This window comes from Amphibalanus amphitrite, unplaced genomic scaffold (genome assembly GCF_019059575.1).
Source record: "Amphibalanus amphitrite isolate SeventyFive unplaced genomic scaffold, NRLGWU_Aamphi_draft 000106F_arrow, whole genome shotgun sequence".
In the NCBI taxonomy this organism is placed as follows: domain Eukaryota; kingdom Metazoa; phylum Arthropoda; class Thecostraca; order Balanomorpha; family Balanidae; genus Amphibalanus; species Amphibalanus amphitrite.
Genome location: NW_024881601.1, coordinates 1,035,267 through 1,104,654, shown reverse-complemented (window position 1 = coordinate 1,104,654; position 69,388 = coordinate 1,035,267). Strand labels below are relative to the sequence as shown.

General features: G+C 49.9%; 3 protein-coding genes and 1 long non-coding RNA gene across 4 annotated transcripts; 3 read left to right on the top strand and 1 right to left on the bottom strand.

Annotated features, from left to right (window-relative positions):
* Positions 1-1,257: 1,257 nt before the first annotated feature.
* LOC122380775 (adenylosuccinate synthetase-like) lies at positions 1,258-8,001 on the top strand (the record flags this gene model as incomplete). Its single annotated transcript, XM_043364217.1, is given in 7 exon segments — positions 1,258-1,450; positions 2,315-2,466; positions 2,469-2,519; positions 4,359-4,513; positions 5,414-5,538; positions 6,522-6,769; positions 7,785-8,001. Coding segments are annotated over 7 exon segments (974 nt in total), but the record flags the coding sequence as incomplete, so codon positions are not given.
* Positions 8,002-11,360: 3,359 nt separating this feature from the next.
* Positions 11,361-35,500, bottom strand: LOC122380752 (mitogen-activated protein kinase kinase kinase 13-A-like). Its single transcript, XM_043364165.1, has 2 exons — positions 35,345-35,500; positions 11,361-14,863 (listed from the first exon to the last, which is right to left on the bottom strand). Exons 1-2 carry the CDS (start codon positions 35,361-35,363, stop codon positions 12,684-12,686), a joined length of 2,199 nt encoding a protein of 732 aa, XP_043220100.1. The 5' UTR covers positions 35,364-35,500; the 3' UTR covers positions 11,361-12,683.
* Positions 35,501-41,045: 5,545 nt separating this feature from the next.
* LOC122380795 lies at positions 41,046-44,646 on the top strand. Its single transcript, XM_043364264.1, has 6 exons — positions 41,046-41,507; positions 42,108-42,228; positions 42,431-42,574; positions 42,919-43,056; positions 43,755-43,961; positions 44,239-44,646. The coding sequence occupies exons 1-6, from the start codon at positions 41,395-41,397 to the stop codon at positions 44,359-44,361; spliced, it is 846 nt and encodes a 281-aa protein (XP_043220199.1). The 5' UTR covers positions 41,046-41,394; the 3' UTR covers positions 44,362-44,646.
* A 17,280-nt stretch (positions 44,647-61,926) lies between these two features.
* On the top strand, positions 61,927-65,938 carry LOC122380793. The gene is made up of 3 exons (XR_006256386.1): positions 61,927-62,059; positions 64,724-64,917; positions 65,522-65,938. It is a non-coding gene; the product is annotated as an uncharacterized LOC122380793 (long non-coding RNA).
* Positions 65,939-69,388: the final 3,450 nt, after the last annotated feature.

Below are 69,388 nucleotides of genomic sequence, written 5' to 3'. Positions count from 1 at the left end.
GAAATCGTTACAGTTCTTCAGTGTTATGTTGCTGATGCATGTGTGTACGCTATTCTGATACGAAACAGCATTTGGTTCCCATCGATCCTCTTTTTAACCATCGGTCGCTGTTGCAGTGGAACAATCATTTCCGCATTACTGCAATGATAAAGAAAGTACCCTCGGTAGACCTACCCCCACTGTCAGCGCGCCGTTGACCGACCCATCCCGTCCCGTCACACTGGGGTGGGCGTGCCGGGAGGGACGGACGCGGCGCACTCGCTGAGGTCCGAGGCCTGGCACCGCGCCGTGGCCGGTGGCCGGTTGCCAGCCAGTCGTTCCCCGCCCCCTGCCCCGCGGGGGCGTGGGGGGGGGGGTTCGTGCCCCCCCCCCCCCCAGGTGACCGTGGACACAGCTGTGACGGGGGACGGCGGAGACGGGCTTGACAGGCCAGCTGGATCGATGGTGTGATGTTTTTATACAGGGGAAACATGTGAAGAATTAAGATACGTAGAAGATCGTGCGCAGCTGGCGCTCTATGACGTATTTTGAAATTCTGTCATTTGCCCTATTATGCCTACATTAATCTTGAAACCCTAGGTGTACCATCTGGTTTTTGTTGCTTCTAAGTGTTATATGTAGTTTCACTCCTTTTCTAACATGAAGCACCATTGGTAGATCCCGCGCCGGGACGCAGTTTTTATCGGAGTGGTGTTATTTCAGACGCCATTTTGGCGCTGTCAGACGACGTCTCTCGGAGTCGGGACTAATCGGGGCGTAGATGTGGTCACAGCACCAGCAGACAGCGCTTGTCACACTTTCTGCTGACCTTTGCTCTTTTCAGTGACCGATATGCTCTCACTCAACACTCTTCCTGTGACTTCGACACAGTTATCTGTTGACGGCAGCCCATCTGAAAAGCTGGGCGGTGATCTGTTCTTTAGTAATTCTCGTACACTTTCCCCCTTTTCCTCTGTATTTTTACTTAATTGCCCATTTCTCTTCTCTCTCTCTCTCTCTCTCTCTCTCTCTCTCTCTCTCTCTCTCTCTCTCTCTCTCTCTCTCTCTCTCTCTCTCTCTCTCTCTCTCTCTCTCTCTCTCTCTCTCTCTCTCTCTCTCTCTCTCTCTCTCTCTCTCTCTCTCTCTCTCACACTCTCTCCCCTCTCCCTCTCCCTCTCCCTCTCCCTCCCTCTCTTCCTCCCTCCCTCCTTTGTCTCTCATCCCTCTTCTGACTCTTTCTCTCTCCTCTTCCCTCCTCCGTGGCGTTCCCTCCCGAAGTTTCTAACTTCATCCCCCTTCCTCAGGATGTGGACGGACTACACGAGAAGGAACGAGAGACGGAGGCGAGCTGTGGCAAAAAGTCGCTGGGCACCACAAAGAAGGGTATTGGACCGACCTACTCGTCCAAGGCGACGCGTAATGGACTGAGGGTCTGTGACCTGCTGGGCGACTTCAGCTACTTCGTGGAGCGGTGGGTGGCCGCCCTGGGTCGGAGGAGAGGAGGGGACGCTTAAACGGGGAGGGGAGTTATCAGTGGAGTGGTGAATAGGCGCTGTGGGAAAGGTGGAAAGGAGAGATTCCGTTGAACATGGGTCAGAGGTTACTAGTTTTATATACATAAGGGATTGAGTGTAGGTTTTCATGAACTTAAGCCTCCGTGTATTCTACTGTCCTACGAGGGAATGTATCAGGGCCTAGTTCATAGCGCAAAGTACGTTGGCTATGGCTAGTGTCACTTTGCTAAAGTGACACTTACTCAAAGCCAGGGACACTTTTACTAACGTTGGTCAGGTGTGTAAGAGCGTGTACCTATATGTACCCATCTGTCGGGTCGCCCTTTCCAACGAGTGTCACTTAGCAGCAAAGGGGCTCTATATGAACTGGGCCCAGTCATTTTCATGTAGGTGACACCATTACGCTGCTGAATTCGTGTGCCATCACTCTAAGCTAAGCCGCTTTTATACACAGCTTTCAGGCTTGATGATACGCTTACACCGAACTTACGACATGTATGTGCCAGCTCCTAACCAACGACATTTATTTGCGTATATATAACTAACGCCATTCATGGTTGATTCGTGGTAACTCACTAGAATTCGCCAGACAATCTTCCCTACCCAAGATCCAGCCATGTCCGTCTCGCCGTCCCAGCTACCCTCCTGAATCTTCAATCCTCAGCCGCCTTCCCTGTGTTCCTTGGTCGCGATGACCATCCTCCCTCCCTCGCTTTGTTCTCCCTACGCCCGTCCTGTCTCCCGCGTCGCCCTTACTGTGTCCCTCTGGCGGCGGTATGACCGTGTACCCTCCACCCGGCCGTGCCGCTGCGGCGCGTCAGGTACCGCTCGCTGGTGGCGCACCACCAGCGTATGTTCCCGGCGCTGGCGGTCGACGTGGACGGAGAGCTGGAGCGCTACCGCCAGTACGCCGAGCGCCTGCGCCCCCTGGTGGTGGACTCGATCAGTCTGGTCAGCGGCGCTCTGGCCCAGGGCAACGGGTGTTGGTCGAGGGCGCCAATGCCGTCATGCTCGACATTGACTTTGGTGAGGGCTCTGGACTAACTAGGCTCTGTTGACTGGTGCTGGGCTGACTGGCGACTGAGCTTGGCTTTGGGCTGCAGTTGTGACAGATATTTGGCCATTGCAGGCTTGGTTTTTGCTGTGTTTTGGCTTTTCCTGTACATTTTTGTGGCTGCATACTTATCCGTGTCATAGTGTTGCAGTGTTAAATTCCTTGTTCTCTGCTGCCATCCCTGCTAAAAACTGCTCGTAGCGCCTCTCTCTCTCTCTCTCTCTCCTCTCTCTCTCTCTCTCTCTCTCTCTCTCTCTCTCTCTCTCTCTCTCTCTCTCTCTCTCTCTCTCTCTCTCTCTCTCTCTCTCTCTCTCTCTCTCTCTCTCTCTCTCTCTCTCTCTCTCTCTCTCTCTCTCTCTCTCTCTCTCTCTCTTTCTCTCTCTTCTTTCTCTCTCTTTCTCTCTCCTTTATCGCCCATCATTGATCATTGTCCTTGACCCATTAATAGTTAAAAACTCCTGAATTAGGTCGGACCTCAGCAACACCCTGCCGTTACCCTTCCATGTCCTTTGGTGTGTTTAGAGTGAGTGGTGCTGTGTTCAGTTTGCTGTGATTGTGCCTAAATCATGCAAGGATACAAGACACAAACACATTAATTACCTGCTGTGCTATCGCTGTATTATATAGGTTCGGCTAAGATATGAACTAAAGCAGCCTCGCTTACACTTTTCTTTAACACGCCTTACTTCCATGTCCATATTTTGCAGCATTTGCAGTAAGTTGTGCTTGATCAAAAATGATACATTACAATTCAAAATGCATCTGTATATTGTTTTGTCTGTGCGCCTGCTCAGTGCTGCATGCTGCTGTTGGGTTACCTCGGCTCTATTGTTTGGTGCTCATGAACCTGTCTATGGCTAAATTTTCAAGGCATGCTGAGTCGGTGGTCGTCTTCTACGACCCTGTTAATGCCTGTCTGTGATGCGCCTCCCTGCTTTATTACCGAATTTAGATGTTGTTTGGCATCTTCTCTCACACGAATGACAATGCTGCTAATACACTTCCTTCTCGACACTCACTCTCAGTTCATTCCTCGTGTCTTCGCTTTATCTGCATCTATAGGCTGTGGATGGATTCTAGACCAGTTTGGAAGCGACGCTGAATGGTGTAAAACAGTTGCAATGCACTGCACTTTGCATACTTTAACAGGTGAGGTCTTTGTTCGTGATAAGTGTTCGTCTGCCTTGGTTGAACCTCACTATCATATAATTGTCACCAGTTTCTGTGGCGTCCGTCCTTCAAATCGTGCCCGTCGCGTCCTCTATGAACAGTGAACGCAGATGGGTCGCGCAGCTCAGTATGCGGTGTCGTATCAACCACAGGGGGCGTCGTAACAGCTGGGTGGTTACCAGCTGCTACTGGTGGGCTGATGGTGATGTTTGCCCCTTAAATGACAGTATATTCGCTTTATTTCCCGGTACAATACAGGTATAATTACTATTTTGAAAATGCGTGTTTTGCAGCGCACGTAGAACATGTCTCTCTAGCTAGATGCCAAAGCTCGCCATCGCTTGTATGTATTTGTCGTCACAAATCATTTCCGAAATCGATATTAAACCACACCTGCATTCACACCTCCCTGTCGTCTATCAGCAGCTGGCCATTACGCTTTTTCCAACCGCTTGAGTGCTGTCATACACTGCCGATTGTACCCGTTGGCCTTTGGTGACCCATCTCTCTTTACCGGCAGGACCGTACCCATTCCTGTAACCATCCACTCTTTCTGCAGGCACCTACCCGTTCATGACCCGTCTCTGACCCCCCCCTCCCCTCTGTCCCGTCCCTCTAACCCAGCTCCACTCTTTCTGCAGGCACCTACCCGTTCGTCACCTCATCCAACTGCAGCGCCGGCGGCGTGTGCACCGGACTGGGCGTGCCGCCGCGCAGCATCGGAGACGTCTACGGCGTGGTGAAGGCGTACACGACGCGCGTCGGCGTCGGCCCGTTCCCCACCGAACAGCTGAACGTGAGTGGCGCTGCCGGCGGAGGCGATGGGGTGATGTTGGTTCTGCCGGCGGTTGAGGCTCTATGTTATTGACAGGGAAGTGACAGAGTTCGTGGTTTTGACGGGAAGACGAGGTGAATTGATGAAAGGGGTGGATTTGAATGAGAGTGGATGCTCTCTCTCTCTTTTTTTTTTTTATAAATTTAGTCCGAACCTTTTGATGGGAAGGATTCACAAGGACAGAGCCACCGCTAAGCGAAGCTTGTTGCGATGACCCTGCCCTCTACCCTCCGATCGCGCAATTCCGATTCTATGGCAGAATTTAGAGTCCAAAGTTTAACGTGCGCACAAAGCCGCGCACGGCCGGTCCCCTCGCTGACTTCGCCTGGCTACGGCCTGCCACCAACCGCAACCATACCTGTCAGGAGGCCCATAAATGTCGAGCGCCCGTCGCGCTTCGAACCCGGACTGTCACAACCGGGAACGCGTGCTCTCACCACGCGGAGTCCAACGCTCTAACCAACTTAGCTACGGGACTCTTTGTGGGCGTTACCGGAATAAGTTACATCGCTTCTGTTTGGGTCCATTTATTGTTAAGCTCTCCACCTGAGATTGGTGAGTGAGATTTGATACTGTGTCCCATGTCCTGCCCACTCGTGATGAGCGTACATTGAAATTTACTCACCGTGTTCTCCCCATAGTAGACCCGTAACCTGTGGTGTCACCTACCGTCTCCTTCCCACAGGAGATTGGTTACCTGTGCTGTCACGTGACGTTCCCTCACCACATTAGACCCGTAATATGTGCTCTTACCTACCGCTTCCTCCCTACAGCAGATTGGCAGTCTGTGCTGATCCCTACCTTGTCTTCTCCACAGGAGATAAGTGAGCTGTGCTGATACCTACCGTCTCCTCCCCGCAGGAGATCGGTGAGCTGCTGCAGACTCGCGGGGCCGAGGTGGGTGTCACCACGGGCAGGAGACGCCGCTGTGGCTGGCTCGACTGTGCCCTCCTGCGGCACTCCAACATGGTGAACGGATATACAGCGTGAGTGATCTGAGACCGGCGCCGACTTGTCGTTCGTCGCACCATGGAGGAGAGAATACTGGAGTGGCAACTCCATGCCTTTAGCATGGGCCGTTAGCGACAGACACGGGCCACCTAGCGGGAGCGGGTCGAAGCGCCCCAGCTAGTATCGGCGGGTCGCGGCGGTCGGCTTATAATGGCGGGCTATGGCGTGCAGCGGTTTAGAGAAAAGGGCGTAGGAGGATTATTTTGGGCGCTACGTGTGATTTTTGTACATCAATGAGCAGGAAATTAAACGGAGAAGACAATGGTTACATTCAAGTTCTAGCGACTTTCACAGATTAATCTCAAATCCGACTTCGAAATCGAACGACTTCCTTTCCTTTTTTCCATTTCGCTATGTACTTGATATAACCAAATTCTTATACTAAAATTGAAATACCTCACTGTATATTCATAAAACAAAATACTTCAACTCAACCGACATCAACCATTATCGCCGCACCACGCCGCGCAAACAATCTGAAATATTGCTCGATGTAGTCTGTTCATTTTATTCGTCAGAGTTACGAGCGCGCTCATTGGTTGAATTACGGACGGTTGGCAACGCTGATTGGCTGAGTGGTGTAGTTCTGCTTTCGATAAGAACCTATGAACGGTACTAGCTGGAAGGTGTCTGTCGCAAAAAAGCGTGAAGTTGCCACTCCAGTATTCTCTCCTCCATGGTCGCACACTGGGGAGAGAGGGTGGAGATTGTGTTGAGGGTCACATGTAACCTGGATGGTGTTGATCCGAGCTTATAAGTGCCAAATTGGTGACGATGTTAGAGCGACGATTTATTTCGACAATTGTTGGCTCAGTTACCTCTCTTCATCTGTGCTCTTCGATGTAAAACCCGTACCCTTGGGACTGTCGATCTCTCACTCTACATCTCTCATTCTCTCCCCTAAATTTCCATCTTTCCCTTCCTCTCTAACCTGCGTCGCTGATACCCCTACCCTCAGGCTGGCTGTGACCAAGCTGGACATCCTGGACACCCTCCCTGAGGTGAAGGTGGGCGCGTACTACCAGCTCGACGGCCGGCGGCTCGACCACTTCCCGGCGAGCTCGGCCGAACTGGCGCGGGTCGAGGTAGAGTACATCACCGTGCCCGGCTGGCAGTGCAGCACAGAGGGTGTGCGCACCTTCGGAGACCTGCCCGCCAACGCCCAGGAGTATATCCGCACAATGGAGCGGCTGGTCGGCGTGCCAGGTGAGCGCTGAGGCGGGAGTGTAGGCGGGCGGACATAGGCGGGAATGTAGGCGGCAGGCTGACAGAGGCGGGGATAGGCTGGTGGACAGAGGCGGGGATAGGCGGGCGGACAGCGGTGGAAATGTAGGTGGAGATAGGCGGGCAGACAGATGTGGGAATGTAGGCGGAGATAGGCGGGCGGACAGAGGCGGAAATGTAGGTGGAGATAGGCGCGCGGACAGAGGCGGGAGTGTAGGCGGAGCTAGTCGGGTACAGAGGGGATGGGCGGGTATGAATGGGGACGTAAAGCCAGGCACAACCGGGTGTAGTTAGAGGAAGGGATATCAGGGCGGTTGGGGTCTGCAGCTACGCGGCTGTTAGTCGTTCGGTAGTGGTGCTCGACGGATTAGCTACAGACTAGTGAGTAAAAGTGAAGTTGTGTTTGATCCTGCGCCAAAAATAACGGGTCCTTGATGGCGATGTATTGATATCAGTTAACGTCATTCGATGATAGAATGACGGTGATTTTGCTTCCGATAATGCATCTAGCTGTCCTTTGTGAGACTGTGAACCCTGCTAAGTGTGTCGTCAATATGGATTCGCTCGGCTTAATCTTGGGTGTGGGGCTCGAAGCTGGTCTTTCCCTGATGGCCTTATCAGTCGTCACGCTCGGCCATTGGCGCGTCGTCATTTGAGTGGCTGATCCGCCGTGCATCTCTGACGTTTGCAGAGTGATTATTGCCAATGGGTTAGACTCCACAGGAAAAGTTGCTAGCTAGGAGTTTGACCTGGAAATTTCCTTGCTTCAAACTATGTGGTCATGAAGATTTAAACACATGTAAAAAGAGCATGGCCATTCTCTGTCTTCGGGGACAAATGTCTTCTAATTTAATTGCATTTCTCTAATCTGATCGTCCGCTCCGATGGCCTTGCGGTGTGTCCGAGGAAATATTCGTCCCACCATTGCTTACGCACGTCTTGCCCTCAGAATATATTCTCACGTCTAACATCCCCTCCCTCCCCTCCCCGTCGACAGTGAAGTGGATCGGCGTGGGCAAGTGTCGCGACTCCATCATCCAGGTGTGACTGCCGCCGCCAAGCGTCCGGTTCACCGTGTGAGAGAGTGTGCTGTGGACTGAATGATGCACCCCGCTAGTTTGCCCGGTAGAGCGTTGGCCCCCCGCCGGACCGGTAACCCGTGTACCTGCCGTGTACTCGTATTTTCAGTACCAATATAACGTTAAGTGCCCCATTATCATGTACTGGGGATGATGAGGAAGGGGTTACCGGATTTGAGACTGGGCGACAAGGAAAGAAAGCGGCATGAGCTGGCGTTACAAGTTTTGCATTAAGCTATTAGTGACCATCTCGGCCTTTTTGTCATATTCACGTTGTCTTCAGATCATTTGAGTAATATCGACCACCATAATTCCATCCACCTTCCCCTCCCTCCCAGCTCCGGTCGCTCTTTCTCCTTCCCTCCCTCTCTCCCCTCCCTCTCAGTCCCTCCCTCCCTCCCTCTCTCTCTCTCTCTCTCTCTCTCTCTCTCTCTCTCTCTCTCTCTCTCTCTCTCTCTCTCTCTCTCTCTCTCTCTCTCTCTCTCTCTCTCTCTCTCTCTCTCTCTCTCTCTCTCTCTCTCTCTCTCTCTCTCTCTCTCTCTCTCTCTCTCTCTCTCCCACTCTTTCCGTCCCTCCCCGATTCTTTGTCCCTGGCTCCCGAATAGCTCTGAGTTCATTGCTAAATCAACTGTCAGCTGTGAAGCCCAGCTCGTTAGTCGGATACCTTCACACAAACTCATACCGGGGTGGTAACACCTGGGGCATTCCACGTCAAATCAAACACCGAAATCCGTCATCCCCTTCGATTTTTCTGAAAATTTGTAGGTAGACTGGGCATGGTTCAAAACTGAGTTGCGTAAAATATTTTCGAAATTTGATAACGTATCGCTGAGATATAGGTCATCAAATATAGCGAAAAATGCCACGCATCAATTTTTTAAATGGCTATAACTCTGGTTCCTTTTCTGGTATCAAAATGATATTAACAGGGTCTTATAGGTCATTGATAAGGCTTTGATTTTTAATTATAAAATTAAATTGAAGTGACCTTGAAATGCATTTGACCTTTAATTAAAACAGAAAAATTTAAATAGCAAAAAACATGTCACCTTCGATTTGGGTTATTTTTACATATTATGTCCGTCACAATGTTCCTAACCATCTGTGAAAAAATTGGAGTGGGCCATTCATAACTTTCGCGGCAAACGCCGTTTTCATGCATCAACATCACGCAACCGCGCGTGACCTTGAAAGACAGAGTCAAGACATGCTTGCTTGTGTACACTTTCTGAAATGAATGATTGCTGATTAGTGATATCCCAAACTCTGCGAGAATGGAAATGCATAGTCATCGTAGTCAAGCATTCACGTTCCATAGTAAAAGTGTCTCAGGCAAACGGTATTATGCGGTGAATTTTGAGCCGTGTGGAAATGCATCATGAAGTAAATTCAACGAAAACATTATCACGCAACGATATCTTCACGTCTTTTGATCTTCACTATACGAAAGAACATACATTTTTTTAGTATGTATGGGGAATTTCTAGTTAATCCAATAATAAATATGGCAGTTAGAGGCCTCAGCTAAGAGTAACATGTCGCCGGCTGAGGCGGGCTCGGCCGATGCGGGAAACGCAGCATTGGCAGCAATCACAATTTTGTGTTTACACGTTCATATTTCAATTGTTTACCAACCGATTTTCAAAATTCTTTCACCATAAGATTGCCTGTACATTTCTTAGTCTTCTCACAAAATTTGACGCGAATCGAACGTAATCAGCTGTAGGGAGCGCGATGTAAAGACGGAACCGTTCCGTTCCGTCCCGGCACAGTCTACAATTCAGGCGGCGCGTAGCGGTCGGCGCCGGCTGCCGAGTCGCCGCGTCGCTGCGGCGACAGTATGTTCACTTTACACCGCTATTACTAGAACAGTTGTGAACCGATTTTCTTATTGCTTGCACGATGAGATGTCCAATTCAATTCTTGACAGTTAGCCATAATTAATTTCGCATTCATCTTATGAGATATTGGCGAAAAAACAGGAGGGGTGGGCGAAATTCGCTCTTCCCCCTCCACTGCGCATGCTAACATACGTTTGCATATGTGCAATTTTCTTCAAAACTTATGAATGGCCCACTCTAATTTTTTTCACAGGTTGTTAAGAATATGGTAGGCAATAAAATATATGAAAATGAGCCAAATCGAAGGTGACGTGTTTTTTGCTATTTCAATATTCGTGCTTAAGAACAGAGTTAAGCAAATTTCAAGATCATATATTTAAGTAGGTGCAATTCTAAACAAATGCTTAAGAAATTACCTAAACAGTAAGGTTTATTTCATTCAAATCAAACAAGTACAACCAAAGTTATGATCGTTCAAAAATATAAAGATGCAGCATTTTGTAAAAATTTGATGCCCTATCTTTAGAAGACCTGTGGTCAGAATGTGCAAAAAACATCAATGTAATGTCCGGGGCCACACAGGAACTCGCTCACAAATTTATAATAAAATCGCTGATGGTAAGGTGCAAAACAGCCGATTTTTGTTCGATTTGACGTGGAATGCCCCACCTGGGCCGACGCGACACCTGTGCCACTGCCCGCCGTTGTCGGCATTGCCGAGCGCCGTGCGTCTTCTCGAATTGAATTGGTGTTCAGTCCTCTGAGACAGCTGTCCTGTCCTCCGGTGTTAAATGCGTGGTGCGTATGTTGCGTTCTCTAGGATTGCGCATTCTCTGAATTATGCGTCCTCTAGCTCCGGGATGGTGCGTCCTTTCAGATTGGATGTGTTTTGCCTTCTCTCTCTCAAGTCGAATCGGTCTCTCTACGTGCCAGTGGAACTCAGACTACCAGCTCTCCGCGTTTCTAGCGTCGTCGTCCACTGACCTCGAGCTCGGGTCTGTGAGGAGCGGTGGGAAATGCTCGCCCCCGGAGGCAGCCAGCTTTCCTGGGGAGGGAATTTTCCTGCAGCACTAGGAAGATGGCGTGGGCGAGCGAAGACGACGCCGGTGTTTTGCGGGACTGTCCTTGGTGATTTTAGCTCCGTGGGGTGCAACTGACGCGCGGTGATCGCTGATTACGGCTAGTGGGAGAGGAAGATTGTTCCGATTGAGCGCTATTAGCGCGGCAAAGCTCATTAGGAAGACGTGCGGACCGGTGTTATCCAGGATGTGACATGAGGCGTCTCAGCTCTCATTTGCCTGTCGTCTGAGACCTTTCCTTTGACGCAAGCCAACAGGATGCGGATCTGGTGTGGACGAGCTTTGTGTAGGCATCCCTGTCAGGAGGCCATGAAGGTATCAGTGACGGTGTGATCCGCATTGTAGTTTTTACGGCTGCCGGTGCTATTACATTATTTCTAACAAAAAAAAGACCGTCTGCAAACAAACAATTCCAGTGTAAATAAGTGGAGCGCGCAGATATGCATACCTGTCATGAACGCTTACTGATTTGATGTTTGCGATGGGGATGAACGATATTTCAACAAAGCCATCCATTCCAACCGATAGCTTTTGTGTGTACAAATTGTTCTGTGCGATCAAGCAAACATATCAGTTTCTTCCGTCCACATGTATTTCACCTCATGTCCGTCACGTATCTAGAGCTGCCAATAACAGTCAACATCAAACGCACAATGCACAAGTAGACCAATATTGCTACCAAAAACCAGCACGGTCGGTTCGGCGCTATCCACAGCGGTAATGGAATGATGACGTATTAAAATGAGCTGCCAATTGCCCGGGTGCGTGCCGATGGGCCATCATGGCACCTGCTCTCGCGCGGGCATCATTGCACGTTAGGCTGCGGGTTTAGCACCGACTGCGTGGCACATGCCATTTCCATTCACGATAGTAACGAAACGAACACGGCCGTTTCGTGCCGCAGTTGGCTCACGCGAGGGTCTCACGCTTCCTCGCTTCACTCCCAGCCAGAGACGGCTAATCCCCGTCCCAGACTGCCATACAGTGCAGGTACACTTTACAAATCAACCCGAAAAACGGCACTCCACTCGAGACTCTAGGTATGAACGGACGGCGCGGTAACTCGAGCTGGCCGGGCGGCGCCGGGCGCGGAGACGGCTGCTCCGGCCCGCGTCAGCCGCCCGCCCGACTGCTCTCTCAGCTATGGCTACTAAGTACAATAGACGGAATGTATCAATGGTCACAACGGTAACTGTTGGCAATCAGGAGCCGCGCGGAGTGAACCGGCATCTCCGCGCACAACCAGCGAGCTCCAGGACACAACACACACACACTCGCGTGCGCGCTTCACAATGCAGTAACAGAGGGCCCGATCGGCCGCGATGAGATGAACCTAAGCATATATGAACGAACATGAGTCACATCCTTATTAGTGAGCTGCTCTGGAGTGGTCGGTTTCGTTTGCATTCCCGGGTCTGGACATTGGCAATGAAAGGAAGTCCTCCTTTGGGGAAATTCCCCTACAAGGTGAGAGATTCCTCTAGCATCTGGAGAATCTATCCAGAGAGTTGAAGTATCAAAAGTGAAATCCACTGATCGGGCACTATGTGGCTCATAATATTTAAAAAGGTGTTATAGCCGCATAGTAGTCCCCCTATTTGGAACCTGAAACACATTTGACCCAATGTTAGACGTTAAAACTATTGGGTAGATTCAACTGAAAGAGGATTCTCTCAGACACATTCAGATCGTAATTTGATATTCATTCATTCCCCAGATTATACTCAGCTCGATTCTGACAATAAATACCACTAGATTCACAGAGATTCGCACGCCTTTGGCTGTTACCAACCCGCTCAAACACTCGCCGCGGCCGGGACAGAGCCCTTACCCGGCCGGCCCGACCCGCGCCCGGAATATGCCGCCTTCAGAGATCGATCGGGGGGGGGGGGGGGCACTACCGCAGCTGCAGCGACTGTGAGACCGCTCCCACCGGCTCGCTGTCACTGTAGAGGCTATCGGAGGTGGGCCGACGCCTCGAACCCACCGTCTCCTCGCTGCTCAGCTCCCTGCTGCCCTCAGAGGTGGCCGCTTCCGGCTCCTGCTCGTCCCCGGAGCTGAGCGGCCGCTTGGCGCAGACGCTCTCCGTGGGTGGGTAGTCCGGCAGGCGCGCCGACGGCGGTCGCGCGCGCGTGCGTGTCACCGGCCGTCGCGTGACGCACTTACGGCGCAGCGCCGGCGCCTCGCCACCGTCGTCGGACTCGGACTGACGCGCGATGAGAGCGTTACGCAGCTGGCGGCGGCGCGCCGGCAGCGGCGCCGTGTGCACGTCACAGTCGCTCTCGCCAGAGCTGCTCAGGTGGCGACTGTAGTGGACGCGCACAAACGAACGGCGGCTCGGCGACGGCTGCACGAAGCACGCGTCGTTGTCGCTGTCGTCGAGCAGGATGCAGCGGCGCGAGGCGAGCGCGCCGGGGATGTTGCCGTTCCCGGAGTCGGCAGCGGCGAGCAGTTGGCCGGCCCCGCGCGTCGCCAGCTGCCAGTTGTGGTTGGCCTCGTCCGGCAGACGACCGCCCGGCACCGTCGTCGTTGTTGTTGTTGTTATGTCGTTACCGTTGTCGGCCAGGCGGGTCTCGAGGGCGAGCGTCAGCGGTCGCTCGGGCCGGCCGTCGGGCGGAGTCTGGGTGCAGCCGTCGGTCAGCTTCCGGCTGGGGCTGGGCGGCAGCGGGTCGGGGCTGCGCAGCATCGCTTGGGCCCGGCGGCTGGTACCGGCCTCCAGTGACAGCGCGCCCGGCCCGCGGGCGGAGCGCGAGGTGCGCTGCGCCATGACGTTCATCTCGCGCTGCTGCTGCTCCAGCTGCAGCAGACACGTGCTCAGCTCGAGGTAGAGGTTGTTGGCGCGCTCCAGTTTGCGCTCGTAGTGCTGCCGGATGTCCTGTGCGTGCCGCAGCTCCTCGCGACGCTTCCTGACCAGCTCCTCGCCTCCCTGCTGGATGCTGGCGCGCTCCGAGCGCACCCGCTCCATGTGCGCCTTGACCTCGCGTCGCCAGAGCGCCTGCGTGCGGAAGTAGACGTCGCAGGGGATGTTGACCACCTCGATGGAGGCGATGTCCAGGTGCATCAGGATGTGCCGGAAGGACGGCCGGTTGCGCGGCTTGGCACTCAGACACTGCTTGACGAGCAGCTTGAAGCCGTCGGGACAGGTCTGCGGGACGGGCAGGTGGAGCGAGTTGCTGCCGACGCCCCAGATGATGGCGCTCGAGTCGACGTCGCTGTAGGGCATCTCGCAGGTGAGCAGCTCCCAGAGCACCACGCCAAACGACCAGACGTCCACCTTCTCCGAGCAGGGCTCATTGCGGATCACCTCCGGCGCCATCCAGGCCACGGTGCCGGCAAACGACATGCGCGTGCTCATGTTGTTCCACTCGCGACTGGTGCCGAAGTCACTGATCTTGATGCTCTCGCTGCTGCCGATCAGGATGTTGGGGCTCTTGAGGTCGCGGTGAATGATCTTGTGCTGGTGCAGGTAGCTCATCGCCGTAGCGATCTGCTTGGTCCAGTCGACCAGTCGTTTCGGAGCGATCTCCTTGCCGTCCTTGAGGTGGTCGTACAGACTGCCGTAGGGACAGTACTCCATGATGATACAGAAGCAGGGCGCCTGCGTGGACACGCCCTTGAACTGCACGATGTTGGGGTGGTTGAGTCGCCTCAGGTGCCGGATATCCGTCTCCTTGTGTTCGCGGACCTTCTTCACAGCCACGGTCTCGCCGCGGAGGCTGCCTCTGAAGACGGCGCCCTGCGCGCCCGAGCCGAGCCACTGCAGGTCACTGATGTGCTCGAACGGCACCTCCCAGTTCTCGGGCGCGGCCATCGCCTTCTTGGCGCTGATGATGGTCCAGACGGGCCGCAGGCAGCCGAAGATGCCCTCCATGAGGCCGGTGGGCGGTACGCCGCGCCCCTCGCGGTAGCCGACCTGCATGCCGGCCTGGTCGGGCGAGGTGTCCGGGTCGGAGGCTGGCTCCAGCGGACCGCCCGGCGGCGACAGGCTGGCCGGCGAGCTGAGCGTCAGCTGCATCAGCTCCTTCTCCAGCTTCAGCACTCCGGGCTGCATGGCGTCACCCTCGGAGCGCGCCAACCCTGCCGGAGGAACAGAGAGGGTCAGAAATGTCGGAGGGAATAGAGACGGTCAGCGATGTCGGAGGGGACAGGGGCGGTCAGCGATGTCGGAGGGAACAGAGACGGTCAGCGATGTCGGAGGGAACAGAGACAAACAGACGGAGCAATGGGGCAGTAGCGGTTAGACAGGGACGAAGCGGGGACTGTGCAGCGTTCACTGGCGCTAGACAAAAATAAAGAAAACGATGAAACGTCACACAATCAGCCTAGAAGCGGACAATTATTGGAGTTGAAATAAGATATATACCTGTCATGGGTGACTTTTGTCAAGAGCTGACAACACCAAGGAGGAGTCGTGAAGTGAAGGAGTGCACGCGGAGCTACCGGCAGCGGACCCGACTCCGACCCGTCCGCGCCATGCTCGCCCGACAGAGTGACACTGGCCGGCCGCCGCGCCGGGCGCGGTGCAACATTTCCCGCTGGGCCGGTAAAGTGCGGTTATACCACCAGGTAAACGGGCCCTCCGCGCGGCGCCCGCGGCTCGCCCAGCCTGAGAATCGATCGACGACGACGCAGTCACAGCAGCCGAGAGTGGGAGGAGCGCAATCGTCCGCGACGGCATCAGACCGAGCGCAGAGCGGCGCCACAGCTGGTGACCTTTACCCGTGAAGGTCAGCGGGTCATCGGCACTGGCCACTCCATATAGCGCGGCTGAATGGCCGCCGGCCACCGCCCGGGCTGAGCGGCTAAATGTCGCCGGTCAGCCGGGCACTCGGCCGGTCTTCCCGGCGAGTCAGTCCCGGCCGAGGGCGGAGTGCAGCTCTGACACTCAGACACTGACACTGCGACAGCCACCGAGGCGCAAATCCGTCTTCAAACCTTCCGAGATTGTGGGATTTCCAGTCTGTTTAACCTTTACGCAACGCTCTCCTTTTGGTGTGCTCTAGATTTGCTGAGCAGACTAGGCCGTCCGAGGAGTGTTTTCAGTCACGATCAGAAAATGATCAGAACAAATCTAAGCGCTACACATGACAGAAAACAAACACCCGTGAGTACATTCGTATTCGCACAAATGCCACAACAAACAAGGTTGAGTTCATGGCCTGCAGCGGCCACCTTTTCACGGAAGCGCCGATTACTCCCAGCAGCGTCCACTCTGCACGCTCCATGGACCCCGCTCAATAGGGACCGTCTCCCGGGTAAAACGAGCGTACATACGTCGGCGCGTGAGTCACCCAGGTGAGGAGGCTATCAGATGCTCCGATCGTGGGAGAGAACGACTAGTGAAACGGAGCCGGAGCGACCACCGGCCGGCGGGCATTTCCTCATCGTTCGCCAAACAGCGACATCATCAGCTAGTGAGCCGAAAATGGCTGTTTTATGGGCCGCGCGGTGAACGGACGGGAGCCACCCAGAGTCGCGGAAATTCGCCTGGAGATGCCCGGAAAATGACCAAACGAGCATTAGACTCGGGAGGGCTGAGCGATTCGCCGTCCAATGCAGCGAGCATGCATAGCGGCAGCATGAAATAATTTGATATACTTCAGGCAGCATCCTAGCGCTGCGGTCGTCAGCAAAGGCGTGGTCGTCGACCGTCGTCCCCACGCATCAGTTGCCAGAAACCAACTGTGTTGATGCTTTGGTAAAACCAGCTATGCGTCCGTTTTCGGTCAATCCATCGGCACATGACTGCTGTTGGTAAATGTTCAACGAAATCGGACGTGATTGGGCCACCGGCCAAGCCCGAACTGACATAAAAAAGCATTCAGATTTGGATTCAAATCAAATCTAAACAATCTGGTTGACCTTGATAATGACCACAGTCATATCGAGAGCAGCCTTATTCTTCAGACAAACACAAAAGAGACCAACACATAAACACACAAACAGCCCTCTAGACCCAGGAAGCCACCGAATGGCAGTCTTCAATGACCTGTAATATACACGGCCCACGGGTCATGAGGGACCGTCGGTTTCATGTCTTTGATGGCCAAGAGCCCAAACTTATATCAATATATAACCGCCCGCCTACCGACGTCTGTTCCGTGTATTTCGTCAGTCGTTCACCGACATCACGTCTCCACGTCACGTCTGGACGTCACCCACGTCACGTCCTCTCCACTCACAGCAAGTCGGCTGTACTCACGGCACGTCCCATGCACCCAGGCCACGGCCGGCGGCATTGAGAGTTGCCCTGCCCTCCCACGGCCCCTGCACGCCACATGTATGGGCGCGTGACCGCCACCCCCGCCGACAGCCGGTCGGGCGGGGGCGGCAGGTGCGCCGCCTCACACAGCTGGCGCAGCCGGTCCGCCGCGCCGGCGCAGCACAGCCCGGACCGGTCCGGTCCAATCCGCGGACAGGTATACAGTATACAGCGTACAGCACACCCGGGCGCCGTGTAATAGCCGCCCGGCCAGCCGCCGGCCACATACAAAGGTAATCACGACTGGGGCCGACCAGCTGCCCAGACCGGATGTGGCCGCCGTAATGGCGGCGGCGGCGGCCGAGAGACGAGGGTGTGCCACCGCTGCCCGCGGCCGGCCGAAGCACGATTGGCCACCGCCGCGCCGACACTGCCGGGTCCAAAGGGTGTGCCGAAACCGCCCCCGACGGCCCTACAGACACCCCACAGGGCACAGACCCTACAGACAGCTTAGCGGCCGACGGGTGCACGACAGGCCACCGCCACCGCCACCCCTGCCTGGTCCTGAAGGTGTGCCGAGCCCGAAACCTCCCCCGCCAGCCACCGCCGCCCCTGCTGACTGTTACGCCCACGACGGTGCTAAACTCCCGTGTTAGCGACGCTGTCTGGGTTACAGCAGGGCACATTCGGACACCACCACGGTCACGGGGATCGGGCCGCTCGTATATACCTCGTTCCCGGAGCCGACGTCGCTTCGCCGGAGCCGGAAGGTTAATGGATGGGGCGGTCCCGGATTGGGCGTCGCGTTCGTCGAAAGCTGCGCAGCGAGCAGTTCCCGTCGACACCGACGGAGCGTTGTCGGAGCGACGGAAACGACGACCGACGGCGGTGGGGGGGGGAGGGGGAGGGGCGGCGGACCGACGGCGGGGTGAGATGGATGGCACACTGGACGGAGAAAACGCCGGAGAGGTTCGCAGAAATGGCCACTGCAGATGAGCTCGTGATGTTGACAGAGCTGGCATAGATAAAGCGGCAGTTGCTTCGGAACGTTAGGGCGCATCGGCGCATTTTGGTCGTTGTAATTGATGAAGGAAATGCAATATGTGCATTGCGAATGAGAATAAACTGGGCAAAGTTACCACTCGGGTATCTGATTCGAAGGAATGTCGAATGCTAAATTCAGCTGTTCTCTGGAACTTTTCGTTTCTTTGTGCATTTAAAAGCTTCAAGGATCGGTCGGTAGGTATATCACGTTACAAGGTTATCTATGTAGGGTTGCAAGGTTCCTTGCACACAGCAACTGCACATTTACAAGGCTGGCGGATCGCAAAACATGGCTTGAGCGTTCAGATGTGTTCGACTTTTTCCACGGTCAAAAACTACCGACACCTAGCTGAACATATGGCGTGAACAGATGCCCGTTTACCATAATTTGTCATGCAGCTGAATACGGCTATAGAATGCGATGGACGGCAATCAGGCTGGTATTTCAGTGATAGGTAAGTAGGTACCTACCGTTTTAATGGATTGTGAATTAAACAAAACTGAGACAATTAAAAGGCCGTGGAACGAACTTACTATGCCCCACTTTTGAAATCGTCCACTGTCCGTGCAGATATAGGTGTCTGACTCACAGCACTCCGCAAGATCTGCGTGAGTAAGCAGTTAGTTGGTATAGGTACTACGCACGACACTGATAGGCTTCACCGGTTCGCTGGCAACGGTACCGACTTTGACGTCACCGCCCAACTCTGACGTCATATCGATTGTGGCGCTGGCGAGCTTCTTCGAATAACGGCAACGGCCTATGATCAGCGGGTGGATAGCTCGTGCTTCGTACCCAAATATCAGACCCATACGCTTCGACAAGTTCGTCACTATTGAGCCGTGAGCGAGCCAAGTCGAATATGGCATGCTGCATGAGGCAATTATTCCATTTTGGTAAGGTCGTGTCCACCTTTCAGACTCAACTGATCGCACCGTGCATCACAGAAGTGAACAGATAGTGTACGTACCGCGTCACGTCACATGCCGTGACGCGACGTTGGATGTTCTTCCTATCAAATGAAGCACGAGATCGCACCGAAACGCAAGCCATCGTGTTCGTGCTACAATGCCATGTAGACTCTGGCAGTGAGTGTTTGAATGACACTTCCAGTGCCCTGGATGCCACAGCACAGCAGAAATTGAGTCCTTCATTTGGGAGGACCAATTGACTGGAGATTGGGTGAGACCGGACTTAGAATGGATCATCTAATGATTTGAAATCCAAGTGTCATAAGTATTATATAGTCGCCAGCGGGTTAAATCAACTTGACACGAGACAAACCGTCTTTAGCAACCACAACTTCAGCTAGCTATGGCTTAGTTGCGATCCGGTCAAGTCCAGACCCCGGTCGCCGGCTCGTCAGGTCATCAGATCGTCAGGTCGACACACCAACTGCAGGCCGTGGTCTCTAACGGTCACTGGCAGGCCCGCAAGGTCGTAAGCTAGTTGAGCATCAAGCCGCGCAGTCATTCAACCATCAGATCGTCGGGTTATAATGCGAGCACAGAACTGCTAGTCGTTTCCCCTCTGGCGACCCTGGCTACGACCATATTTGGCTCATGGAGCCCGCCGAGAGGACGTCACATCTCCATCGATCCGGCTCATGGATCCCGGGCCGGGTGCCCCCAGCAGCAGACGAGTTGTCCGCCGAGTGTTCAACTTCCCTCACTCCCGCCCTCACAAGTCACATGGAGCAGCCGGAGGGAGGATAACCATTAACCGGTGCGGTGGTATCTGAGTAAACTCAGAGATCTTTAGTTCGCCTCTCCGGCTGCACACCTCCACACTCAGGGTCAAGGTGGGCTCAAGGAGAGGCACTAGTCGTCCCATTGGAGTGCCCGCCTTCGTAGTTTTTTTTTTGTGTGTGTGTCCATTCAGCTGGTAATTTATCATCATAAATACCAGGGGGTCGAAAGAAGGGTGGAATTCGGGGATAACCGGCAAGAAGAGGTTCGATTTGATAAAGGTGGTCATTGCGGCACAGCCTGCATTCAGGGGTTTACCACTAGTGTCATCTAGCGAGAGGAAACAAAGCATGACCTTCGTCTGTGTGGAGCGACACTATCTCGAAGGTGAAGACGGAGTCCGGCGGCAACGGAGACGAGGACGGTAAAAAGGCAAAACGTGTACCTACCGTAAAAGTATACAGCTTGGTTACATTATGTGATAGAGCAGCATTGAAAGAGGAAGACAGCTGTCAGCAGGAGTTTCACATAGCAATGCAGTTATGTCGTGGTTGCATGTAGTACTAGATCTATATAAAGGTCAGTCCCGTGCACCTAAGCACGTTATATAATAGCAGAATGTTGCAATACAAAGGGGCCTTTGTTACGTATGAACAATCGCCATTCAGTATTTTTTCTTCTTCAAACGTAATGCCGCGATAGATCGTGTCGTGACCAAACAGTTGCACATTTTGTACAAAAAAAGACAATATTTTACTCGACGTTGACATGAAACAGGCCAAGAAATGTGAATAGGTACAACCTTTCAGTTACGGTGAAATTGACAGAAGTTTCAACTTAAGCACAAATAAAACGCTAAATTCATTGTCCCGTGAAATATTACCACGAGAAGCGGAAAGAGAATTATGCGCCGTGATCGGAGGCCGACAAAGGTACCTAACTACCTACCTACTCGTACCCACCAAATGAATAAAATATTGATGACAGTTTACAAATGATCTCCCAGATATAAGGCCAAAAGAGTGAAAAGCCAATGACAATAATTATTATACCTACGTAAAATCGAATGACAAAGCAAAGAGGCAGGAGTCGTGTGGAGCGGCCATTTATGGTCATTGCGGCACAGCCTGCATTCAGGGGCTTACCACTAGTGTCATCTAGCGAGAGGAAACAAAGCTCGACCATCATCTGTGAGGAGCGGCACTATCTTCATATGCACACCACACCTCCAATGTCATCTACATAGGTGCATGCACAATAAGTGCAATGTAACGAGGTCAGATGGGAGCGTCTCGGGTCGATAGGACAGGCGCCGGCGGTCCCGCACTGTCACAATCTAGGTACCCTCATTCTGTCACACCAGACTGTCACGGTGTCATCCACGGACCGATCACGGCCGGGATGACAGGTCTGGCAGGTGGCAGACAGCGCGGGACACATGAGGCAGAGGTGAAGAGAGTGATGGACGTGACACAGTCACGGGCGCCCTACTACTTATGTATTCGGATATGGGAGACAGCCCCTGCGATCAAGAAAATGATAAGCAAATGAAATGATCAAGAAAATGATAAGCAGCAACAATGCGCGCGCCACACTGAGATGCAGACGAGAAAGAGCACACTCAATGAGCACAGTGAGATATACCGATGTTTGCACAGGTCTATGTACGTACCATCTGATAATTCAAACAACAGAGTTTAGTTTGATTGAGTTTTAATTCATTGATTTTTTTTTTCAGGTTTAAGGAAAGATTGCACGGGAAATCTGAAGAGCTCTCTTGGATGCAGGAGGAGGCTGGAGAAGCTTACGTGACGATTGTCTTTCTCTTGGGATGGACGTCTTCGTATTATTAGTAGATAGCTTCAAAGTATCGAATGCGTAAGAGTCTAAGACTGTAAGAGCAGTGTCTCAATATTTATTTATTTATTTGCTAGATACCGCTATCGTATGGCAACTGTTCAGTGAGACTACAGCTCCCCGTCCAGTGCATATGTAAGTACATCTGAGAAATACCGCGACCGGTTTACGACAATCGCCCATTCCCTGTCGGTGCAGATCTGACCATAAAGGAGCCAGATTTGGTCAGCGGGGAACCACTTCCAGCCATCAGGGAGCCAGAAATGTCCTTCAGGGAGCTAGATAAGAAATGACCGTCAGGGAGCTAGATGAGAAAAGTCCATCCGGAAGGTAGACAAGAATAAAGAAATGTCCGTCAGGGAGCTATAGATTTAAATGTCAGGGGCCAGGTCTGTCCGTCGGAGCAGCTCTGAGCTGACCGTCAGGGAGCCAGCTCTGACATTCAGGGAGCCAGCAGGAGCTGTCACGGCCCCTGAACCGACTGTCAACTGCGGCAGCGGGCCGTGGACCGACCACTGCGCCTGGTCAGGGCCACCGTCCGCACCCGGACCTGGCGCCAGCCAACCGTGACCGAACACACTCACACATACAAACACAGATAGAGGATACCGCTCGGTACTGCCCCAGCGCGGCCCGCGGCGACGGAACACCGCACACCCGACGTGGAACCGGATCTGGGAGCCACGCATTGCATGAAATTAGGGGTAGGTAAGTGTCATAGATTCGCTTTTAGAAGAGATTCATTTCGATGAATACCTACTCCTATTTAACAATTTTTTATTTGTTTGCTACGGGCCGGAGGACAAACTCCACTCTCCATTGAAGTCTCACATTGTCAGCTGTCTGCTCTCACAGCCCAGTCTCTGGTCTAGGTGACCAGTGTCCAGTCCGGTCCCCCCGCTCTCAGTGCAGTCGCCGCTCTCAGAGCTGGACATTGCTCTAATCCGCTACCCGGTTTTCCGGCGCCTGACAGTCAGGTTTTCCGCGCTCCTCACCAAACCACGCTTGCCTGGCGCCGACTGGCTGCCGTCAACGAGGCGAAATTGCTCGCGGTGCGCAATGTTATCTGCTCTGTACAGTATGTCTAAAAAGTATGTCCCCTAGTTTTTTTCTCCCATGGTAGGCGAATCGGTAACTTGGCTGAATCCTAGTTGCGGCACCCGGCCGCCAGGGGCGCTGCCACGCGAGTGGCCTTGACCGCTCGCATGTCATTGGCAGTTCGGACCCTCCCCACCCCGGTAGAGGTGGGGAGGAGAGCAGAGGGGAAGAGAGGGGAGGGAGGGGCACCCGCTCGGCACTGGGTGATACCTGGCTGACCCCGCGCTCCCTCGCTGACCTCCGTCCTGCCTTCAAGCGAGGACCGACTTCCTCGGCCCACAGCGGCCGAGCGGTAGAACCGAGCGTGTGGGCTTGACTCCATGGCGGCTGTGAAGCACAGCTACGATAACTCGGCTAGTGCATGAGGAATAATGCTTGTTCCAGAAATTTCTAACGCAATACCCGTTACAGTAAGCGTGGATACGTGAAAGGAAAAGGGCCACCTTTAACCCTCGCTCGTATTCGTGTTTTGCCAGCGTCTAACGTATAGGAGGGGGTCCCTTGGACCCCCTTGCCGTTTGGCACCTGTTATTTTTTCATAGCTAGAGCTTCGCGAAAACGAGCGTGTTGCCCGTGACGAGAGGAAGCCAATAATACCCAATTTTAAGGTCCCAGGTCATTGGTTGTCGTGGAAGGGTTCCGAGAACTACGCCCAGTCACGGTCATCGCCCAGTGGATTGTCGCCCCCCCCCCCCCCCTTAAGATCTCAGCTCCTATAAAAGCCAAAACGACAAACTTTGAAGGATGGGTGGGACACTCTATTGTGTGTTACTTTCATGACAATAGGTAAATATCTTCAAGGTCAAATGAGGTTAAACGGGTCCAAGTCTGTCAGATGAGGGTCTATTTAGTGTCTACTACACGCCCATACCTCTAAAAGTTACCGGCCGATTTTATTATTTCTTTCGCCTTATGACGACACATACACTTTTTTAAAGTATATATTGAGAATCTCTAATTAATCCAGCCATAATAATGGCAATTAGAGCTCTGTTAGGAGAAAGATGTCTTCCGGTTGAGACGGGGAACAGCCGACGCGGAAAGAGTGTTACAAATTTGCGTTAACACACTCGTAACTCGAAATGTTACCGCTAGTTTTCTTTTTTTCACCGTAAGATTGTATTTACATTTCCAAGTCTTCACAGAGACTTTGACGCAAATCGATCATTAGCAGCGGTAAGCAGCGCAATGCAAAGGCGGAACTGGCCGGCGCCGGCAGCGAGAATCGGCCGGCGCCGGCCGCCGCGCCGCCACGCCGCTCCGGCGGGATATTTGACTTTGACACACATGCTGTTAAAAAAGTTGTAGACCGATTTACTCATTGCCTTAACGGCAAGATGCGCAATTCAATTTTAAGTCAACTACCGAAAACTTGACGTTAATAGAATGATAATGGCGTAAGATACTTGCAAAAAACAGGAGGGGTGGACGAAATTCGCCCCCCCCCCCCCCATCATCCACTGTGCGTGTTATGAAATCAGCTGACGCAAGCGACCATTGGTGACCCGATTGGGTTATGACCTTGAACTCGGGACAAGGAGGCGACAGACGAGCGACTCAGCCACTTGGCAACAATCGGGGGAGTAGCGCGCCAGCTTTGATTGCATACCGTTCCGCGATTTGTTTTGCGCTGTGAAATGCCGTATCATTGCAGCGAGTTTGAAAAGGGGCGTATAATTCAGTTAAGAAATGAGGGGAGAAGAATAAGTGAAATCGCAGAAAGCATGGGTCGCACCGAGAAGACCATTCGTAAGTGGCTGGCCCGTTTTGAAGAAGAAGGCGAGGCTGGAATGGCTCAGCGCCCACGCTCAGGACGTCCACGCCTCACTTCAGAGGAACAGGATCAGGCAATGGTGGAGGTAATATGAACTATCTAATATCTATGCTTTATTGTATGTAATTATTGTTTGCTTTTTGTCCGTTGCATGGATGTTTGTTGAACTATTACGTGCTGAATGCTGATGCAAACAATTGTAAAACCTTTATCATATTGCGGACGCGCCGTCCTACCCATAACTGAAAACTACACAAATGTGCACCGTTCACTCTCAGCTGAGCATCATTTAATTGAAAGGATAGGGTGGGAAATAATTGGAACAGCTGGGGCAGCTTGAACATAGTATGAATGACACAAAATTACGGAAAATCCATAAGTGGCACGACAATAAGACCAATGAGGGACATAATCATAACTAAAAGGGCTATCATATTAACGGGTTTTAAAGTTTCATGGAATGGAGATGTTGACGCACATTATAAGAAAACCAGTAGCGGCGGAACACCTTCAATTAAAGGGGGGCACTGCCGACTTTTGGTCCCATTTTTTTCATGCAACGCCCATAGGGCTAATGTTAAAAAGCAAAAATCAGAGGGGGGCACGGTGCCCCGGTGCCCTCCCCGTTCCGCCGCCTATGAAGAAAACCAATTTCGCAAGTAAAAACGCCCCACAACAGGTCATTGCAACTTCATTGCAGCGAAAAATCTGACATTGCTAGCGCCTAATACGCAACGGCTTTTGTTATACAATGAACTAATAAGTGCCTTCATTCCAAGATATTTGCTTTTGAAACTAGTTTTTAAATATGGCAAAATAATTTGTGACGTAGGGTAATTTGAACATAGTGTGATAATTTTAATGAAAACCGGGATAGCTCCGAAAAATTACGCTCATAGTTTTTTTTACCCAGTTCTTCGACCCAAAGTAGTAGCAAATAAGTGATGCCTGGAATATTTTCCATTACTTTCCATCACGTGGTTGACTGAGGAGGGGAGGGCTCTAGAGTCCCCCCCCCCTCCCTCCTATATCCAAAATCACTGGGCCGATTGTCAGAATTCAAACGGCGTTTGATATAACCCTAGAAGAGCTGTCTGACGAAACCTTCTTTATTGACTTCGAGGTCTCCGATGACCCCACCATTCAGGTCAGTTTAGTTCGGGTTCACAATTTGGTCTCTGGCTGCCGGCTAACAAATCACATTAAGTTCATTTTTTGGTTTACACACTAGCCAATATGTATATGCTTATGAAAACCATAAGGGTAAATAGTTCAATGTTATGCATCAAAATGGGCGGAACATGACGTCACTCTAACGTCATTCCCGGACAACCTATTATAGCTACGAAATTTCCATTTAGCCACAAGGTGTCAATTGATGCAGTCTTAGCGGTCTAGAAGATATTTAAAAAAAAACGGGTGGGGGGAGGCTCTGTAGATCCTCTTTAGTCATGCGCGAGCTAACAATCGCTTAAATGGCAGGCACCTATTGCAATTGGAAAATGGTTCGTTTAAACGCACCATTTTACCAGATAGCATCAACTATTATGTGGTAGCAAAATTAGAGGGTTAACAGACTTGTCATGATCAACCATACCAAGTTCCAGCATCGCAGTTGGTCTAAAACATGGTTAGATAATAAAAACTTCGGACCTTTTCAAATTTGACCATTTCAATGACTCCAATAAAATGGAGCCCAGTTAGGTATTTAGTGATAACTTATCTCTCAGTGTAGGTTATATTGGAAGACCCATCAATTATCTTTCATTTGTGCATAAAAACATTAAATTCTTCGTAAAATATCACTGGAGATCTCCCTAAAGCATTTTTCGAGAAGCATGGCAAAGTCACCCCGTTTACGGTACCAACCTGTTTGCAATCCTACAGTTGGCGAAGGATCAGCCCTTCATGACGGTGCGGGATGTGGGAGCGGCCACGGGCGCTCCTCATCTGCACCCGACCTGCATCTCCAACCGTCTGAAAGAGGGGGGACTGCGGACCTACAGGGCTGCCCCAGCTTTGCACCTCAGTGAAGTCAACAAAGCAAACCGCGTGCTTTTCGCCCAAGAACTGCTCCCGAAGCCCGTGGAGTTCTGGTCAAGAGTTATTTTCTCGGACGAGAAAATCTTCCGGACTGACCAAACGGGAAAGCTGCTTCTCCGAAGGTATGGAATGAAATCCATTGTTCAATACAATCGAACAATGTCATGTGCAGTTAAATGACAATCGTTCTTCAACGGAGCAATTTCATAATTATTAACCCTCGCCCGTTTCGTGTTTTGCCAGCGTCTAACGTATAGGGGGAGGGGGCGGGGGTCCGTTGGATTCCCTTGCCGTTTGGCCCCCGATGGAGCTAGAGCTTCGCGGAAAAAAACGAGAGTGCTGCCCCTGGCGATAGGAAGCCGATGATATTCAAGTTTAAGGTCCTAGATCATTGGTCGACCTTCCAGGTCAGGTCAATGACCCAAAAGTCGGGAAAATCGGGCCCTGCTAGAACTTCGTATAGTGAAGGTGCTATATTTTTGGGGGGTCCTGGTCACGAATATCATTTTAGGTTTGATCGCAGATTATGTCTTGATGCATTTAGGCCAGGTCGGGCCAGGTCAGGTCAGGTCAACCAGTAGGCGTCCTGCCGGCTATCCATCGTAGGTGTCAAGCACTACTGACGGCTCGTAATATATTACGAAGGCACCAAAACTACTTCGTAAATGTTTAAATGGGCGCCAAATTCGAAATCAGCTCCAAAAACTACCTTAAGAACATAACTCAAAAAGTGAATCGAGGTCATCAAAGATCAATGACCTTAACCTGATATTCACGTGACCTTGACACCCACAGTAATGCATAGAACCAACATAGGACAAACAACTCTCTCTCTCTCTCTCTCTCTCTCTCTCTCTCTCTCTCTCTCTCTCTCTCTCTCTCTCTCTCTCTCTCTCTCTCTCTCTCTCTCTCCCTCTCTCTCTCTCTCTCTCTCTCTCTCTCTCTCTCTCTCTCTCTCTCTCTCTCTCTCTCTCTCTCTCTCTCTCTCTTTCTGCCGATATCGCCCTGTAATGCTATTCTTTTCCTCATTTTAGGCCGAAGGGACTGCGCGACTCGGAGTCCTTCCTACGGACAAGAGACGCTAGTGGACGGCAGTCTGTTCACGCGTGGGGGTGGGTGGATGGGTTTGGGCCCGGAGAACTCCACCGTGTCATCGGGCGCCACACAGCTGACACATATGTGGAGATTCTCGATGAGGTAAAAACTACTGACGATTAACTGACTGATAAATTAATGACAAATATTTGTCGATTTATGTATAAAGCTTGTGAGCTAAAGGAAGCGTGATCTATCTAATCACTGCCGTTTGAATTGTTCGTTAAAAATCAGACAATGAGCAAAACAAGCTGTATTGGCGTAGGAAATGTGGGAAAATTTTATTTCCAACAACGAATGTAGCTAGCATATTTATGGGTGGCCCACTGAATAACGAGGAATAACTGCAACTTGATTGCGTCAAACGGTAAAACACACCTGTGCAAATTAAGCATGCTGCATGATCCACAATTGTATGAGAATTTTTTTTTTTATAAAACAATGAAAACTGTTGCTCTATTGAACCAGGTCCTGCTCCCGACGTTGGAGCAAATGCGAGGGGCGGCTCACCAGCACGTGCTTGTGCAAGACCATGCTCCTCAACACACGGCAGCCGTCACCAAAAACTGGTTTGAGGAGCACCAAGCTCAAGTAAATGATTATATTGCTATCTGCTGAAAAGTTGTGGAGTAAACAAATAAATTTTCTTATTTTATAATTATAATATTCATGTCTATCTGGTTTCTAATGTCAAATCATAAGTGTTCAACTTATTTTGTATCTGAGAACAGAAAAAATGGCTGAAGAGTGGCAAATGCTTAGCAATAAGCGAAACAAACCCACGAGCCGCCATGGGGGGGGGGGGGCGGCATAAAGTTGCCCCCACCCTTTACGTTTTGTGGAATATCTCCGAAACCTGATGAGCTATGAATGTGAAACTTTGCTTAGTTTCAAATGAATACCTAGGCAATGTTTGAGGAAACTGTGGTGGTTGTAGCACTTAAGATGACGTCACAGTGACGTCATAAAGTTTTGTCGTTTTCCGATATGGACCGTTTCTGATGTCGCTGAGCATGAAACTCAACTGTAAATGAACCAGACAGCACCTGCTGTCATCCTTAAACATCTAAGTACTCTTCCAACTAGTTCCTGACCAGTGATCGGTCCTTTATATTCGGTCTCGTCTGTCGGATATATCGTGAGAAAACTGAGAGTCGCAAACCTATAATTTGACTTCTGACGTCAATGTGACATCATTTCAAACGGAATCGACACCAAATTTAGACACAACCTCGGCTAGGTATTCAGGAAGATGTGTGCAAAGTTTCGCTTTTCTATCTCTTCGCGACGATTGCGATATTGTCGCAGAAATAAAGGGGGCAACTATATGCCCCCCCCCCCCCCCAAGCGGCCGGCGGGTGGCGCGGAGGCCCAGCGGCCGCCGGGTTAATTAGGAAAAATTCATCATAGATTGCAAACGAACGCGTAAAGGCAAAATGAAAACGGACATCAATATCACAATTAAAAGCGACTCATCATTACAGGTGGCTGTCGTGGAGTGGGCTCCCAAGAGTCCAGACCTCAACATCATTGAGAATGTGTGGGGCGTAATGGCCCGGGAGCTCGGCGAGGACGGTGGTCTGCGCGGCCTGACCTCCGACCAGCTGTGGACACGCGTGGAGAAGAAGTGGGAGGAGCTGCGATCCCGGCCGGCGATGTTTGCCTCTCTGGCGGCTTCGATGCCCGGCCGTCTGCAGGCCGTCATCGAGAGCGGCGGCGGACACACGGGATACTAGGAGCGCCAGTAAGGTTGGTGAATTTAGAAAATGACTTCAGCTGCCAATGCATTTACAGCAACATCGATTGTATGGGGTAAACCTTACATTGATGAATATTGTAAAATATATAAATATTGTAAAATATATAAAATTATTGGTCCCTATCGATCTGGTCTGTCTTACGAGCTCATGCCATGCCATGTCATGTCATGTCTCACGAGCACATGCTCCGCTCCAGGTATGGTGCTGCTGACTTGAGACCGACGACCGACAACTGTCGAGCGGTTGATTCCGAGAGTCTAGCTTGTCGCCGGCGGCGATGCTGCCGTGGCTGTGGCTGCCGCTGCGTCTGTTCGGAGCCTGCTGCCGTTTGACTCCGTATCGGCCACTGCTGAGTCAGGAAGCCTTGAACGCACCGCTAGCTCGCTATGTTATTTGTGTCTGTTCTTAACCGTTTCTGTGCAGTGTGAGAGGTGCTGACTTGTTTTGCAGTGTTGATTGCTCTGAAATGTGTTTGTTGAAAATACTACAACTGAGTGTACCATGATTAAGTGTTGAAAGGCTAACCCTCGCCTTTATAGCGGGGTCTTAGACCTCGGGTTTCCTATTCGGTGTTCATAGACGCCACTGACCGGTTGCAGCCTAACCCGAATGCACAAATGATATTTTCACAAAAAGTATTAAATAAAAGCCAAACGATATGCCAAGAAAACTTCATTTCAAGAAGATGTAGGAGGCTCCTTTTTTACATTTAAGCTATTGACTTGACCTCGAAGCTAAGCATTCGAATCGTTGAATTTGAAGCATTGAAGTCGTTGAAACAACGTTCAACCATCGTTAGGGTTATAGGTCACGAGCAATGCGCTCGCTTTCTTCAACAAAGCCATATACCCAACCCAATCAGGTCCAAACTGTTCGTGGGTGGGGGTGCAAGCCCCAGTTGATCGTTAGCAACTGTTTATTAAATGACCAACACGGACGAGATTTAGCAAAGTTAACTATCGCACTTAAAGGGACCCTCCCACCTTCAAAAAAGTTAATGAATTGGCATGACAGTGATGTCGCTCGGTTCAGAAAGAGCAAAAACGAATATCTACCAAATTTCATCGAAAAATATTCACCGGTTTTCAAGATATTAGACTTTTACTTTTGTTTACTTTTTAGGATCTCCGCTGTTCCTAGCGACTTTATTTGAAAGTGCGGCATTTGTTGCGCGCAAAGCAGCATATACCACCGCGTGCTACAAAACGTTTTAGTCAAACATTTAACGGACGTTCGAAAGCCTGATGACGTCATCAGATTTCCGTAATGGTTAAGAGATAGGGACCACGCTGGTCCCACCCTGCAAGTAAAAGGAAGAAATTTCTTGAACACCGTAAAGCTGCGGGGGTTGCGACCAGGATAAATGGTGGTTTCTGAGCCTGGCCGCAAACTTGGCTATCTCAACTCAAAACTAATGTTAAGGTGGGAGGGTCCCTTTAAAGGAAGGGGTTGTCGAATGAATCCCTTGGTTTTTCCGAACAACTCGCGTAGAAGTCGACCGGTCGCAGAGTAGCTACCAGTACTCCCGATTTGTTTAGTTTTAAACATCCTCTAACATTTTAAGGACCCTGACCTATAGTTAGCATTTGAGCTGTGACTGTTTCTCCAGACAACGTCGGACCAGAATTCCGATCGGCGTATTATACCAGCGCATATCGATAGTTCCGAGCAAGAACATCCTAAGTGTCAAATTTTTCGAAGTTAGATTTTTATACCATTCGACTCACCTCGTCGAGCTGAGTCGAATGGTATAATATCTCAAATTCGAAAAATTTGACACTTAGGATGTTCTTGCTCGGAACTGTCGATATTATCGGTGAGTTTCCAGACTTTATTATAAACGTGTTAGCATGTGAAATGATGTTGTTCCCATTAAGTATGATGGGTTTCAAGGTCGGTGGTCAGATGAAAGCCATTGGCCTTAATCCTCGCACTTATGGGGGGAGGGAGGGGCGAGTGGCCCCCTCCCTCTCGGTTTTTTGCAAATAATTCGCGCAATGATGGCGATCGCGATGAAACATTTACTACCCTCGTATTAATCAGTTTAAACATACCATGATAAGTTATCGACCCTGACCCAAATGACATATGACCTGTGACCTGACCCCAATCTAACCTAACCTATTGAGGCTGACTGTCTCGGAACTGAGGGCCCGGTCTCAGCGAGCACTGGGAGCTCGCTGAGACCGGGCCCCACAGGCAAAATTGGCCTCCTACAACCCGATTACCGTATAAGGAAGGTAACGTAAGGTGACCCGTTAGTCGAGACCATGTCAGGCCGGAATCGCGATTCAGCGTATGTCAGTGCACCGTATCAATGCCTTTTTAATCTTTGTGTGAAATGATGTTCACCCGCCCCCCCCCCTCCCCCCTCGGCCGGCGAGGGTTAAGGGTGTCAGAGGGAAAATTCCTCTCAAAAACGGGGATAAGAGTGGAAAATTGCATTTCATGTAATGCCAAAAAATAGAAAAAAGGGAGCAATGATATAAATTGTTAGGTATACAAGTTGGTAAAATGTAGAATGTTAAACGACAATCTAAATGCTTTTCTCAGTAAAATTGCTTGAGTGAATTCTGGACAATTGCCTTTGAAAATTAGAGATGAAAGTGTAAAATTAGTTTTATTTTGATGTCGTTTCCCACCCAAATGAAGACATTTTGGGACAATGTCATTTTCTGCACCGACCTACGAAGTTGACAAGGCTTCAGTGCACCCTTTGGTTCAGACACGGCTACCAACGTGACACCTTTTCCTCGTAAGAGGCACACACATACACACACACACACACCTACACACACACACACACACACACACACAACACATCCAAAAGCTTCCCTATCCCCACCTTGTGCCCACATCAGCATTTCACCCATTTGCGCCAGAACCCTTGTCGTTTGGCCGCGACAACTACCAGCTTACCGGCGCACCCCTCACTAAACGCGCTGCCCCGCCCGCTCCCCTCCCACTCCCTCCCTCCCGGGGTCATGTCACGAAGGTTCCGGCTTACGCTACTACCGGCCGCTGCGCAGCTGTCTGACCCAGCGCTTGGGAATTTGTAGTCTGGTGCGGATTCAGCCAACTACCGGCTCGCGACACCAGCGCCGCGTAGTGGCGACGGGACATTCTTTTTAGACACACTGTACAGCGGCCAACCAGGAAATAGAGGGAATTATACAGAGATGCAAACACGTTCTGAGATTGCACGCTGTCAAGAGCAGCTCGGTGGTCTGGTGCCTGGTCGCATATGTAGCAGACCACCAGACGACCGGTCCAGCAGAATTGTTTGTTTGCCTTGGACTCCGGAATGTATTAATGTTCTTTGCGCTGGCGCCCCAGTGGAATGTGCAGACATTTATTTAGTTACCCGTGTTTGAAGCCCAGATATTTGGCCATTATGACTATGGACTCGTGAGCATGTTTAGATGATTCAATTGGTCGATGGATAATTTGAGCGTTGGGCCCCGACGATGGCTTTTAGTTTTTATCCTGTGTCTTTATTATATGGGCTCATGATACGGTCATGTGACGTTAGTAGATAATTACACGTTCAATACACGATTAAGTGGGTATACTGTATACATAAATTTCCTAAGCCACCTAGGCCACCAAGTTCGCCTGTCCCAGATATTCGCAAAACCTGTGGGCAATGTTATATGTACATATCAACATATGCAGCCTTCGCCCACAGCCGCTCACGAGCGCTGAAACGGGGCAAGCGCCTACGTTTTCATTTTACATGATTGGCTCCACCCTCTGGTGTTCTCTGCTGCGCCCACAACCATGCCTACGACGTGGCCACACCTGTAGCTTGTCAGGCGGGTCGCGCTTCTGCGTTGCCGTTTTCACCCCACTCACAGTTGACCCTATCCAACGGCAACGCTACTAGTCAGTCAGCAGAATTCTCTAATCCCCAATCAGTGGTCATCCCACTCAGCAGTACAGGACTGGCTGCCAGTGACACCCCAATGCAACACAGTTCGTCAATGAGCTCAATGAGCTCCCAATACAAGTCCTCGCATAAGACCTATCATCACGGCACTGGCATGGCCTCCCAATATATCGCCGGCGGCCCAGCCATCTGTAACCTCCCAATACATCGCTGTCCGTCTGTAAAACTCAATACATTGCCCTGCGTCAATAAAACTTCCAACACATCACTGTCCATCAATCGACTTCCCCACGCCGCCCTGTCCGTCGCTGCATAGCTATGCAAATGCAGCGGCTGGGCTTCGCCAGAAGGGGAGGCAACAAAGGCATGTAAAGCAGAGGCCCAACATGCCCCGCACCCGCGGGTCCCGCGCATGGCGCCGCACCCAAGCTCCACTGCGGAGCTGGCCAGGCTTTGAAGCCTTAGGGCCCAGATGCTGGGGGAGGCGCGGCTCGAAGGCCGGGGATGGCTCTGCAGGTGCGCCAGGGGTAGGGGTCGACCAGGTGGACGGGGAGGGCTGAGCAAAGTTCAAGGGCGATACACAGGTGCGGGGAGGATGTTATAGTCGTTTGGTGAAGTACCGTGTCAGACGACGAGATGCACACTGGGGGACGGATGACAGTGGGGTGGTCGGGAGGCAGGGATGACGATCGGAAGGGGAGGAGCTGTTGATCGGGCGCTAGCGGAGGGGCTCTTGGTCGACAAGGGAGGGAGTGGGTGGGGATGTAATACAGTCGACAGGTGGTAACCGTGTGTTACCTGACGTTCCCTTGTTGCCGGATGCGCAGCCGTTGGCGGGTGTGGTACGAGCCTGACCAAAACGGGGAGTGCCAACGGTCGCCGCAATGCGATGCAATGCTAGATGCATGTTCGACGCCATTGCATACTGCGATGCAAATGATCTAGAATCAAGGCAAACTGCAAATGTAGATGAATGCATGACGCAAACATGGAATGCCGTTCGAAGACACACGAATCGTGTACAGACGGAAGCCTCACTGAGGCCTCTTACTGACCTCGGTTGCGAGGGACAGCCCTGTAGTTTCTCAATGCCTACACACTGCATGGAAAGAACCGTCTTCAGATAGTATTCGTCCCCTGTACTGACTTGGCTAAAGGTGCGCTCAAGTAGCAGCGGAGCAGCCCTGCTTCCTCCGAGTGACGTAATAATGGATCCGTTCTCACCCGCACACGTCTACTCTCACAGATCTCACCGAATATCTCACCAACCGACAAACCATTCCAAGCATTGCCATAAGACAGCCAGTGGCGGATCCAGGGGGGGGGCAAAATGGGCATTTGCCCCCCCCCCAAATGGCATAATTTTAACATTACGCCTATGGACGAGGCATGGAAAGAATCGATAAATTGTTATGGTTTGCCCCCCCCCAAAAAAAAACTCTGAGCTGGATCCGCCTCTGAAGACAGCTACTGTTCACATCACACCTGGGGCTACCCCATCCAGCAGTGTCCAGACTCCAGAGAGGCGTCAGGAGGGCGCCCGGAAGCCCCGGCAGTGGCGCCCGCGGCCTCCGCCCCCGGGTTCCAGATCGACGATCGATAGGCCGCTACTAAAGCCGCCCGGTGAGCGAAGGACGGAGGAAACGCCTCGGGGGCCCGCCGCGGCGGAAATGCCCGAGTGGTACTGGTCTGGGCCTGGCGAGGCGGATATGTTGGGATTGGATGATACTAAATGAGTTATACCTAACAGCAGCGCCACATCAACTACATCCACGGAGGGAAGACGTCGAGTTTGTCGAGGAAATGTCAATCAGTGCCTGCGATTTGCCTGCAGAGAAAAGGCGTTCATTATTCTAAATCAAAATAATCAATCCTCAGCGATTCCCAGCCGTTGCCAATATACTACAGGCACCCTCCACCGCACCGACTCCGCCTCCTGCCTGTGTTGAGTCTGACCTCGGCCCGCCTCACGGGCCGGGCAACGGTGCGGCACGGGCCACGGCTCGCGGCCCCGCTGCAGCTGCGCCAATCGCAGACAAACGCGGCGCACACAACGTCAGACGACACACAATTTTCGAGCCCCACACTCGATCCACTCGGTACTCACATGCGCTGGGGCTACTCATCCACCCGTCCTCGTTGTCGTTTTGGCGGCAGAATCGTTCGCGCGCTCGCGGGGCCCACCGGCCGCGGGACACACCTCGACACACGACCGTCCTCCGCCGCCGCCGCTCGCTTTCTCGACGGCCGTGACGTCACAGCAGACAGCCGACGGTGGCGCCAAAACAGGGCGCGTAGTGGTGACCGAGCGCGCGGGCCGGAACGGCGGGCGGTCGACGGCGATCGCACGGAGGTTTCCCGATCGAAATCGATTCTTCTGACTAAAGTAACATACCGTGTACGAACAATGAAAAATTCTGAACACAGTGAACCACAAAGTCGGTAGAGCTGTGCGCTCAATAAGGTACAAATACTCCAACCAGATCGACTCCTTTTGGTCCGCACCATCACTAAATGTTCTGGGAAATCCAGCGTGTGACGTCACACACGGTCCGATCGATGCGGTTTGGGGCTTGGGCCCGGGCGGCAGCGGCCGGCGGCCGGTCACGTGACCAGCTCTGTTCCGCTGCACCCACGCTGGTGGAGAGGTGCGGGCGGCCGGCCGGAGCGGCTCGACGGCAGGTAGCCGTCGCGCAGCGAGCAGCGAGCTCACGGTCACGGCAGCGGCGGCCCGCGACCGGTCCGGTAGCCAGCTGACGGCCGAGTCAGCCCAGCTGTGACGTAGCACTGACGTGACGTCATCCACTGGGAAACTGCCGCCCAGAGCGTGATGGCCTCGGTCACGAATACGATCGTCTGAATCTCTGGAGCGTGTGTAAGAGAAAAAAAAGCATTAGCCTTTAGGAGCCATATTCATAACTCATAAGGAAGGCATACCTAAGCCCGTTTAATGAACGATGCCTCGATGCATGCGATGATTTAGAAGAACAATGCTGACGCCTGACGGCATTGAATTTCTCTGCAAAATGTTTTATATTGCAGGAATGCTCACAGCACGTGCTGAGAGCTTATTCTTCCAGGTCAGGTCCGGACGTCATCCCTATTTTCGTGCGTTCTTCCTTCCTTCCTTATTTTCGTGGTATATAGGGCCTTGGCCTTGCGTTCTTCATTACTCTATGTTCAATGTCCATTTCTGTCAGTCACCTCTCCTTAGGTGCAATAAATCGACAACCAACATCCGAATTCCGAATAAGCTCTCAGATGTTGAAATTTGAATAAAATGTGATTAGCTATGACGAGCCCGTCATAGGCGTAGGAGCAGGGGGCGAGGGCCATGCCCCCCCCCCCCCCCACACACACACATACACACTTTTCAGCCATTTTGAAGTAAATCCTTATTTTTTATTTAAATGCAAAACTAAGAGTAGGAAATGGTTCAGCAGGGTGAGATGAGTACAAAACTGCAAAAAAATTAAAGGGGCATTGGGGCTCCCACAAAGTGACATTGAAGTTTCACTGCCTCCACCCCCCCCCCCCCCCACACACACACACACTTTTCGTGAGGTTCCTACGGCCATGGCGCCCGTGGCCGTCGCCTGTGATCGCTTTCAATCAACACCTTGTGATGATAACTCAGATAGCATTGCAATTAAATGTTGTCATTTGGATTATATCTCGATGTAAGAAAACAGCTTGAACGGTGTATGAATCGACACGGAACAGCTTCATATCACAGTACCTATAAAGTATGTAAAGGCCACAGTTATGGGGTGGGGACTAGGGCTGTTTATTTAAAGCCAAGGGTATAGGCTCTAACAGTGGTGGATCCAACTCAGAGTTTTTTTTTGGGGGGGGGGGGCAAACCATAACAATTTATCGATTCTTACCAAGCCTCGTCCATAGGCGTAATATTAAAATAATGCCGTTTGGGAGGGGCAAATGCCCATTTTGCCCCCCCCCCCCCTGGATCCGCCACTGGGCTCCAAATCCTCCGTTATTTATAAAAAAAGTGAGTGCCCAAGCGTCTGAAATGTTTGAATGGCATGTTGGAGACGTCAGCGGGGTATCATATGCTGCATTTTACAAGTAACATAGGTACCGTCTGTTTTCCAAATGATAGGCAATCGAAGTATGTAGGTATGATTGGTTATGATAGCATTTAACCTTCCTTTGCATTTATACAGAGAGTTGATTTTGGATTAGATCGTAGGCATAGGCGGACGCTTATGCAATGATTCTGCCTATTATTGTCTCTTATGCAGGCCGTTTCAGGTGGGCCCGTATGCGTTTGGTAGCTGTAGAAGGTCGGTTCTATAATGCCTGGCTTCGTTATGCTTATTGCTTCATGCGGCCGAAAATAAAATATGTCTCTGCGAAGATGAGTTGATTAGAGCACATGTTTATGCTTGGTTGCCCGCTGCGAAAACTGAGGGTTGATATACCCTTTAGCCTCATAGTCATAATCTTAAGCATCCCTCGCTGCGCTAAGGTCGCTCAGAATCATGTCGGGATTCCGTCAATGGTGTCGGGCCGCTCAAAACTCATTTCGCCCTCAAAAGTCCCAACCATCAACTTGACCTCAGATTAGTCATCTTAATTTTCTTAAGCGCGTGATGAAACATTCACCGTCGATTCGAAACGTTTAGTATAAGTATTTATATCCCACATATCGATTTGTGACTTTATTTAAACCGCGCCCCGTTGGGCTCTGCCGAGCATCGCGCCCCGTTGGGGGGGGGGGGGCATTTTGCCCCCCCCCCCTAAGATCTCGAGAACCACGCAACCTAGCGACAAGCGGCAAGCGGTGTTGGATAGCCCTATCAGGGAACTACCTTGTGACCCAATTTTATTGACCTAGGTCAAACCGATAACGTCACAGGTCAGGTCAAAGGTCCAATTTTCACCGTTTACAAGCATTTCAAGAAATGCGTTGTAAAATCGAGTAAAATGCATTTCATTGAAAATGATCGATGGGGAAATGTTCTTCAAACACATATTTTGCTATTTGAGGTCACTGATACCAGGTCAAGTCACAGAGGTCAGGTCACGAGGGGGGGGGGGGTCACAATATGAAAGTGTCGTGTGATACATGTTTTATGGTCCATTTTACATGACGAATGCGATTATGTGGGTCAGGCAGCCTTTGGGGCCAGCTTAGGTCACGTTTTGGTCAAGGTCAGGTCAAGGTCAGGTCAAATTAGGTCAAATTTCAAAGTTAATATTTTTGCATAAAATGGGTAGGGGAGAGCGGGGCCAGTTGAAACACGGGGTCAGATGAAACACGGCTTTATTTTCAACAGTATGCAACATATGGCGTTGCCGACACCACTGCGCATCCGCGCTCGACCACTTCCTTTGTCAACGGCGTTTGGGCGGCAAACGGACGGTAATTTTGATTTGACACTTGTTTTTGTGTTTTTGAGGGGCGTTTGGGAGAAATCGTTCTTATGAATATTTTGTGATATCTCATATACCTTTGTTTGCTGAAAGAAGAACTCCTGGCTCCGGAATAACACCTTATTTGGCCCTTCATTCAGCATGATGCCGTCCCTCCAGCTCGTTTGACATGTGCTTTACGGCGCGTGCGAGATGGCGGGAGCGGATGGGGTCAATTGAAACGCTTCTCTGAGGGTCTGTTGAAACAGGGCCACAGGCCGTTTCAATGGACCCCGGTGACCTTTGCAATGGTTATTGTTCAGGGGCTGTAAACATTAAAGGAAATAGTCCACCTTTTAAATGAGCTTTTAAACTGAAATGGTAGTTTAATAGAGCTCAATTTTTTACCCCCTTTTCTCCAGCCTTTTGCTTGAAAGCACACTATAGCCTGATATATTTCTCATTTTTCTCATCCGCCCATTTTACCATAGTCTATGTACTTTATTTCACCTATTATGAGGAACTTTGCACTTTTAGCTTTCCAACGACCTATTGAATGTAGCATTTGGAAAAATAAACCGCACAAAATATCTCATTAAGAAAGTGGCCTTAAAGGGGAAAACATCCCATTGGATAGGTGCAATTGACCCCATGGGCTGGTTAAATTGCCCCTCGCATCGGGGTCATTTGAAACGGGCGTAGAGCTGTTTTATAAGCATGCGTTTGGCAGCAAAATACGTTTGAAACATAATTTTACATATCTTAAAATAAAGCCAAAAGAGCATATTTTTTCATGGCATTGTGCATTTTTCGATATGACAACTAGGTCTCGCTGTGCATGTCAATATATAAAAAGTGGTTCAACTGGCCCCGCTCTCCCCTATCGAATCGATGCAGCTCGTCACGGGGAGTTCAATGGTGGTCTTTGTTTTCCCGTACGTGGTCTAGAATCGCTAAAACTTGAGTTCAAAAATTTGACGTCATCATTTTTGAACAGTTTTTTCGCTATAACTTGGCCAAAAAAACGGTATATCGATCTGAAATTCGGTATGTATATAGAAGAGCGCAGGGACTATCACATATATTCCGGTTTTTCGAAATTCGGAATTTTTTTTTGATTTTTTAAAGTTTTTCTAAAAAAATCAATTTTTTGAATTTTTTGGGGTCAAAAACCCAAAATTTTGAAAATCCGAGATAGCAGTTTTGTAGTGCCGCGTTTTGTCTACTAGACCATATAAAGAACTTTGAAATTGCTTGATAACTGTAGATTTGGTGAGCGTTTCAAGATTGCATGTTTTTTGCTCATTTTTGCTCAAACATGACCTCAGTTTGACCTCAATAACTCCTGACCTAAGGTGACCTAAGACTTGAAATTTAGTGTGAAGGTGTCAAATTGATGCCCGGGAAGGTACTGAAAATTTGGCTGCGCTGCGCGCCGCCGTTTTCTTGCTATTCAGGAAAAACCACAGGGGGGCCAAAATGGCCCCCAAACGGGGCGAGGGTTAATTAACTTCCCAGCTCATTTGATTGAACTGAACTTACTCCAGAACCACGCCTGCTGTGCGCGCTGCACAACACAACCTTCGCCTGACTAGCAGGCCCCGCTGAATAACGAGCATTACGGTGCACCGTCTTTTAAAATCGATATCGGTGCACATCAAAAAGACGTCGCTGAAAATACGCGTACAAGGCCGCCGGAAGTTTCCGTCGGTATTCGCGATATCAATTGATGCGCTGGACGCCGCTCAATCGCCGAGGACACATGACATTCTTGACAGGACATTTGCCTTGCTCTCACGGTTGACAAAGCATGATTAGCTCCGTGGCCTAATAATGAACTTTTGATTGTGGTTTGCAATCCAGATTGTTTATGAAAGTAAACGTTTTGCAGCTATGCTTAAAATAAAACGAATGTTTTGTTGCTGGTAAAGTGTCAAACCAATTCTTTGTGCGAATAGGAAAATATTAAGTAAAAATGAAACATATCTAGTTTTCTTGCTCTCGTTCATCGGCAAACAGCTGCCCATTTTACGAAAAAACTTTCAGTCTTCCAGTTCGCAGTCAGCAAAATCTTATCTAACGGTGTGCAGCCCCGTGCGTCACCGCTACTACGCACGAAGCTACCCGACCTTCGGTTGCGTGCATGCCATCAAACTTGCATTATCGACAGTCACAAAGCAGCCCCGTCGTGAACGGTAGACGAAAGGTCACAGCGGTCATTCATACCCGCGGGCCTGGCGCCAGCGGTGGCGCCGGCCCGGCCGGGAACTGCGGCAAAACACGCCGACAGGTAGGCCAGCGTCGCTAGCGACGACGTCGTTCCCGAGCAACGCCGTGTGGAGCGAAGGTCCGCCATCGACCGCGACGCGCGGGCGCCGGATAGTAGCCAGTCGCCGCCTCACCTGTCGGTCGCGTCGTGTCGGAGCCGGCGCCGGGCCGGCGCCAGGTACCCTCTGCGTGCGGCCGAGCCGCGGACGGTGGGGCGCGCGAACGTCAGCCGGCGACTGGACGGCGCCGCACAGGCCGCCAAGGTGACCCCGAGGGACGGGGTGACGCCACGGCGGCACTGACAGAGAGCTGGGGCGACCAGCAGACAGGTCAGCCAGCTGCTGATAGCATCGACCATCGACGCGCTCTCGGCAGAGCATTCTCCTGGAAGGTATCAATATCTGAAGCTTGAAGGTCACTTCCGAAGGGCAGACGCAAACAATTCCAGGGAAGTGTGCGTTTTGGGCCAATTCAGCCTAAGGATCTCAAAAGAGCCAACCAACGTATGACAAAATGGTGCTGAAGAGAAATCCAAACTCTGCAAAACTTGAGCCTCTGGATAAGGAGAAACTAAGAGAGGAGGAAAATGCGAAGAGGGCAATCTCTCAGTCCACGCTTTATTCCGGGTACGCAGCATGCGTGAAGCTTCATACATTCACTAATCTAACTGGCCGCAGTGTAGGTTATTCCAGTCATGTTACCCTGCAGTGCGTTGATAGGTATTCTTTTATTTTTTCATTATTGCATTTTCTGCTCACATCTTATTGAATCCACCATGATCCTCATTCCTCAATTACCTTCATGATCTCCGTGCACATACCTAAATGCATATTGCAATTTGCAATGCATGCTTTTAATTTCATAGCTAAGGCCCTATAACTGTTTATCGCTGCCGGAGGCACTGCGGCACAGCATAACTTCCGGCGTCTGACGCTAGTGCCACCTGTCGGTAGAAGTACAAGCTATCTCGCGTCTTGGCATTGAGCTTATGGAATATCAAATAGTGATTGCTTAATTTTTTTCATTAGACGTTACATCCAGACTTGACCTCCATTATAAGTTTGAAAGTTATGACAGTCGAATAATTACATTTATGCACGGAGTTGTAGGCTCTACCTACGGGGTAGGTATACATGTAGGTAGACCCTGTGGGTCAAATAAGCATGGTTTTTGTGAACAATTAAAACAAAACTATACAGCTGCTAATTGTTTTGACTTACTTTCAGGACGGGCCAAACTGAGTACCTTCCAAAGCTTGACGACGATGAAGAGCACCCAATGCCATACTTCATTACGGCGACTGCTACCCTGCCTCGGCCCGCCGAAAAACCCTGGGAAAGCTTGGAGGTACCTAACTTGATGTATGAACTAACGTTTTCTGACAAACTTGTTAAGTGTTTGCAGAGTGCAGTATATTATGCAGTATAGTACTTTATGTGACTTGCATTTTTTTTCCGAACGCGTTTGTGGGGTGAAGCTGAAGCACCAATGCCCCGCGATGTGTAGTAGGTACTCATGCTCTGTACTGTCTGGGTTCGCCCCATTGCAGGAGATCCGCGCCCGGAAGCGGATGGACCACTGGCTGCAGAACAAATCGTTCCAGCTGGAGGTGCTCGACGAGTTTCTGGCCGATGTCATCGTCGACGAGCTGGCCACAGTCGCCTCCGTCGCTATGCAGGAGGGCAAGTACAAGGTAAGGAGGATGGTTAGGGTCGACCTGCGTCAGCATCGACTTTCCAATAATGCTGATATCTTGGGCATTAGATCACTTTTGTTTTTACGTGATAACTGATAAACACAGTCTTTTATTCGGACAAGAGTTTCCATATTCATTATCGAACTACCCCGGTATACTATGGAATATGGATGTTATTCAGAGTTCCGTCTCCGTCTTGAGTTGAGATATAATTATTCAACAACGTTTCGGGACTGACAGTCTAGCATCTATACTAACACCTCGCCTCAAACATTCCGAAGATTGTACTCCAGTCCAATCCCTCCACTGTCGCTCAGCGTTCACTCTCCTACCACCGGCAGCTGAAGCAGGACCAGGTGAAGGCGGCCTACATTGAGGAGGAGATTGTGCCCACTGTGGTGGCCGACAGCTGTCTGCTGGCAGTCTGGGAGCTGCTCGTGCACACTGGCCGCACGCTCAACAAGCCCACCTTCGAGGAGGTGTGTATGAGTGTAGGTGGCGCCACGAGCGATGCAGTAGGGGATAGCATATTGGGAGAAGGCTCTGACGGTCTTTATAGACATCAGGTGTAGGTGGCGTCCCGAGCGTTGCAGAAAGGGAAGGTTGCGCATCGGGAAGGATGTGCATGGCCGTCTGGTATAGGCATCAGGTCAAGGGATGACATCCCATTTAAGCTGAAAAGCTTTGTCATCAGGGCCAGGCATGCATCTATAATTAATTCGGAAACCGTGTCACAAGCACAATCGTGTCTACCAGAGCCGGCAGTCGGGCTGACCTCCGTACCCACTGTGACGTCATCAGCTGGAGGCCCGGCTGGACGACACCCCGCTGCACCCAGTGGCTGACCACTGACCACCGTACCCCCTGTGACGTCATCAGCTGGAGGCCCGGCTGGGCGACACCCCGCTGGACCCGATGACTGACCTCCGTACCCCCTGTGACGTCATCAGCTGGAGGCCCGGCTGGGCGACACCCCGCTGGACCCGGTGGCTGACCTCCGTACCCCCTGTGACGTCATTAGCTGGAGGCCCGGCTGGGCGACACCCCGCTGGACCCGGTGACTGAGCAGTGACCACCGTACCCGCTGTGACGTCATCAGCTGGAGGCCCGGCTGGGCGACACCCCGCTGGACCCAGTGACTGACCAGTGACCACCGTACCCCCTGTGACGTCATCAGCTGGAGGCCCGGCTGGGCGACACCCCGCTAGACCCGGTGGCTGAGGCGGCGCTCAAGCAGCACGTGCGCGAGGAGGATGACTGGAAGACCAGCATGGACGAGGAGAAGGCGCTCGGCGGCCTCACATGGGAGACGCTCGTCTTCCACCTGCACAAGATTGCGTCCTCGCTCACACTCAGCGAGAACTTCGCGCTCAGTCAGCTCCAGGTGACGTCACAGCGGTGTGAGGACGCTAGGAGTGGGAATGGGAGGGTGATTGGGAGCAGCGGTAGGAGAGCTAATTGGTTTCTGCGTCTCGATCTGACGTAGCGGACCTGTGATGACTGCGTGGCGCCTCCAGGACCCAGAGAGCCGGTTTAGTGTTTAACTGACGATTGTGGTTCACTCAGAACCCAAGAGCGCCGGTTTAGTGTCAGAGTTCTGACTGTGGTGCCCCCATGACCTGCTAATGGTGGGTGTCTGACCGCTGTGGCGCCCCCTGCAGGACCTGCTGCTGGTGCAGAGCGCCGGCAGCGCCATCTGCGAGGCCTCCTCCGAGGCCGGCCAGAGGGAGCTACAGGAGGCCGACGAACAGGAAAAGGTCAGCCGACCGCCGAGAATCGGCTGAAAAAATACCAACAATGGATCGAGCCCGGACCTGACCTGAACTGACCTGACACGTCAAAATCAGGTCGGTCAGATCAGGTCAGCTTCTATTCGAGACAGTCGCTGAGGAATCAACAGTGTGATAAGGGAGCAATGGACCTAATGCAATGGACCTAATCGGTGTTTGAAGCCCGTTTGAAAAGCGTTGCGCAGGCTTGCAAGCTGCACACCAAATCTTGCTAACCTAATCCTCATTGAGCGGGCGGTACTGTTCGCTACACTTTCGGTGTTTTCGCTCACCAAGTACCATCAATGTGCATCGTTGTTTGCAGTAAGAAAATAAAAATGAAATGCCTATAAGTATGCATAGAATGACATTTCGTACGATAGGAACTACGAAATGTGGTTGTTTCCTTTTTAACACACTAACCATAAAATGTCGAATACAATTCCAAAAGATGAAAACCTTTTTAACCCGGCGGCCGCTGGGCCTCCGCGCCACCCGCCGGCCGCTGGGGGGGGGGCATATACATAGTTGCCCCCCTTTACTTCTGCGACGATATCGTCGCAACGCGAAGAGATAGAGAAGCGAAACTTTGCACACTTGGTAAAATATTGTTCAAACACCAGCTTTAAGTTTTTATTGGGAGCTTTCGGAAGCGTTACAGCTTCCTTCGTCAGCCTTGGATAGAATTCTTAAAAAGACAGATAAACACGTAAGTACAAAACAATTCAAAATTCAAAAAAACGCCACTTAAACTTAAAGTGGCGCAGATATTCGAGAAAAGCTCGTTTCGTAAATCGTAGCGTTCCACTTCGTTGACGAATTCGCGTACATGAATAAGCACAATAAAACAAAATACACCGAATGAACAAATGAACTATCATTTAGTCGCCTAGCCGAGCACTCGATACACATCTGCCACCATGACACCAGGTTTCACATTCAGCACATCTCCTCTCGCCTTGTCGATAAAAATGCCCTCCTTGATTTTTCGTTTCCTCCAGTCAGACTCGTAAGCTAAGACTTTCACATCTCCCCTAGGCGACTAAATGATAGTTCATTTGTTCATTCGGTGTATTTTGTTTTATTGTGCTTATTCATGTACGCGAGTTCGTCAACGAAGTGGAACGCTACGATTTACGAAACGAGCTTTTCTCGAATATCTGCGCCACTTTAAGTTTAAGTGGCGTTTTTTGAATTTTGAATTGTTTTGTACTTAAAGAATTCTTTCCAAGGCTGACGAAGGAAGCTGTAACGCTTCCGAAAGCTCCCAATAAAAACTTAAAGCTGGTGTTTGAACAATATTTTACCAAATGAATCCGTCCCAGCTCAACAACAACATATATAATCAAACTTTGCACACACTTTCCTGAATACATAGCGAAGGTTGTGTCTAAATTTGGTGTCGATATCATTTGAAATGACGTCACAGTGACGTCATAAGTCAAATTATAGATTTGCGACTCGCAGTTTCTTCATGATATATCAGATACATGGGACCGAATATAAAGGGCCGATTATTGGTCAGGAACTAGATGGAAGTGTACCAACTTCCCACAAATATTGCGTAGGTATTCACTTGAAGCTATGCCAAGTTTCACGTTCGTAGCTCATCAGGTTTCGGAGATATTCCACAAAACGTAAAGGGGGGCAACTTTATGCCCCCCCCCCCCAGCGGCTTGTGGGTTAAACATGAACACAGCTGATAGCGCCCCTTACGGCTTACTGCATGTCGCCTTATGTAAGAGGAGCTCCTGTACTTCAGTACACCACTCTGCATAGTCGGTGCTTAGTGTTTATTGTCCGAAAGGGCATAATTCGCCAAAGGTAAACAAACACAAAAACAAGCAAGCAAACAAACAGATAAACAATAAAATACATGGTGACAGTCTGAGTGACTATCGGAATTGGTAAGCAGTGCCGTGACGGTGTGTTCCTATCATTACACAGCGAGACGGAGGTGGGAGGGGCATTTCGACGCAGCTTTCCACGCTCTAATACCTTCACCTGTTCGTATACTCTAATGTGGTTGGGTTCAAGTCACAGTCGAGCCCTGATTTTTTACAGCTTTTCTTAAAAACGGCACATCGTGCAGTGACGTTCTATGCACCAGTGGAAAGAGCATCAGAAGTTGTATATTATATTAGCTTTTCACCTATATGTCTTACTAAAGATAAAAGTTATAGAGGAATAAAGACGCTCCCATTGACTTTCCATGTTAAAAATTTTCATTTTCCAACAAACTTTATTAGAAAAAACGATTTCTGCCAGCTTAAGGAAGCATACCAGCATGTACTACGCTCTTTCCTGTACAAGCTATAAGAGTTTGGGCAAATTCTATCTCTAAAATTTTGTACAATGAACGAATGAAAATGTCTCTGCAAAGTCTCGGCATCGCCGTCCATTGACTTAACATGGGACACAGCAAAATTCCAACTTTGATCTAGTGCAAAGACACGTTCCGAGATTCTGAGGGGTATACAGCGCACACTGGCGTGTACCCAAACGTGTTTGCCATAAAATGCTGGGAAGAAAACCACCTCTTCCTTGGCTCGTTTTCCCGCCATTCGCGATCGCGCAAAAAATGTCCAAAACCCCGTTGACTTAACATGGGGAAAATGGAATCGCACGTGCCACGTGCCACGAGATTCTGGCGGGTATACGGCGCACACGGGCGTGTACCGGAACGTGTTTGCCATAAAATGCTGGGAAGAAAACCACCTCCTTCTTGGCTCGTTTTCCCGCTATTGGCGATCGCGCAAAAAGTGTCCGAAACCCCGTTCACTTAACATGGGGAAAATGGAATCGCACGTGCCACGCGCAAAAGACTTCTTAGCGAGTAGCGACCGGTGCCATCAGGTAGATCGCCTCCGAGAGCCCATACCCTGAAATTTTTACCAAGATTGAGCGATTCGTTTAGGCCAGACTCAAGATGTCTCGATTCGCGGCCAGACTTGCAAAACATAGCCCGGAGAACGACCGCTCCGGTTGTTTTTCAATAGAAAAACACAATTCTAACGAATAGTGTTTGTCTTTTCAAACAACCTGCGGTTACCAGCATCTGCGATGCTGGGCTCCGCATCGCGGGACCGCAGGTTGTTTGAGCAAGCACCTCTGTAACGCCGCAAAAACGCCACCCGCCAAACGAGAGGATATGAGCCTTGCACGTGCAGACCGGAGTGGGTGTGCTAAAAACTGACGTGCACGGCACCCTATTCGCCCGTCTAGAGCGGTGTGAAAAATTTGGGTGCAATCGGCCCGGCCGTTTTCGAGATCTTGAAGCGGCACCCTGCACGTGCGCACGTGCAGGCTGGGTCCCAACTGACTTGTGCACGGCACTCTATTCGCCGGTCTCTAGCGGTGTACCAAATTTAATCGCATTCGGCCCAGCCGTTTCCAAGATCTGGAAACGACCCCTACACGTGCGCACGTGCAGTTGTACCCCAACCGTGGCACATGAAAATCCATACTTACTGACTTGTGCACGGCACCCTACTAACCAGTCTCTAGTGGTATGCCAAATTTGAGCACAGTCGGTCCAGCCGTTCTTGAGATATGGAAGCGTCAGCCTGCACGTGCGCACGTGCAAACTGGGTCCCATCTGACTTGTGCACGGCACCCTACTCGCCGATCCCTAACGGTGTGCCAAGTTTGATCACAATTGGCCCAGCCGTTCTCGAGATCTGGAAGCGTCACCCTGCCCGTGCGCACGTGCAGCGGCACCCCAACCGTGACACATGGAAATGCATTGCACGGCGGGTGCCTACATCCATGCCAAATATCAGTGCAATCGGCAAACTAACTACAGAGTTATTAGACTTGTTACCGAACTGACACCTCTTCGTTTTGCACGTGGCACGTGCATTAGGGGTCACCCATACGTATCGAGGGTAGCACACTACGTGTGAGAAAGGAAGAAGCTATCCCACACAAAAGACCGCAAGTGAATCGGTCAAGTGGTTGTGGAGATATAAGCTTTGCAAAGGCGCCCCCAGTGCGGCCGACTGCTAATAATTAGCAATATTCAGCGTCGCGTCCGCACATGGGAGGTGTCCCCTTCACCTGTTCGTATACTCTAATGTGGTTGGGTTCAAGTCACAGTCGAGCCCTGATTTTTTACAGCTTTTCTTAAAAACGGCACATCGTGCAGTGACGTTCTATGCACCAGTGGAAAGAGCATCAGAAGTTGTATATTATATTAACTTTTCACCTATATGTCTTACTAAAGATAAAAGTTATAGAGGAATAAAAACGCTCCCATTGACTTTCCATGTTAAAAATTTTCATTTTCCAACGAACTTTATTAGAAAAAAAACGATTTCTGCCAGCTTAACGAAGCATACCAGCATGTACTACGCTCTTTCCTGTACAAGCTATAAGAGTTTGGGCAAATTCTATCTCTAAAATTTTGTACAATGAACGAATGAAAATGTTTCTGCAAAGTCTCGGCATCGCCGTCCATTGACTTAACATGGGACACAGCAAAATTCCAACTTTGACCTTGTGCATAGAGGTGTTGCGAGATTCTGGCGGGTATACGGCGCACACGGGCGTGTACCGGAACGTGTTTGCCATAAAATGCTGGGAAGAAACCCACCTCTTCCTTGGCTCGTTTTCCCGCCATTGGCGATCGCGCAAAAAGTGTCCAAAACCCCGTTGACTTAACATGGGGAAAAGAATTCGCACGTGCCACGTGCCACGAGATTCTGGCGGGTATACGGCGCACACGAGCGTGTACCTGAACGTGTTTGCCATAAAATGCTGGGAAGAAAACCACCTCCTTCTTGGCTCGTTTTCCCGCTATTAGCGATCGCGCAAAAAGTGTCCAAAACCCCATTGACTTAACATGGGCGAAAATGGAATCGCACGTGCCACGCGCAAAAAACTTCTTAGCGAGTAGCGACCGGTGCCATCAGGTAGATCGCCTACGGGAGCCCATACACTGAACTTTTTACGAAGATTGTACATTTCGTCTAGGCCCCGCTCAAGTTGCCCCAATTCGCGGCCAGACTTGCAAAACATAGCCCGGAGAACGACCGCTCCGGTTGTTTTTCAATAGAAAAACACAATTCTAACGAATAGTGTTTGTCTTTTCAAACAACCTGCGGTTATTTTTACGAAGATTGTACATTTCGTCTAGGCCCCGCTCAAGTTGCCCCAATTCGCGGCCAGACTTGCAAAACATAGCCCGGAGAACGACCGCTCCGGTTGTTTTTCAATAGAAAAACACAATTCTAACGAATAGTGTTTGTCTTTTCAAACAACCTGCGGTTACCAGCATCTGCGATGCTGGGCTCCGCATCGCGGGACCGCAGGTTGTTTGAGCAAGCACCTTTGTAAACGCAGCAAAAACGCCCGCCGCCAAACGAGAGGATGAGCCTTGCACGTGCAGACCGGAGTCGGTGTGCTACGGACTGACGTGCACGGCACCCTATTCGCCGGTCTATAGCGGTGTGCCAAATTTGAGTGCAATCGACCCGGCCGTTTTCGAGATCTGGAAGCGACACCCTGCACGTGCGCACGTGCAGCCTGGGCCCCAATTGACTTGTGCACGGCACCCTATTCGCCGGTTTCTAGCGATGTACCAAATATAATATGAATCGGCCCAACCGTTTCCAAGATCGGGAAACGACCCCTACACGTGCGCACGTGCAGCTGCACCCCAACCGCGGCACATGAAAATACATACTTACTGACTTGTGCACGGCACCCTACTAACCAGTCTCTAGTGGTATGCCAAATTTGAGCACAGTCTGTCCAGCCGTTCTTGAGATCTGGAAGCGTCAGCCTGCACGTGCGCACGTGCCAAATGGGTCCCATGTGACTTGTGCACGGCACCCTACTCGCCGATCCCTAACGGTGTGCCAACTTTGATCACAATCGGCCCGGCCGTTCTCGAGATCTGGAAGCGTCACCCTGGCCGTGCGCACGTGCAGCGGCACCCCAACCGTGACACATGGAAATGCATTGCCGGGTGCGTGCCAACATCCATGCCAAGTACCAGCACAAACGGCAAAATAACTACAGAGTTATTAGACTTGTTACTGAACTGACTTCTCATCGTTTTGCACGTGGCACGTGCATTAGGGGTCACCCATACGCATCGAGAATAGCACACTACGTGTAAGAAAGGAAGAAGCTATCCCACACAAAAGACCGCGAGTGAATTGGTCAAGTAGTTGTGGAGATAGAAGCTTTGCAAGGCGCCCCCAAGGCGGCCGAATGCTAATATTTAGCAATAATCAGTGTCGCATCCGCACACGGGAGGTATCGCCGTCACCTGTTCGTATACTCTAATGTGGTTGGGTTCAAGTCACAGTCGAGCCCTGATTTTTTACAGCTTTTCTTAAAAACGGCACATCGTGCAGTGACGTTCTATACATTGTTGGAAAGAGCATCGAAAGTTGTATATTTTATTAACTTTTCACTTTGGTATATCTGCAACGTAAAAAGTTATTATGCAACAAAGACGCTCCCATTGACTTTCCATGTTAAAAATTTTAAATTTCAAATTAACTTTATAAGAAAAAATGAGTTCTGCCAGCTTAACGAAGCATAACGGTATGTACTATGCTCTTTCCTCTACAAGATATAAGAGTTTGGGCGAAATCTATCTCTAAAATTTTGTACAAAGATCGAATGAAAATGTCTCTGCAAAGTCTCGGCATCGCCGTCCATTGACTTAACATGGGACACAGCAAAATTCCAACTTTGACCTCGGGCAAAGACACGTTCCGAGATTCTGAGGGGTATACAGCGCACACTGGCGTGTACCCAAACGTGTTTGCCATAAAATGCTGGGAAGAAAACCACCTCTTCCTTGGCTCGTTTTTCCGCTATTGGCGATCGCGCAAAAAGTGTCCAAAACCCCGTTGACTTAACATGGGGAAAATGGAATCGCACGTGCCACGTGCCACGAGGTTTTAAGCGAGTAGCGACCGCTGCCATCAGGTAGATCGCCTCCGGGAGCCCATACACTGAACTTTTTACGAAGATTGTACATTTCGTCTAGGCCCCCGTCAAGTTGTACTGATTCGCGGCCAGACTTGCAAAACATACCCCGGACAACGACCGCTCCGGTTGTTTTTCAATAGAAAAACACAATTCTAACGAATAGTGTTTGTCTTTTCAAACAACCTGCGGTTACCAGCATCTGCGATGCTGGGCTCCGCATCGCGGGACCGCAGGTTGTTTGAGCAAGCACCTCTGTAACGCCGCAAAAACGCCACCCGCCAAACGAGAGGATATGAGCCTTGCACGTGCAGACCGGAGTGGGTGTGCTAAAAACTGACGTGCACGGCACCCTATTCGCCCGTCTAGAGCGGTGTGAAAAATTTGGGTGCAATCGGCCCGGCCGTTTTCGAGATCTTGAAGCGGCACCCTGCACGTGCGCACGTGCAGGCTGGGTCCCAACTGACTTGTGCACGGCACTCTATTCGCCGGTCTCTAGCGGTGTACCAAATTTAATCGCATTCGGCCCAGCCGTTTCCAAGATCTGGAAACGACCCCTACACGTGCGCACGTGCAGTTGTACCCCAACCGTGGCACATGAAAATCCATACTTACTGACTTGTGCACGGCACCCTACTAACCAGTCTCTAGTGGTATGCCAAATTTGAGCACAGTCGGTCCAGCCGTTCTTGAGATATGGAAGCGTCAGCCTGCACGTGCGCACGTGCAAACTGGGTCCCATCTGACTTGTGCACGGCACCCTACTCGCCGATCCCTAACGGTGTGCCAAGTTTGATCACAATTGGCCCAGCCGTTCTCGAGATCTGGAAGCGTCACCCTGCCCGTGCGCACGTGCAGCGGCACCCCAACCGTGACACATGGAAATGCATTGCACGGCGGGTGCCTACATCCATGCCAAATATCAGTGCAATCGGCAAACTAACTACAGAGTTATTAGACTTGTTACCGAACTGACACCTCTTCGTTTTGCACGTGGCACGTGCATTAGGGGTCACCCATACGTATCGAGGGTAGCACACTACGTGTGAGAAAGGAAGAAGCTATCCCACACAAAAGACCGCAAGTGAATCGGTCAAGTGGTTGTGGAGATATAAGCTTTGCAAAGGCGCCCCCAGTGCGGCCGACTGCTAATAATTAGCAATATTCAGCGTCGCGTCCGCACATGGGAGGTGTCCCCTTCACCTGTTCGTATACTCTAATGTGGTTGGGTTCAAGTCACAGTCGAGCCCTGATTTTTTACAGCTTTTCTTAAAAACGGCACATCGTGCAGTGACGTTCTATGCACCAGTGGAAAGAGCATCAGAAGTTGTATATTATATTAACTTTTCACCTATATGTCTTACTAAAGATAAAAGTTATAGAGGAATAAAAACGCTCCCATTGACTTTCCATGTTAAAAATTTTCATTTTCCAACGAACTTTATTAGAAAAAAACGATTTCTGCCAGCTTAACGAAGCATACCAGCATGTACTACGCTCTTTCCTGTACAAGCTATAAGAGTTTGGGCAAATTCTATCTCTAAAATTTTGTACAATGAACGAATGAAAATGTTTCTGCAAAGTCTCGGCATCGCCGTCCATTGACTTAACATGGGACACAGCAAAATTCCAACTTTGACCTTGTGCATAGAGGTGTTGCGAGATTCTGGCGGGTATACGGCGCACACGGGCGTGTACCGGAACGTGTTTGCCATAAAATGCTGGGAAGAAACCCACCTCTTCCTTGGCTCGTTTTCCCGCCATTGGCGATCGCGCAAAAAGTGTCCAAAACCCCGTTGACTTAACATGGGGAAAAGAATTCGCACGTGCCACGTGCCACGAGATTCTGGCGGGTATACGGCGCACACGAGCGTGTACCTGAACGTGTTTGCCATAAAATGCTGGGAAGAAAACCACCTCCTTCTTGGCTCGTTTTCCCCGCTATTAGCGATCGCGCAAAAAGTGTCCAAAACCCCATTGACTTAACATGGGCGAAAATGGAATCGCACGTGCCACGCGCAAAAGACTTCTTAGCGAGTAGCGACCGGTGCCATCAGGTAGATCGCCTACGGGAGCCCATACACTGAACTTTTTACTAAGATTGTACATTTCGTCTAGGCCCCGCTCAAGTTGCCCCAATTCGCGGCCAGACTTGCAAAACATAGCCCGGAGAACGACCGCTCCGGTTGTTTTTCAATAGATAGAAAAACACAATTCTAACGAATAGTGTTTGTCTTTTCAAACAACCTGCGGTTACGGTTGTTTTTCAATAGAAAAACACAATTCTAACGAATAGTGTTTGTCTTTTCAAACAACCTGCGGTTACCAGCATCTGCGATGCTGGGCTCCGCATCGCGGGACCGCAGGTTGTTTGAGCAAGCACCTCTGTAACGCCGCAAAAACGCCCGCCGCCAAACGAGAGGATGAGCCTTGCAAGTGCAGCCCGGAGCGGGTGTGTCACGAACTGACGTGCACTGCACTCTACTAACCTGTCTCTAGCGGTTTGCCAAATTTGAGTGCAATCGACCCGGCCGTTTTCGAGATCTGGAAGTGACACCCTGCACGTGCGCACGTGCAACCTGGGTCCCAATTGACTTGTGCACGGCACTCTATTCGCCGGTTTCTAGCGATGTACCAAATTTAATCTGAATCGGCCCAGCCGTTTCCAAGATCGGGAAACGACCCCTACCCGTGCGCACGTGCAGCTGCACCCCAACCGTGGCACATGAAAATACATACTAACTGACCTGTGCACGGCACACTACTTACCAGTCTCTAGCGGTATGCCAAGTTTGATCACAATCGGCCCAGCCGTTCTCGAGATCTGGAAGCGTCACCCTGCCCGTGCGCACGTGCAGCGGCACCCCAACCGTGACACATGGAAATGCATTGCCGGGTGCGTGTCAACATCCATGCAAAGTACCAGCGCAATCGGCAAACTAACTACAGAGTTATTAGACTTGTTACTGAACTGACTTCTCTTCGTTTTGCACGTGGCACGTGCATTAGGGGTCACCCATACGCATCGAGAATAGCACACTACGTGAGGAAGAAGCTATCCCACACAAAAGACCGCGAGTGAATTGGTCAAGTAGTTGTGGAGATAGAAGCTTTGCAAGGCGCCCCCAAGGCGGCCGAATGCTAATATTTAGCAATAATCAGTGTCGCATCCGCACACGGGAGGTATCCCCATCACCTGTTCGTATACTCTAATGTGGTTGGGTTCAAGTCACAGTCGAGCCCTGATTTTTTACAGCTTTTCTTAAAAACGGCACATCGTGCAGTGACGTCCTATGCATCAGTGGAAAGAGCATCAAAAGTTGTATATTATATTAACTTTTCACCTATATATATCTTACTAAAGATAAAAGTTATAGAGGAATAAAGACGCTCCCATTGACTTTCCATGTTAAAAAATTTAAATTTCAAATTAACTTTATAAGAAAAAATGAGTTCTGCCAGCTTAACGAAGCATAACGGCATGTACTATGCTCTTTCCTCTACAAGATATAAGAGTTTGGGCGAAATCTATCTCTAAAATTTTGTACAAAGATCGAATGAAAATGTCTCTGCAAAGTCTCGACATCGCCGTCCATTGACTTAACATGGGACACAGCAAAATTCCAACTTTGACCTCGTGCAAAGACACGTTCCGAGATTCTGAGGGGTATACAGCGCACACTGGCGTGTACCCAAACGTGTTTGCCTTAAAATGCTGGGAAGAAAACCACCTCTTCCTTGGCTCGTTTTCCCGCCATTTGCGATCGCGCAAAAAGTGTCCAAAACCCCGTTGACTTAACATGGGGAAAATGGAATCGCACGTGCCACGCGCAAAAGACTTCTTAGCGAGTAGCGACCGGTGCCATCAGGTAGATCGCCTCCGGGAGCCCATACCCTGAACTTTTTACGGAAATTGAGCGATTCGTCTAGGCCCCCGTCAAGTTGTACTGATTCGCGGCCAGACTTGCAAAACATAGCCCGGACAACGACCGCTCCGGTTGTTTTTCAATAGAAAAACACAATTCTAACGAATAGTGTTTGTCTTTTCAAACAACCTGCGGTTATGCACGTGCAGACCGGAGTCGGTGTGCTATCTTGAAGCGACCCCTACACGTGCGCACGTGCAGCTGCACCCCCAACCGTGGCACATGAAAATACCGTCCGTTAAACGTAAACACTGACGCATTAAGACCCTATTCGCCGGTCTATAGCGGTGTGCCAAATTTGAGTGCAATCGACCCGGCCGTTTTCGAGATCTGGAAGCGACACCCTGCACCTGCGCACGTGCAGCCTAGGTCCCAATTGACTTGTGCACGGCACTCTATTCGCCGGTTTATAGCGATGTACCAAATTTAATCGCATTCAGCCCAGCCGTTTCCAAGATCTGGAAACGACCCTTACACGTGCGCACGTGCAGATGCACCCCAACCGTGGCACATGAAAATACATACTTACTGACTTGTGCACGGCACCCTATTAACCAGTCTCTAGTGGTGTGCCAAATCTAAGCACAATCGGCCCAGCCGTTCTCGAGATCTGGAAGCGTCAGCCTGCACGTGCGCACGTGCAAAATGAATCCCATCTGACTTGTGCACGGCACCCTACTCGCCGATCCCTAACGGTGTGCCAACTTTGATCACAATCGGCCCAGCCGTTCTCGAGATCTGGAAGCGTCACCCTGCACGTGTGCACGTGCAATAGCACCCCAACCGTGAAACATGGAAATGCATTGCCGGATACGTGCCAACATCCATGCCAAGTACCAGCGCAATCGGCAAACTAACTACAGAGTTATTAGATTTGTTACTGAACTGACTTCTCCTCGTTTTGCACGTGGCACGTGCATTAGGGGTCACCCATACGCATCGAGAACAGCACACTACGTGTGAGAAAGGAAGAAGCTATCCCACACAAAAGACCGCGAGTGAATCGGTCCAATGGTTGCAGAGATATAAGGTTTGTAAAGGCGCCCCCACAGACGGCCTACTGCTAATATTTAGCAATAATCAGTGTCACATCCGCACACGGGAGGTATCCCCGTCACCTGTTCGTATCCTCTAATGTGGTTGGGTTCAAGTCACAGTCGAGCCCTGCTTTTTTACAGCTTTTCTTAGAAACGGCACATCGTGCAGTGACGTTCTATACATTGTTGGAAAGAGCATCGAAAGTTGTATATTTTATTAACTTTTCACTTTGATATATCTGCAACGTAAAAAGTTATTAAGCAACAAAGACGCTCCCATTGACTTTCCATGTTAAAAATTTTAATTTTCAAATGAACTTTATAAGAAAAAATGAGTTTTGCCAGCTTAACGAAGCATAATTGCATGTACTATGCTCTTTCCTCTACAAGATATAAGAGTTTGGACGAAATCTATCTCTAAAATTTTGTACAAAGATCGAATGAAAATGTCTCTGCAAAGTCTCGACATCGCCGTCCATTGACTTAACATGGGACACAGCAAAATTCCAACTTTGACCTCGTGCAAAGACACGTTCCGAGATTCTGAGAGGTATACAGCGCACACTGGCGTGTACCCAAACGTGTTTGCCATAAAATGCTGGGAAGAAAACCACCTCTTCCTTGGCTCGTTTTCCCGCCATTCGCGATCGCGCAAAAAGTGTCCAAACCCCCGTTGACTTAACATGGGAAAAATGGAATCGCACGTGCCACGCGCCAAAGACTTCTTAGCGAGTACCGACCGGTGCCATCAGGTAGATCGCCTGCGGGAGCCCATACCCTGGAATTTTTACGAAGATTGAGCGATTCGTTTAGGCCCCTACCAAGTTGCCCCAATTCGCTGCCAGACTTGCAAAACATAGCCCGGAGAACGACCGCTCCGGTTGTTTTTCAATAGAAAAACACAATTCTAACGAATAGTGTTTGTCTTTTCAAACAACCTGCGGTTAGACCGCTCCGGTTGTTTTTCAATAGAAAAACACAATTCTAACGAATAGTGTTTGTCTTTTCAAACAACCTGCGGTTACGTATGTATAGGACTACCTACTGGGTAAGTCTATCGTAGGCGTCGGAATCTGGAGTGAGTCCTTGGCTGCATATATGAGCTGTCTGATGGATGGACATGAAACAGTGGTGGGTCATGTTGCTAAGAATGGAAACAGTAACGAATAGTGTTTGTCTTTTCAAACAACCTGCGGTTACGTATGTATAGGACTACCTACTGGGTAAGTCTATCGTAGGCGTCGGAATCTGGAGTGAGTCCTTGGCTGCATATATGAGCTGTCTGATGGATGGACATGAAACAGTGGTGGGTCATGTTGCTAAGAATGGAAACAGTGATGGTCGCAATGGTGGAAACGGGAGGGCCGAATAGAGCAGGAACAATGAGACGATTAGGGAAGTGAGTTGTCAAGCTAGCATTTGTAAGTTTTTCGCGGTGCTGATCACGAATATCATGCTAGTTTTGATTACAGATAATGTCTTCATTCATTTAGGCCAGGTCGGGTCAGGACAGGTCAGGTCAACCAGTAGACCAGTGGGGGTCCTGCCGGGTAGGTTTTCGTAGTAGGGCGAAGTCGTATAAGAGTACGCACTTAGTGGATTTCTTGCTCTCATTTGTTTAATATTTGAAAGAAAGAAATCGCAAATATGAAACATTAAAGCTCATTGAACTAAGGTCTAGCTACACTATGCGGGATCCTACGTCCGTGATCTGCGAGTTTGCGGGTTTTGCAGAAAATCGGTAAGCAGGTCAAGTTCAGCTGATAGGAAATAGGTACACAGGGTCGGCTACACATGGGGTCTCGCAGATTCAGTCAAGTAAATCCCGGACGTTCAGTACAGGAAATGCCGGATAGTCAGGACGGTCAAGATTTTCCGTACCGATATAAAGTTCAGAGCTACGAACTTTTTTTGCAGAATCTGCGAGATTGCGTAATATGAGAGTGAGACAGTTGTTGGTGCACTTGGTGGCTAGACCACGTAGCGCAAAAAAAGACCACCATTGAAAGATCACCAACTCCCCGTGACGAGCTGCATCGAATCGATACCCATTTTATGCAAAAATATCAACTTTGAAATTTGACCTAATTTGACCTGACCTTGACCTGACCTTGACCTGACCTTGACCTGACCTTAACCTGACCTTGACCTGACCTTCACCAGAACATAATCTAAACTGACCCCAAAGGCTGCCTGACCCACACAATCGCATTTGGCATAAAAATGGACCATAAAACATGCATCACTTGATATTTTCATATTGTGATTTGTGACCCTCAGTGACCTGACCTCTGTAACCAGACCTGGTATCAGTGACCTCATATTATGTGTTTAACGAACATTTCCCCATCGATTATTTTCAATGAAATGCATTTTACCCGATTTTACAACGCATTTCTTGAAATGCCTGTAAACGGTGAAAATTAGACATTTGACCTGACCTGTGACGTCATCGATTTGACCTAGATCAACGAAATTGCGTCACAAGGTAGTTTCCTGTTGGAGCTTTCCAACGCCGTTTGCTGCTTGTCGCTATGCTGCGTGGTTCTCGAGATCTTAGGGGGGGGGGGCAAATTGCCCCCCCCAACAGGGCGCGTTGCTCGGCAGACCCCAACGGGGCGCGGGTTAACCCTCGCCGGCCGAGGGGGGGGGGGTGGGTGCCGCCCCCCCATAGGGTTTTTTTCGCGATAGCTCCGAACACGCTGGCGATAGAGAGCTGAAACTTGGCATACCTGACCTTTGATCCAAGCCGGATCTTTTGACACCAACCGCATTTTTGGGTCAGGTCAGGTCACTGACCTATGACGTCATAAGTGAACCTCTGCACGGTCTTCAGATGTCGCAACTTCGCAACGCCCTCACTGCCAGAGGAGATGTCACAGGGAAATGAAACTTGCAGGATCTAGTATCCATTATGATTCCCACAACTTGTATATCTCGGATTTTTCCTAAAGGTCATATGAGGTCAGGTCATTTTCGTAACCTCACCATTATAAGTCAATGGGGAAAAATTCAAACTGCTATTCTGGAGCCGGGAACGATCTCCAACTATCTCAAGCACACAGAATCGTGATTTGCTGCACTCCTTGCAAGGTTAGATGCGTCACTTTTGCAATGTTGACCTTGCGTGACGTCATTTATGACGTCATCAAGGTCATATTAGTTTTTCGTCAATAACTCTTGATCAAATTGAGCTAGCGAGTCGGGAAAGCCACCAATGGACTCAGGAAGACCTGCCGAGTCGAATGATATGCAACATGACCTCTTTCGACCAGCTTCGTGACCTGGGGGTGCTGACCTGACCTTGACCTGAGGTCAACACCCCAAGTTGACCTGACCCGGACAAAAAGTATATCATTCGACGTGCCTGAGGGAGACGAACACGATGCTGCCAAAATCGGCGCTCTGCGGCCGTTTTTTGCGAAGTTATTCACCAAAAACTGAACCGTACCTTGGGGCACTTGACCTGACCTCAGAGGTCACCGGTTGACCTAGGACCTTAAAATCGGGTACCAATCTCTGCGTCTCGTAACGGCGCACACGCTCGTTTTTTCCGCGATGCGCTAGCTCCACCAGGGGCGAAACGGCGAGGGGGGGGTCGTACCCGCCCCCCCCCCCCTCGGCCGGCGCGTATGTAGAAAACCAATAGGTCCGGCGAGGGTTAAGTTATATTTGTAATTTGGTGGCTCTAAGTCTCTCACGGTTCTTACGCTATTAACGATAAACTTAGCGATTCCGTTGCCGCTAATATAGTCCAATTCTACCCAGACATTGTACCGGATTGGGTGACCTGGTGACCTGACCTGAAACGACAGAGACTTGAAATTTTTAGGGATGGTGCCAAAAGGTTTCCCCAAAAGCTATGCTAAAGTTGGCGGCGCTACGCGCCGCCGTTTTACGTTATTTGCGAAAAACCTTAAGCGGTACAACACGTTTCGCCGTTTCGCCCCGGGCTGATGGAGCTATGTAGAGCCACGCGGAAAAAACGAGCGTGTGCGCCGTTACGAGACGCAGCGACTGATACCCAATTTTAAGGTCTTAGGTCAATCGGTGACATCAGAGGTCAGGTTAAGTAGCCCAGGGCAAGGGACCAATTTTTTATATAAATGACTTCTCGAAAACGGCTGCAAAGCCGCGATTTTGGCATCATCGTGTTCTTAGGCGCGTCGAATGGTATCTTTTTGTTCGGGTGAGGTCAACTTCAGGTGTTGACCTCAGGTCAAGGTCATGTCAGAGCCCCCAAGGTCACGAAGTTGTTTGAAGGAGGTCATATCGCATATCATTTGATTCGGCAGGAATTGTTGAGTCCATTGGTGGCTTTTGCGAATCGCCAGCTTGGTGGGGAGTTATTGACGAAAAACGTTTATTAACCTATTGACATCACAAATGACGTTAGAAAGGTCAATGATGCAAAAGTGAAGCGTCAAACCTTGCAAGGAGTGCATGAAATCACGATTACGTGTGTTTGAGATACGTTGAGATTGTTCCCGGCGCCAAAATAGCAGTTTTCATTTTCCCCATTGACTAATAATGGTAACGTCACGTGACCGACCTGACCTCATGTGACCTTTAGGAGAAATCCAAGATATACATGTTGTGAAACCTCTGAAGGATACTCTGTCCTGTAAGTTTCATTTCCCTCTGAAAGCTCCTCTGGCACTGAGGGCGTCACGAATTTGCAACATCGCGCAGATGTTCACTTATGATGTCATAGGTCAGTGACCTGACCTGACCTGAACATTTGATTGGTGTCAAAAGGTCTGGCTTGATTCAAATGTCAGGCATTTTCAAGTTTCAGCTCTCTATCACCTGCGTGCTTTGAGCTATCGCGAAAAAATATATTAGGGCCGCCCCCCCCCCCCTTAGCCGGCGAGGGTTATCCCTCGGCAATTTCGCATGTCGCAGGAAGGTTAAGACACGGTCCTCCCAGGTCAAGCGTGACAATTAGCCGTCATGAAAGCGAAGCTGGCGGGCTCTCTCGTTAGTTTCAATCTGTCTGAATATATTTGAAAGAGCCTTTTGGCAAGCGACGTTGTGGAACTCCCAGGCCACGAACTCGCCAAAACCGCGAACTTCGAGACGGACACCTTATTCACTATCCCACACGGGGGAGATTGGAATTAAGAAGGTTAATGAAATAATTGTGCTTTGGGGCGATGAAGGGAAGGTGTATGCTGGATGGTGAAGAATAAGATGAAAAAAGCATAAAACTGTGCTACATCTTTTGACTTATCCTACCAATTTCATCATTATCTGGCAGGGAACGAGCAGCCAAAGTGTCAGGGGGAGGGGGGGGGGGGACCGGTGTGAGCCCGAATCGCTGTTGGCATTGACAGACCAGACAGTCAATTCAGTGAATTCAGTGAATCCCCTGTCACTCAGCATCAGGCGCTGTCGGACGGATGTTTGGCTTAAAATTACATGAAACAGTGGACTCACGAATATCAATATGGTGCTAAGTTGATAAAACGTGTCGCGTTGATGCATTGCACCGAGCTTCGTCATTCGTCAACACCTTCCCCAGTCACATGACGGTGGTATTAGTCCCCTGCAGAATGTCAAGTGGCTCTATGTCCTTCGCGCAGCATCGACACCAGTCGGAAACTGCCAAGGCCTAACTTAGCCATGCCTCGAAAATATATGCGGCCGAGAAAACACACAAACACACATGCCTTTGTCTGACGGGCCAGCCCGGCCTGGGGCAGTAGAAGACGCGTGTATAAAATGAGTGGGCTGCATGAGGAACACATGCCACTTGAAGAACGGGCCCTGTCAAGACAGCAGCAGGGAAATACTTGCCAGGTGAGATTTTGGCTTCCCAAATTCTAACTGCTTTCAAAATTAAGTATGCAGTTGGATGAAAACAAAGTCGGTGGGATGTAAGATGTCTGGTGATTCCAATTTCCATAATCCATTTTGAATGAAGCGTAGGTAGTAGGTACCTATGTGCACAAAAGGCATTCTTTGATCGTTAGCTAAACACTAATAGTGATTAATTAACCCTCGCATGTGTGCGGCGTTTGTCAGTTTCTAACGTGTAGGTGGGTCGGTCGGACCCCCCTTGCCGTTTGGTCCCTGATTTAGCCATGTAGAGCTTCTCGGAAAAAAACGAGCGTGTTGCCCGTGACGAAAGGAAGCCGATGATGCCCAATTTTAAGGTCCTAGGTCATTGGTTGACCTTCCAGGTCAGGTCAATGACCCAAAAGTCGGGAAAATCGGAACCTGCTAGAACTTCGTAAAGTGAAGCTGATATAGGGTTTTCGGGGTGCTGATCACGACTTTCATGTCAGTTTTACCACAGATGATGTCTTTATCCATTTAGGCCAGGTTGGGTCAGATCAGGTCAGGTCAACCGTCAGGCGTCCTGCCGGCTAGGTATATGTACGGTCTGTCTTAAAAGTACCGCGCAAAGTGACGGTGGATCCATCGAGCCTGACCGAGGAAGGGCCTACTATAATTTAAAGTCACCGAACCAATTGACCTGGGGAATGGACGAGGATGTTCATTGCTTCGGTGACTCAAATTTAGCAGTCCTTCATCGGTCAGGCTTGATGGATCCACCGTCACTTTGCGCGGTACTTTCAACCCTCGCATGTGTGCGGCGTTTGCCAGCTTCTAATGTGTAGGGGCGGGGGGGGGGGGTGGTCGGTTGGACACTCCCTTGCCGTTTGGCCCCTGATCGAGCTAGAGCTTCGCGGAAAAAACGAGAAAATGTTTCAAAATGTTTCAAAGTCCAAAAAAATACAGATGAGAGAAAACTCGATATGTCATGTATCAAAAATAGCGTATTTTTTGAAATTTCAAAAATACAGATTAATCTCTGTTTCATTGCAAGTTCAATGTTATTACGAGCGAGCGAGCGCAGCGAGCGAAGTGAGTCTTTTCAATATAACGGAAAAATCTCAGTATGAGCGGCCCGGCCCGGCCCGGCCCGGCCTGTAACGCTTTTGAGAGGCTTATATCTCAGCAACCGCTGGACCGATTGGCCTGCGGTCTTTTTTGTTGGGTAGCCCCATCCCTTCTACCCCGTAATTTACTACTTTTGATACATCTCAGTGACCGTCGTGGTACGTGCCACGTGAAAAGTCAAGGGTGTTCAAGCTGTTTTGCAAAAGTGGTGATTTTGATAGGCTCATATCTCAGCAGCCGCTTGGGCGATTGGCTTGCGGTAATTTTTGTAGGGTAGCAGCATCCCTTCTACCAAAAATAGGATACTCTCGATGCATATGGGTCACCGCCAGTGCACGTGCAAAATACCACAATAAGAGGTGTCAAATTTGTTCCCATTTTAATAACTCGGTAATTACCGGGGCGATTTCGCTGAAACTTGGCATACAGGTAGGCACCCACCAGACAATGCAGGCCATGTGTTGCGGTTAAGGTGCTACTGCACGTGCGCACGTGCAGGGGGCGCTTCCAGATCCCGAGAACGGCTGGGCTGATTGCGCTCAAATTTGGTACACGGTTGGGGACCAGTTAGTAGGGTGCCGTGCAAAAGTTAGTTTGAACCCCATTTGCACGTGCGCACGTGCAGAATGCCGCTTCCAGATCTCAGGAACGGCTGGGCCGATCGCGTTCAGATTTGGTACACCGCTAGCGACCAGTTAGAAGGGTGCTTTGCGCAAGTCCGTTGGAAGTACCCTCTTGCCCTTCCGCACGTGCAGGGCTCACTAACTCGCTCGCTCGTTCTTCGCCCAAAAGGCGTTTTACTGGTATAACATTTTGGCATTTGAATAATCCGTCTTAGAGTTACAGCCCGCTAAACTTAGCGCTGCAAAGCATGATCCAAAAAATGTCAAACACCATAACTCAAAAAATACTCTTCTGATAAGCCTGAAATTGTTACAGGTGGATTCAGAGTCCCTGATTAGGTACCCCTGAGACAAATTTTCGTCAAATTCCGAGAGATGAGGGTGTCAAATTGGAAAAAAGTGGTACGATCTATCGTGGAGTACCCCACCTCTTCTCTTTGTATTTCGCACGTGCAGTGGGGGTCACTCACATAGATCAAGAGTATCCGACCTTTGGTAGAAGGGATGCAGCTACCCTACAAAAATTACCGCAAGACAATTGCCCAAGCGGCTACTGAGATATGAGCCTCTCAAAATCACTACTTTTGCCAAACAGCTTGAACACCCTTGACTTTTCACGTGGCACGTGCCACGACGGTCACTGAGATGTATCAAAAGTAGTCAATTACGGGGTAGAAGGAATGGGGCTACCCAGCAAAAAAGACCGCAGGCCAATCAGTCTAGCGGTTGCTGAGATATAAGCCTCTCAAAAGCGTTACAGGCCGGGCCGGGCTGGGCCGCTCATACTGAGATTCTTCCGTTATATTGAAAAACTCGCTTCGCTCGCTGCGCTAGCTCGCTCGCAACCATGTGACGAACAAAATTGGCCAATGCCATGCTATGTTCTAACCGTGCACCAAAAATTGTGATTCTAATGCGACTCACGCGCCGGCAGTATGAAGGTGGTCTGCGCTTTGACGCTGCTCTGCTGTCTGCTGCTGCTGTTGCCCACCGAAGGACAGGAGGTGGATCGTAGAGAGCGCAGACAGAAGGCCCTGGATGTGATTATCAAGGGACTTGATATCGCTGGCAGAGTCATTGATACAACGAAAGACACGCTGGGCGACTTTCAAGACAAGAGAAAGTAAGGTGAGAAAAAAGCGTCTGGAAGAAGAGGGACGATTGTAAAGAAAAAAAAAGAATGAAAAGAAATTAAGCATAAGTATTGGCGCTGCGAGCATGAGGTAGGGGAGAGTGGGGCAAGTCACCCCCGTTAATTAAGCTTAAAGTGTTTTCGCGGAGAAACTTGAGGTTTGTTGCTAGATAAGCGATTTTATTGACATGTATTCAATTTGACAATAGAGCAATTACACTAACTCCCGCAAATTCGTTTGCTAGGAAGAACACGCGTCTTCCTCGAACAAGTCATTTCGGGCATCTTACCCCGTGGGTGGGTAAGACGCCCACGCCATGGGGCAGGAAGCACAACTAAAACGTCTGTAACATATGTGCAGAGATGCAAGGCGATTGATACTTGAATAATTATTATTGACGTAAAATATTTGAGCTTAGCCTATAATTTCCCGAGATAGGGCGCCAATAAAATGACTGTTAGTCTTAAAATCCTATACCATTTCACCTATTGTTCTTGTTTGTTCGTCCTTGTTTCGCCCTATACATTGCAGTGTCACACCAGTGAGCCGGCATCGTGACAGAATAGCCTCTGACCAGTGACCGTTTTCATGTGTGACAGGGTAGGGCTGCAGCTGCGGCCACTGCAGCCCGAGGCCTCAGAGCTGCAGCTGGGATCTTCCCAGCTGCTTAGCTGCCAGCTGCAGCCTGCATTCCGACCAACGGCTGCAGCAGGTCAGCCGACGAGGAGACAACGCTTGCTAATCGGCTCGTGAAAATCGTATCACGTTCGCAGATCTGTGAGGAGAACATCCGGACTGTGGTCGGTACATAATTCATCTGGAAGCAAAATGCTGCAGTAGTAAAAGTGGTGCTGGGAAGGTTTTTTCTTATCTTTGCTTGAAGCCATGAAAATAACGCTAGATTTTTAGTTGACATCTGGCTATAAACTAAAGTAAATCTATGATTGAATGGGCTATACCCGTGCAGTGTATGTATGTAGCTAACGCTTGTGAAAATAAACTTATTTCGACCTCAATATGTTTCAAGTCTGTCTCGAGCTCCCTCGGCCGTTACACGATCTATCGTATAAATAATTGTCTTCCAAGGTAAGCTGATCAATGATCGCGATCATGGAAAAAGGTTAGGTGCCATAGAACTTGTCCAGGGGCACGGATGAGTAAGAACATACATGTGATAGGAGACAGAAGTGGTTACGTTTTTACCCTATATACTCGTAGTTCAATCAACCCTTTAACCTCTAAGTAACGTGTCATAACTGTATATCTTATCGAGAGCACAGTGTATATAAATAATCGAGAGTATCTATGAAAAGAAAAGTATAAAAACACGCCTCCTTTGTAATTTTATTCCTGCAATCAACAAAATGACAAATATCAGCAAATTAGTGAAATGTTTGGAAGCAAAGCATTAGGTACACTCATGAAAAGAATGTAACTATAGGAGGCATTTACCTGCTACTTGTGCTCTTACGAGTAAGCTTCCACAATAGTAGTAGTAGTAGTAGTAGTAGTAGTAGTAGCAGTTGTAGAGTTTATTGACACCAGGTGCATGTACAAATGATGTCACTTAAAAATAGAAATAAACGCGGATAAAACACACACCTTAAAATGCACGTAAATCAGTGTCCATTAAAAGTAACATACACGTGCACTAAATGTCTAGTTAAATTCGAAGCCAGACACGCAAAGTCTAAAACACAAGACAATATAGAAATATAAACACGCAACTACCTTCCTAAACTACCTTCCTCTATTAGCATTAACCCTCGCCCCGTTGGGGGGGGGGCCATTTTGGCCCCCCCCTGTGGTTTTTCCTGAATAGCAAGAAAACGGCGGCGCGCAGCGCCGCCAAATTTTCAGTACCTCCTCGGGCATCAATTTGACACCTTCACACCAAATTTCAAGTCTTAGGTCACCTTAGGTCAGGAGTTATTGAGGTCAAACTGAGGTCATGTTCGAGCAAAAATGAGCAAAAAACATGCAATCTTGAAACGCTCACCAAATCTACAGTTATCAAGCAATTTCAAAGTTCTTTATATGGTCAAGTAGACAAAAAGCGGCGCTACAAAACTGCTATCTCGGATTTTCAAAATTTTTGGTTTTTGACCAAAAAAAATTCAAAAAATTGATTTTTTTAGAAAAACTGTGAAAAAATCCAAAGTTTTTCCGAATTTCGAAAAAACCGGAATATATGTGATAGTCCCAGCGATCTTCTATATACATACCAAATTTCAGATCGATATCTCGTTTTTTGGCCAAGTTATAGCGGAAAAACTGTTCAAAAATGATGACGTCAAATTTTTGAACTCAATTTTTAGCAATTCTAGACCACGTACGGCAAAACAAAGACCACCATTGAACTCCCCGTGACGAGCTGCATCGATTCGATACCCATTTTATGCAAAAATATTAACTTTGAAATTTGACCTAATTTGACCTGACCTTGACCTGACCTTGACCTGACCTTGACCAAAACGTGATCTAAGCTGGCCCCAAAGGCTGCCTGACCCATATAATCGCATTTGTCATGTAAAATGGACCATAAAACATGTATCACACGACACTTTCATATTGTGACCCCCCCGTGACCTGACCTCTGTGACCTGACCTGGTATCAGTGACCTCAAATAGCAAAATATGTGTTTGAAGAACATTTCCCCATCGATGATTTTCAATGAAATGCATTTTACTCGATTTTACAACGCATTTCTTGAAGTGCCTGTAAACGGTGAAAATTGGACCTTTGACCTGACCTGTGACGTCATCGGTTTGACCTAGGTCAATAAAATTGAGTCACAGGGTAGTTCCCCGTTGGGGCTATCCAACGCCGTTTACCGCTTGTCGCTATGTTGCGTGGTTCTCGAGATCTTAGGGGGGGGGCCAAAATGGCCCCCCCCCCAACCGGGCGCGTTGCTCGGCAGAGCCCAACGGGGCGCGGGTTAAGATCATGCGTCTGCTCCGAGGCGACAGTAGTTGGCCAGATCTCATTGTTGAGAGGAAGATGGGCGAGGATCGAAAGAGATAGGCAGTTTGCGCTTGTGGACAGGTGCAGACTGAGGAGTATGTGTTACTTAACCCTCGCCCGTATTGGTGTTTTTCCAGCCGCGAACGTATAGGGGGGGGGGAGGGTCCGTTGGACCCCCTTGCCGTTTCGCCCCTGATCAAGCTAGAGCTTCGCGGAAAAAACGAGCGTGTTGCCCGTGACCAGACGAAGCCGATGATGTTCAATTTGAAAGTCCTAGGTCATTGGTTGACCTTCCAGTTCAGGTCAATCGCCCAAAAGTCGGGAAAATCGGGACCTGTTAGAAAGTCGTAAAACGTGGCTGCTATGGGGTTTCTTGGGGTGCTGATCACGAAAATCATGTTAGTTTTGATCACAGATGATGTCTTCATGCATTTAGGCCAGGTCGGGTCAGATCAGGTCAGGTCAACCAGTAAGGGTATACATGTTACGAAGCTGTCAGAGGCGGTTGACACGCATTACGAATACCCGTTACGACCCCTACCGGTTGACCTGACCTGACCTGACCCGACCTGGTCTAAATGCTTAACCTTCCAGGCGGTGGGGGGATTTTTTGCCCCCCCCCCCCACCCTTTAGTTTTTTCGATATATCTCGAGAACCGCTGCGCCGATCGTCACCAAACTTTCAGTACCCTCCCGTGAACAGCTATTGCACATTGTGACCAAAATGTTTCCAAAGGCTATGATAGGTTGGACGCTAATGACGTCAGACTGACGTCATTTTTGCCATTTTCGACCAGAAAAAAGGTTTCGCGAGAAGAGCTGTCAGGCCTACAGCTTTAGAGATACAGAAAAATGTTTCACACATAAAAGGTGTCAAATTTAAAGGGCTACAAAACTGTTATCTCGGATTTTTGATTTTTGTTTTGGATTTTGACCCTCAAAAATCAAAAAAATATTTTTTGCACATAGGGGAGAGCGGGGCAATGGCGGACGGTGGGTAATGCCGGCCACCCATCTCTAGTGAGTACTTTGTCCATCACTAATCAGCTGATGTTGCTTACATTTCAGTTGAGCGCCATTCTAGCACGTGGTGCAAGTTTGTCACGGTAGCTCCATTATTTTCATTTTTATAGCGTTAAATGTGTTTTTCGTATCTGATTTTTAATTTTTGTTGCATCTATTTGCTGACTGTGAAATGTGTTAACGCATTTTCAGAAGTGCTGCTTTGCAGTGACCTTCAATTAAGCCTTTCTTAGGAGACTGCTGGATGTGAGGCGTTTGCGACGCAATGCCTTTGACTGCTGCCTGCTTTCTTAAAATAAAGCTGACCTCGGGGTAATACCGGACACGTGTCCGGAATGACTCCACGCGGTTTTGTTTGCGACTTCTGTCGTTAAAGCTCAACGTTTCGGGTTGCTGTGTTTACGACTGTTTTAGTTTGCTTGCTGTTTACGGTTGTGTTAGTTTGCTGCTCTGTTGGCGCCGCGCTGTTGTGTTGCAG

Coding starts and splice junctions, on each gene's coding strand:
- LOC122380795 (XM_043364264.1), top strand. CDS start 41,395: ATGGTGCTGAAGAGAAATCCAAACTCTGCAAAACTTGAGCCTCTGGAT. Junction 42,229..42,430: donor AACCCTGGGAAAGCTTGGAG/GTACCTAACTTG, acceptor GCCCCATTGCAG/GAGATCCGCGCCCGGAAGCG. Junction 43,962..44,238: donor TCGCGCTCAGTCAGCTCCAG/GTGACGTCACAG, acceptor CGCCCCCTGCAG/GACCTGCTGCTGGTGCAGAG.